This window comes from Apium graveolens, chromosome 2 (genome assembly GCF_009905375.1).
Source record: "Apium graveolens cultivar Ventura chromosome 2, ASM990537v1, whole genome shotgun sequence".
Lineage (NCBI taxonomy): Eukaryota > Viridiplantae > Streptophyta > Magnoliopsida > Apiales > Apiaceae > Apium > Apium graveolens.
Genome location: NC_133648.1, coordinates 193883793 through 193955881, shown reverse-complemented (window position 1 = coordinate 193955881; position 72089 = coordinate 193883793). Strand labels below are relative to the sequence as shown.

At 35.8% G+C, this 72089-nt stretch overlaps 1 protein-coding gene across 2 annotated transcripts; it reads left to right on the top strand.

Moving 5' to 3' along the window:
* The first annotated feature begins 50008 nt into the window (after positions 1 to 50008).
* LOC141708032 (protein COP1 SUPPRESSOR 2) lies at positions 50009 to 56651 on the top strand. 2 transcript variants are annotated; one of them, XM_074511499.1, is made up of 6 exons: positions 50009 to 50320; positions 50456 to 50671; positions 52599 to 52722; positions 53939 to 54012; positions 54678 to 54841; positions 55491 to 56042. In XM_074511499.1, the coding sequence occupies exons 1-6, from the start codon at positions 50223 to 50225 to the stop codon at positions 55622 to 55624; spliced, it is 810 nt and encodes a 269-aa protein (XP_074367600.1). In that variant the 5' UTR covers positions 50009 to 50222; the 3' UTR covers positions 55625 to 56042. The 2 variants fall into 2 exon arrangements, with proteins under 2 accessions (XP_074367600.1, XP_074367599.1); XM_074511498.1 differs by lacking the exon at positions 55491 to 56042 and adding an exon at positions 56056 to 56651 and having other exon boundaries at positions 50014 to 50320.
* Positions 56652 to 72089: the final 15438 nt, after the last annotated feature.

The window sequence follows — 72089 nt, the reverse complement described above, 5'->3', positions numbered from 1 at the left end:
ATTGCAAGTGCTTTGAAGTACTGAACCCTAAACCTTGATTCCAGTTATTGATCTTTGAGCCGTAAACCTTATTCTTTCTGAACCATTGATTATTGATTACCTGAATACAAACCACTGAGATACGATACTACTCCACAAATACATACAAACCAAATACCAAACACTGAACCAAGATTGCTGATATACTCAAACCATTATTCCTTATGCATTGAAAGATCAAATCCTTGTAACCCTGAAACTTTGATTCTCTTGTTATCCAGTTCTTTCACCACTTGATAGCGATACTTCCTTTGTGAAAATTAAAACCATCTCATGATTGGAAATCCAATGTTGCTTATGATTCTGTTTATTACTTTACATTGGTTATTCTGCTATTATATTAGAATTGGATTGTTTTATAAAATTTTGGACCAGAATCGTGGTCAGACCATAATGGTGGTCAAGTAAGGCCAATGTGTGCCTTGGATCCAGTAATTAGAGCAGAGCTGTGTGCCTTGCTTGGGGTTAGTGCGTGACTGATCAGCAGCCTAACCTCGGTTTTTAAAAATAAAAATATAATATCCAATTCTAAAACATTACTCATTGTTCACTTGATACCTTAACTTATTTCACTTGATCGTTATTCTCAGTCTTGTCAATGTGACTTGCTGAGCTAGTTAGCTCATTTATGCGATGTTATTTATATTCTTTTCCAGTTAAGAAGGAACCAGTTGGTAGCGAGGATCCCCAATCCAGTACAAGAGCTAGGGGTCCAGGTTGATCGAGTTAAGCTAGCCGACAGCTTTTGGAGTAGTTTAAGTTTAATAAAGTTTGTAATAATGTTTATTAATCAGTTGTAAGTTTAAATAGTTGGGATTCGGGCGTTTGTAATATAAGTTTGTGTGTGGCTTGTGTGCATATTTTAACCTGTTGCGATCCGTGGTAATTGGTAAGTAGGGTCACCGCATATTATTATTATATTTATTATTGTTATAAAGCAGGTTATAAATTAGGTGTGTGTGTGTGAGTGGACCCCAAACTTCTGACCCGGGTTTGGAGGGCGCCACAGGTTTGGTATCAGAGTTGTAGGTTATAAGTCACTGACATAAGCCTAGATTGACGGGAATGAGTAGAAGGTTAGGATTAGAAGTAGGGAGTAGAAAGATAGAATGTCGAGAGGTTGAGTGCGACGGTATAACAGATATTAGTATGATTCGCGTCGTGGTTCGAGATTCTTATTTTTGCGATATGATTTCAGATAGCAGCGATGGCTGACTCTTTCATTCCAGCACCAGCTGGTCACTCAGAGCCCTCGATTGGAGGACCATCTTCGGATCCACGTCCTGTCGTTCCACCAGTGTTGGCTATTTTACCTCCATCTGTGTTGCAGCCCGTACCACTGCAGGCTATTCCACCCCCAGGCATAAGGCCGCCTATCAGAGGACCCCCACCTGCTGATTCAGATTCCATTGGGCATTCAGTTGCGGGTGCCACATTCCAATTTACATTGCATCTTATTCCTTATTACCGGTATGAGGCTCTTCTACTGGAGTGTGATTCTTTGTTGGCACAGATCCGAGAGCTGCAGCATCTCATCAGGACTACAGATGTTGATCGTGGTGTTAGGGAGCTTCGAGAGGAGATTCATGTGACATGGAGGGTTCTTGAGGCTAGATTGCATGGAGCTACATTAGCTGGCCCTGATGCATTTATGGGATGGGCTAGTGAGGTGATGGAGGATCTCGAGAGGCTAGGCGGACCAGAGTTTCCTTGGAGTTAGAGCCAGAGATACAGAGATGGAGATGTGAATCAGTGTGTTGTGGTTGTTTATTATGTACAGTAGTGTGTAGTGTGTATCAGTAGACTTTTGGGTTGTATTTTTAGACTAGATCTGCTAACTAGTGAGTAGGTTTGTTATACCCTTTTGCTTTTTCTTTTGAAGCGTTTTTACGCTTGTACTACCTAAAACTTTTGATCTATATATATCAGTACCTTTTCCTTTCCAACATTGTCATTTACATTACTGCACATGTTTTACTTTACTTTACTTATTGCACCAGTTATGCCACCTATGATACCATGTACCTTATCCCCTTAACTGTTTACATTCTGTAAAGAAGCATATAATTTACTTAGTTCTACTGTTATAACTATTTTTAAAAAGAGAGATATTTCTGCTTTACAAAACTTTTCTTTTATGCAAAGAATTTGATTTAAAGGCTAAATAAGTTGTTTGATTCTTTATAGAAAATGCCTCCCAGAAGAAATACCTGCACCAACTCCCAGAATGAAGAAACCAACAACAACAACCAAGATAATACCAACCAGATTGCAAACCCAGGACCCATAGACCCATCAGTAGCCCAGATTCTTCAAATCTTGGCTCAACAAACAGTTCACCTGACTCAACAGCAACAAAGACAGACCAACCCCCAGGTAACTGTCAAAACTTTCCAGGCGGTGAACCCACCAGAATTCAAGGGTTCCTTAGATCCAATTGAAGCGAATGTTTGGCTAAAGGAAATATTACGACCGGTATTTCTAAACCGTATATATATATATATAATTGTGTGTTTATAATTAAAATTTAAATTGTATGGAATTATAAATGTGGATGATCTATATGACTGAGTGCCTATAAACTAAGTGTTTAATGTATTAGTTTATATAAAAAAAAATTGAAAAGAAAATCTTATCATTTAGTATTTTTAAATGATAATCAAAAGTACTTCATTTTATATGAAAAATCGATTTTAAAAATCTTTTAACAATAAACTTTCAAATTTTATATCATTACATTTCTAAAATCATAAGCTATTTTATGATATTTATTTTGTGATTTATGGAGGTGCATTTATATTTATAAAAATTGTTTTATATAAATTAGTTGATTTTTAAATTTCAAATTACTTAGTTGCCCATGCATGCAAATACCCTCCAATTCAATTTAAAGGGCATAAGAGACAATTCATACCCCACTAACCTTCTTCTATCCACCAAAAGACAAAACTACCCTTGCATGCACTTTTGCTATGTTATTGGAGAAGGGCACTTTAGTACATTCCAATTCCACTATTGAATTAGTGCATGATGAACCATAAAGAGAGGAGTTAACCCAAAACCACACTCCACTCAAGCTCATCATTTTTTACTCTCAAATTTTCTCTCCTCCCCCTCTCTTTTTCTTCAGTCGGTCGGAGCCCCTTCCCCCATTCCCTTCAATTTTTCTTCATCAAATCCTTGCCATTCTAGTGTAATTCTATTACCCATTCATATAATATACACTTTACAAGAAGTTTCATGCTTAAGAGATGAAGTTTAATACTTGCATGTCTTGATTTTATGTGATCTCCAAAGAGAAACTCTTAATTCATGTGGATTAAAGAGTTCTCTATGAGATATACTTTTTATGTGCATAAACTAAGTGTTTCTATGAATAAAACTCTTTTAAAACCTTTGCATGCTACTGATCTTTAGTTTTAAAGTCATATTCTACTTTGCATGTTAGAGATAGGGCATTATTTTAAAGTATAATCATGTTATATATGCTCTTCTTTTCGAAAATATACATGCATTCTTAGTTTGTGTTAAAAATTCGACCTTATATGTGCTTAAAACGAATTGTTTCCTTGATATTATGCTTGATCTTAGTTGTTAAAAGGTATTATGAATGATCTTTTGAAGTAGTTAAGTATTTTAAGTCGAATTTATGAGCTAATAACCCTCTTGTTTGGTCGAACTTGATTTAGTGATCATCTTGAGTTGCATGTTAAGTTTTATTTTGCATTTTGGTACTATAGGGCATGGATGATCTCCATTACTAGTTGAGGCCTTAGTTTAGAGTCTTATAGTAGTAAATTTGCCTTGGTTAAAATTTAATTCGTGGTTTTAAAGTGGGAGTTAAGGTGGAAAGGCTAGGATAGAATCCTGAATTTTTTTTCAGATTTGCATGTGAGTTTTGTGTTGATTTTGAATGGGCATTTCTTAGGCATTGTTAGGCCCAAGACACGGGGAGTTAAAACTTGGGGTATAATTGAGTCTAGAAGTCACAAATTATAGAAACACAGTCATTTAGTGAGGTGCACACACCAAAATTTAGAATTTGTCCAGCAGGGGACAGTTTTGTTGCAACTTAGAAATGAGGAGTTTTGACCATGTCATGGGTAGGCCCTCACTAGGACTTGGTTATCCCTAGTTAGAGGGAGTTCCAGAGGAGTTTTTACAGCCATAGTTCATAGGAATTGAGTTAGAATCATGTGTCATAAGTTAGTGCAAAACAGGATACTTTTCTTTCCAGAAAACAGGGGAACATTGGACTTTAAGCTTAGGCCCAGGTAGGCCCAAGATAGGACCTTGAGCCACACCAAGATTGAGAGTTGCCTTATGGTCAGAAGAGTCTAGTGTAGAAGTTTGAGAGGTAAACTTGAAGTGTAAGGGTGTCAATTGTATCCATAAACCCATTGGTGTCACCCTGAAATCACCATAATGAGCAAAATCACTTAACCATTAGTTTTAGGGCACTTATGAGTGAGGCATAGGTTGACCACTATAGTTGTAAGATAGTATTAGGTCATTAGAGTGTAAGGCCTAAGTCAGGGTCCATAAGAACTTGATGGTTTAGAAAAGGCACTTCGAGTTATGAGGACGATATTAAGAGTTTTGGCTAGTTTAGCATAACTAAGTGACTTGAGTAAGTGGAGTGAGATCATCCAAGCCTAGTGGTGCAATATAGTGTGTATGAATATATTATTATGTACTTAAATGTGCTATGTGAATATGATTGGCTATGTGAACTATTATGCTTATAAGGTAATTATAAGCGTTTATGTGTATATAGGCCAAAGTGCCAATGTGCGTAATTTCGGTTTATAATTAGGTTGAGTTAGTGAGTATATATTATAATGAGGATATTATTATTTTGTGTAGGCTCTCGAGACGAGGGTAAACTTGCCGTTAAAGTCGAGTGAAGCTCCAGTTGCTCCCACCTGCAGTCAAGTCAAGCCTTTCTCAAGGCAAGTGTTTCAACCTACCTTTTTGTTTATACTGCAATATAGTGTTAGCCCAGCTTTTATATATGATGCGAGTATTCTAATTCACCTTGATATATATGATCCAAATGGTTTCAAATCTATCTTTCATATTATATACAAATACCATGAACCCTCAAGTATCTATTGCAAGTAGTTTAACTTTTCTTGGAGATTTCAATGCAAGTAATTCAAAAGTCATACCATGCTAATATACCAAATAATTATGATGTGGAACCCTGTGCAAGTTATACTCAGTAACCTTATCTTGATACCTAAAAGTCAGCTATCCCTTAAAAGTCGTTCATGATTGCTTGATAACCCTATTCTTACCCCTAAAACATGATACCCTGATATACTTTGAACTGATGCTCACCTTCTTTATATTTTAATACCTATGTCTTATATGGAACCATTATCTTGAACCTATTTTGACTTAATTCCTTCATACTATCCAATAACCCTGTTAAATCTCATTGTCAAATTCCTTGTGAATAGAAACCTTGCAATTCCCTTGATAAAGTATAGTCTAGTTGATCATGGCCTTGAAATTTAGTGGACCTATTCCATGTGCTTCAAAGTTGATCTATAACCCTTGATATAGATGTCCACTGTTTAAGAAATTAACCGTCACTTGGCATCAGTTTTTAAAATAAAAAGTTAAAATTTGGATTTCCGGTACCAAAGGGGGACAAATATTTTCTTTAGATAATGGATCTGGACTGAGATGCAAGTCCTTTCCGCTCTTAATTTATAGGCTTAAAAGTTTCCTAGGGATCCCATTAATGTTCTAGAACCCAGCGAGGTTCGGGATTACTTCGCGGCTGATCACCGGCTGTAATCCGTAGCGTCATAAAATGGTTTTTGATAAGGAAATGGTTTTGAATGGTTTTATTAAAATAAAAGATGCCATCATCCTGAAAGTGTATCTCTTGATACAATATTGTTGAATCTTTTAATTCCATTGTTAATGTATTATTCTTGTTTATGTATATTATAGCGCTTGTTGAGCATTTGGCTCACTACTTGCTTACCCTATTATTACAGCTAGCAGATATGGTTAGATTCAAGAAGACAGCGCGTAAGACTTGTGATGCTGATTCGTATGTTCGAGCTCAGGTAGATTAGTGATCGTTTTGTGTGAGGACTCAATATTAAAATCAGGTTGTATTAGTTAATAGTGTTGGGCTGTTCCAAACCCTAAACTGTAAGATCTTGGATTCAGATGTATTTACTTCCTTTTGTTAACTAATATAATTACTCGTATATTATCTTTTGTAAATATTTGGGGCGTGACAGGAAATAGAGAAATCGTTTGATTTAGTTAAGGTACAGGAAGAACAGAAGATTGAGTTTGCAAGTTATTATTTGAAGAATGAGGCCACCTATTGGTGGGAAACTGTGAAGACATTGGAAGGTACAGATGTTATTACTTGGGAGAGGTTCAAAGAATTGTTTCTAGAAAAATATTTTCCTCAGTTTATTCAGGACCAGATGGAGTTGAAGTTTTTAGAGCTAAAGCAAGGAAGTATGTCAGTGGGTGATTATGAGAGTAAGTTTGAAGAGTTGTCAAGGTATGTGCCATCATATGTGGATACTGACAGGAAGAAGGCCAAGAGATTCCAACAAGGTTTGAATCCATGGATCAGAGGGAAGGTAGCCACATTTGAATTGGATACCTATGTAGGAGTTGTACCAGAGTCCATGATTGCAGAATCTGATAGCGATATGTCACAGAAAGAAAAGGAAAGTAAAAAGAGGAAGTTTGAAGGGAATGAAGGACAGTCACAACCAGGGAAGTTTCCAAGTTTTAAGAAAGGAAAATTTCAGCCAGGAAGAAATTTTAATGCCAAGAAACAGAATACAGGCGACGAAGGTCAGGGCAACCGTCCAGCCAATGTGAATCAGCCGAATCAGTTGAGGCTAACTTTTCCAGATTGTCAAGTATGTGGAAAGAAACATGGAGGAGTTTGTAATAAGTTGAACGTGGTTTGTTTCAAGTGTAATCAGGAAGGGCACTATTCGAGGGAGTGCCGCAATCAGTCAGCAAGAGAGCCAGTGAACAAGGATCAGCCTACCTGGAATCCAGCAATTAAGGTTCTAGATATTGGATTTACATGCTTTAAATGTGGAAAGCCCGGACAAATAGCTAGGGATTGCAAGACACCAGCCCCAGTCAGTAATGCATTGAGAATTATGGGATCTACTCCAGCAGTGAATGAGACTCCAAGGGTTAGAGTTTTTGATATGTTTGTGAATGATGCTATCCAGGATACTGATGTCGTGGCAGGTACGCTTAATGTGAATTCTTTATATGCCAAAGTGTTAATAGATTCGGGAGCAACTCGATCATTTATTTCTCAAGATTTTGTTAGTAAGTTAAATTGTCTAGTTGAGTATTTAAATGAAATAATGACTGTGGAATTAGCAAATCAAGAACATGTATCTGTTAATCAAGTTAATGGGAATTGTGAAATTGAGATTTCTGGTAATAAGTTCTGTGTGGATTTGATACCATTTAAGCTAGGAGAATTTGACGTTATCTTAATAATGGATTGGTTATCTAAGCACGATGCCCAGATAGATTGTCGAAATAAGAAGGTAATGGTGAAGATGCCAGACGAAAGGATAGTAACGTTTAAGGGCCATAAGCAAGCAAGGAAATTCTTAACGATAATCCAAGCTAAAAAGTTACTATGACAAGGATGCGAGCATTTCATTGCATATGTGATTGATAGAAGTCAGGAGCCAGCAAAACTTGAAGATATTCCAGTAGTCAATGAATTTCTAGACATGTTTCCCGATGAGTTACCAGGACTTCCACCAGATAGAGAAATTGAGTTTGCGATCGACATAGCACCTGGAACAGAACCAGTATCCAAGTCCCCGTACAGAATGGCGCCCGTCGAGATGAAGGAACTAGAAAAGCAATTGCAAGAGTTTTTAGAGAAAGGAGTAATCAGACCCAGTGCATCCCCGTGGGGTGCACCGATACTATTTGTCAAGAAGAAGGATGGGAGCATGAGACTGTACATCGACTATCGAGAGCTCAACAAGCTTACAAACAAGAACAAGTATCCGTTGCCTAGAATTGATGATTTGTTTGACCAGTTGAAAGGAGCCAAGTACTTCTCCAAGATTGATTTGAGATCGGGATATCACCAACTAAAGATTAAGCCAGAAGATATACCAAAGACAGCTTTCAGAATAAGGTACGGACATTATGAATTTTTAGTGATGTCTTTTGGATTAACCAATGCCCCGACATCATTCATGGACCTGATGAACAGAATTTTCAAGGAATACTTGGACAATTTTGTTATTATGTTTATATATGATATTTTGATCTATTCAAAGATATAAGAGGATCATATAGAACATTTGAGGAAATCTTTGGAGATTTTGAGGAAGAAAAAGTTATATGCTAAATTCTCAAAGTGTGAGTTTTGGCTACAGGAAGTTCAGTTCTTAGGACACATAGTCAGTAATGAAGGGATCAAAGTGGACCCAGCAAAGATTGAAGCAATTACGAATTGGGAAAGGCCGAAAATACTGACAAAAGTAAGAAGTTTCTTGGGATTAGTGGGATATTATCGGCGATTTGTTCAAAACTCCTCAAGGATTGCAACACCATTGACAAAGCTTACACGGAAGAATGAAAAGTTTATATGGAATGACAAATGTGAAGAAAAAAGTTTTCAAGAATTGAAGCGAAGATTAATTACAGCACTTGTTTTGTCACTTCCAGATGACCAAGGGAATTTTGTAATCTATAGCGATGTTTCTCATAAAGGACCAGGATGTGTTCTGATGCAGCACGATAAGGTTATTGTGTATGCGTCAAGGCAACTGAAACCACACGAATAAAAGTATCCTACTCATGATTTGGAGCTAGCAGCCATAGTATTCACTTTGAAGATTTGGAGACAATATCTATATGGAGAAAAATGTGAGATTTATACCGACCACAAAAGTTTGAAGTACATATTTCACACAAAAGGAGCTTAATATGAGACAGAGAAGATGGTTAGAACTAATTAAGGATTATGACTGCACGATTAACTATCATCCCAGTAAAGCAAATGTTGTGGCAGATGCGTTAAGTCGAAAAGAGAAGTTGGATGTGTTATCGGTACCCGAGGAGATATACAAGGAATTTCAGAAATTGGAATTGGAGATTAGAGTTTGCAAGCCTGATGAAGCAAAAGTGTATAGTATGCCTTTCCGGCCGGAGTTGTTAGAGAAGATAAGGAAGTGTCAAGAGGAGATAATGGATCAGGACATTAATCATTTGGTAGGTGAGGAGTTGTGCACGCAAAAAGACGATCAAGATATTCTTAGGTTTTCTTCTAGAATTTGGAGTCCACCAGTAACGGAGTTGAAAAATGAAATTTTACAGGAAGCTTATAATTCAAGGTATTCAATCCACCCAGGGAGTACCAAGATGTACAGAGATTTAAAGGAAAATTATTGGTGGCCAGATATGAAGAGGGAGATTGTAGAATGGGTTAGCAGATGTTATACATGTGAGAGAGTTAAAGCAGAGCATCAGAGACCAAGTGGATTGTTGCAGCCATTAGAGATTCCAGAGTAGAAGTGGGAGCACATTGCCATAGATTTCATAGTCAGATTACCAAGGACAAAAGCCAATCACGATGCCATTTGGGTTATAGTGGACAGACTTACCAAATCAGCTCATTTCTTGCCCATAAATGAAAGATTTTCACTCGACAAGTTAATCCATAAATACCTAAAAGAAATCGTAGTTCATCATAGAGTTCCTGTGTCTATCGTATCCGATCGAGATCCGAGATTTAATTCAAGATTTTGGAAAAGTTTTCAAGAATGTTTAGGAATGAGACTGAATATGAGTACGGCTTACCATCCGCAGACGGACGGCCAAAGTGAACGAACGATTCAGACAATTGAAGACATGTTACGCGTTTGTGCTATTGATTTCAAAGGAAATTGGGACGAGCATTTACCTTTGGTAGAATTTGCTTACAATAACAGTTATCATGCCAGTATTGGGATGCCACCCTATGAAGCTCTTTATGGATGCAAATGTCGGTCTCCCGTATATTGGGATGAAGTAAGAGAACGCAAAATACTTGGACTTGAATTAGTGCAACAGACGAAGGAAGTTGTTAAAGTGATCCAGAAGAGATTAATAGCAGCACAAGATCGTTAGAGGAAGTATGCAGATCAATCAAGAAAAGATATGGAATTCGAAGAAGTAAATCTAGTATTGCTGAAAGTGTCACCATGGAAGGGATTGACAAGATTTGGGAAGAAAGGAAAACTGAGCCCTAGATATGTCAGACCTTTTGAGATTCTAAAGCGTGTTGGAAAAGTAGCTTACGAGTTGGTGTTACCCCCGCATATGGACCACATTCACAATGTTTTCACGTATCGATGCTTAAGAAGTATAATCCAGACTCCAGGCATGTAATCGAATACGAGCCAATAGAACTTCAAGCAGATTTGTCATATGTAGAGAGTTCGATAGAGATTCTAGAAGAAAGAGAGAAAGTGTTAAGAAATAAAGAGAGAAAGAGAGAACTCTGTGAATGAATACTACTAGAGAACTCTATAAGGAATTATCGATAAGTCATTTTGAACCTATCGAGAAGTCACTCGAGAAGTCAGTAAGTTGACTTATCGAAGACTCACTCGAGAAGTCCTAAAATGACTTGTCGAGAAGTCGCTTTATACTTATCGAAAACTCAGTTCTCTAGATACTTTTGGTTATTGTAATTCTGCCTTGAGTTAATTTTATATATCAAGGATGTAAATTAACAACTAAGCAGTTTACTCAGAATTTGAAAAATTCCAAGTTAATTAAATTTGAAAGACAAATATACAGAGATTTCTGAAATATTTATAATTCATATTTCAGTTAATTTCCAATTTAATCAAATTAATTTTGATTTACTGGAGATTAATCTGCTGTACAACATTAGTTAAGTTCTTGCCTTAGGATGAAGAATTGAGCAATCCAATTTCACTTACAAGTCTAGTGAAAGTTTCTTCATCCAAAAGTTTAGTAAAAATGTCAGCTAGCTGTTTTTCCGTTGGTACAAGAAGTTTTAATGCTAAATCAGGATACAGGTCTTAGAAAGATAGAATTTGTATCTGTGAAACCAACAGCTCCAAAACTGATTCCCTTGGAATGTCATAATCCCAAGTTGAGCTTCCTTCCAGTGTCTGAAGATCCTCTTTCTCCCCCTGAGGCTATGCAATCAAACTCAGGTGTATGAGATGAGCTTCCATTTACCATGATTCTCTTGTTGGGTAGTTTCTTCATTTCCTTAGTCTGATAAACTTTACAAACTTCACCTTGAGCAAGCTTGTTTCTTTCTCCTGATACCTTGGTGTAGAAGCAACAAATACCATTCTTATTTGTTAAGTCAAAAACTTCAACAAACAAGTTTCCTTTCCTTGCTCCCTTAGGAGCAACTTCACCAGTTTTCTTGCTGATAACAGGGCATTCCCTTGTAGAATACGACTTGAGACCATTGTCTACAATATGCTAATTCTGAAAAGACTCACTTCAAGATCAGCTACCAGTGCTACATTAATCAAAGACAACATTTTAATACATTCTTGCCATATCCCATTTTGAATCCTTTGATGTTGTCTCCAAAGATCACAAATGGGCCAGCTTTCTCCTCAAATTGTGATAGTAGGGCTTTACCACCAGTCATATGCCTGGAACATCCACTGTCTATGATCAGATGACTTTCTTCACTTGCCCTGCACACAATAAGTCTTAAGTGTGTTTGGAAACCCAAGCAGTGTTGGGTAGTTTCTTCTTGGTAACTTTTTCAGGAGAAGTAGAATGAGTAATTTTAGAAGAAACAAAATTTAGTGATTGTTGTGCATGTTTTCCTTCTGATGTAGACTCATTTCTTGATTTTTTAAGGTCTACACTCAGTTTATGGCAACTCTTCATTACCTTCATGTTGCAAGGAATGCAGTCAAACTTGTCACAGAATGAATAGGGATCATTAGAATTAGCTTCATTGTATTTGTAAGCTCCTTCAGCTGGCTTGCTAACAACCTTTTTAGAAAGGTGAGTTAGATGATTTGAAGAGCCACATTTTTCACACTTCTTTCTATGAGCATTTGCAACATAAGCAAAATTATTGCTTTTATTTATCCCTATTTTTCCATTTCTATTTCTCTTTTTCTTTCTTGTATCTTCAACTTTGGTTTCTTGAACAGGAGTCTTGGGATTGTGTTTGTTCATGAGCTTCTCTTCAGTTTTCTTTTCTTTATCTACATCAGCAATTTCTTGCTTGATTATCAATTCTTCTTCACTGAAGTTGACTAGACATGCTTTGAATATAGGTGCATTAACCTCTTTCAAAAAGGTTGGAGCATTTTCAGTCTTCTTGGCATTCCATTTGTCACCTACAGTCATCTTTCTGTCACTCATGTCTTCATAGTCAAGGCCAATAGCAATGTTTGCACATGGCTTATTCTTCTCATGATACTGTTCAACTAGTTCAAATGCATTTCTGAAAGATTTCATCTTTACTTCATTCTTTTCTAGTTTCTCCCTTAACACTGCTTCAATTTCATTTGCACGCTTGAGCTTGTTCTTGAGATAAGCATTTTCTTGTTTTAAAGCTTCAAGCTCAATCAGCAACAATTCAGTTTCTTGCTTCTCACTTTCGAGCTTCTTATTTATCTTTGTTAATTTGCTAACTTCTTCATTAGCAGCAACCATGCTCATGTGGATGTGAAACATTTATGTGCTCATCTTTTCAACAGTTTTCTTGTATTGATTTACATTTAAATCAATAGTGGAAAGAATTGGTGTTTGTCCTTTTGATGAGGATGATTCACCTTCCTCCAAGGCCATTACAGCATATTTTCCAACTTCCTCATCTTCATCATTATCTGAATCATCCCAACTCTTTCCCTCTGTAATGTAAGCTTTGCTCTGTTGCTTTTTCAGAAGAGCTTCGTACTTTGCTTCCAGTTCAAGATAAGCTTTGTCTTTCTTTGCCTTTTTGGGTTTCCTGCATTTTGTAGCAAAGTGTCCTAGTTCATCACAATTGAAGGACCTTATATTAGATCTGTCAACAAATCCAGTTTTGTAACTACTCTTGCTGTCAGAATTGTACTTCCCTTTCTCTTTCCTGCTGTTGTCTTTGTTGAAGGATTGTCCTTTATTCGTGTAATCGCCATGAACGGGCTATCTATCTTAGAAGGTCCTATCTTGAGATAAGCCAGGACCATGTTTCAAAAAGGACTAGACGAACCTTTGAGTAAGTCTTCTATTTAAGGCATATGATTTAGAATGGTATTAACCTGCTATCGTTGCTTTGATTGAAACTCTTCTGCAATTTTATCTGCTTCATGTCATGTATGTATGTCAGGATCAGGAGTGTTCTTCATGAATCAGGAATGGTGATTATGTTACCTCCTTAGAATGATTTGATACGACATGTATGGACTCTGTATGTTAGATATTAAGATTTTATGGAAAAGTGAATGACGACAGTAGGTCAGTGGTGGACCATAGTAAGGCAGCAATGATTCTGCGAGTAGTGAGCTGATTACAACCGGGAGAGTTGTATTGGAATGGGTGTTGAGATTGAGTACCACTAATCGGGTCGTGGTAGTGTATAAGTTATCATTGATAGACTAATTAAGTAGAGTATCTACCTATTGTATATTTATTCTTTCTTATCAATAGAGAGTCGTATTATTATACGAGGAAGGTTGTGGTGCAAACATAGAATTCTAGTAACGATGATGTCTAGAATAAGATCCCAGGTTCGATTTTCGATATCGAGGGAGTTTCAAAGGTAATTGTGTATAAGCTAGAGGAAGTGCATGGGTCCATAGAATGATGGACGGAATAGCAAATATTTAAGCATGTGAAATGCGATGCGATAATACTTGATGCTGATATAAATACGTTTATGTTTTGTTCTCCTATGACAAACCTCTATAGTTCAGAGGTAGGTTCCAAGCCAGATATTTTGTGGCAGTATATATATTTTTTTTATATATATACAATTCTCTTCAGTTCGTTCTTTTCTCTTCTTTTCATTTCATGTAAGCTGAGAAGAACAACCCTTCCAAAAAGGGGAGGTATTGCCGAATGACTATCTATCTGTGTGATAGAAGCCTAGTAGGATACCATCTATTGTTTAATTGCTTGTCAAGTACTAAAGGCTGGCCACCTTCTGTACTAACTATGCGATATAACAAGTGTTCATGATCATAGTGATCTCTCAATAAATTTTTTTACTTCTATATGAAGGATTAAGCTTTCGAAAATAGAATCACACACAGAGGGGGGGTGAATGTGTTTTTCTGATTTTTGGCTTTTTTTTAAAAGATAGTGGTTGAACAAAGTAAATTAAATCTTGTATAGAAAAGTGTTCATGCAGAAATTAAACTTGCACAAAATAAAGAACACATATCTTCAAAACTCACTTAATTTTTATATTAAAAATTAAGATGCTTTGCTACAAAATTTCTAAGCTCTTCGAAGTTAAAGAGCTCAGCTTCTTCTCGAGAGTGTTAAAAGAACTTTGATCTAAATTGTTACCTCTAACTAGAGGACCAGTGTTAACTTTATAGATCAGTTAACTGCTGGTTTACACAGTGGATAATAAACATGCTATTAGCTTTTCTAAACTGTCACTTGTCATTTCTATTCATAGAATAGCAAATCTTCCATTTCTGGCTTAACATATCTTTAGTATCCCGTGTTTACTTTAATCTTCCTCTGTTAGTTAATCTTTGACATTGATCTTGCACACACTTCAAGCTGCTTTTTGTAGACTTGCCAATCCAGCTGTTGGATTGTTTATCTTGGATATTAAACTGATCTGCAATTCTGTACTTTGAGACTATACTTCGAGATCTCCAGTTTGATTCACTTGAACACTTGATATCTCGATAAGTACAAAGGCTTATCGAGATCTCTAGTACTCCATAATAAGTTTGGCTTGTAGAGGTCTTCAGCTCATCGAGATCTCTAGTCTTCATAACTTCACTTGACTTGTAGATATCTCTGAGTTCTCGAATGGATATTGACTTGTCGATAACTCTGAGTTCTCTAGTGAAAGAATGACTTGTCGATATCTTTTTGAGTTCTCGAGTAGCTTTCCTGACTTTTCTACTCCCGGTGGATATTGCTTATCCATTGAGTAGATATATAGCTCATCCATCGAGTAGATATATAGCTTATCTGTCGAGTAGATATTGCTCATCCATCGAGTAGATGTTGTTCATCTATCGAGTAGATATATAGCTCATCCGTTGAGTAGATATTGCTTATCCGTCGGTACTCTCTAGAGTTTAAATGACTTCTCGATAAGTCATTCTTTGGTTCTCGAATAACTTCTCTCTAACATTAAATCTGTGACTTCTAGAGATCTTGACTTGGAACATTTTTTTCCAAACAAATTTATTCAACTCCAAGCTTCTTCAAAATTCTTCTGAGGCATGATCTTCTTGATCTTCTTCCAGATAAAATCTTTAGGCTTGATACTGTTTTAGGAAAAAGGCTCCAGTCTGCTCCTTTGCATTTTTACAGACTTTAAGTGTTACAAGTACAGAACACAAATTTAGATAACAATACAACTTACTTAGGGTTGATAAGTTGTCTTAGTCTTGTTAAAGTACAGGCATGTCTTTTATAACAAAGATCGATAGTAAAATTATTTCGAAGTTCGGGATTGATAGAGAATAAATTAAGCGGTGCACTATAAGTATATACTGTACTGATTCATTGTTGATGTTTTAAATAATGATTTGAGTTTGACTAATGCTTCACTGATAAAAAATGACTATTCTTGCATTGATATCGATGAACTGATGATGATACTTCCTAATCGGAAGTAAAGCTAAACCGATTATTTAGCTGGCTGGGATCCCAACTTGATGAATTGATGAATCTATCATGCTTGAATTGTAATAACCCCCAAAATTTTGAACTTTTTGTAACCCTTGTGAATAGTGTTTTAGCTGAATGAGAAAACTTTTCATGCCACACTATGTAGGGGTTCTGATATGGATATTCTGAGATTTTATTAGTACTTTATATGGGATATAAGTGTATGTAAAGATCGTCAGAATCCAAATCCGAACACTTTGATTTTTCCCGGAAATCCAATAGATACGGAAAGAATTGAGTATAAGGTAACAGGATAAAAGGATTTAAATTAAAGGATTATAATAGAGGATCATAAAAAGGAATATAATGTATTGAGAAAGGTTAAGGGAACCTAAGTAATAAGATCCCGGGTATGATCCTTCAAACGATAAACGAAAACGAAAGTTAAGCGAACCGTATAACAGATCAGCGGTCATTAGGCAAACAATTAGGAAGTTAATCAAAGGGATTAGAGAGGATGATGTCACCCAACCAATGAGAAGGGGACAAGGAGGGGAGGATGACATCATGAGGATGACACAAGCATGACATGGGAAGGAAGGAGGTGTGGTTGAATGAGAACCACACAAATTCAAGGGCAACAAGGTAATTGACTAAATCAAACACAAAAACAAATCAACCAAGCCAAGCAAAATCATTCTTCATCAAAATCAAAAAGAACCAAGGCATTGTTCATCTTTGCTCTCGACTTTTTAGCTTTTTAAAGGGCAAGAATTTCAAAATCAAAGATCCAAGCTTCCTAAATTGGTAAGATAATTCCCTAATCATCTTTATGCTTAGTTAGGGCTATATCATGAGTTTAAGCCATTAATTCCTTCTCAATCTTCTTCATTTAATCAAAGAAGAAGACAATGAATAGTGTTTTCAAGTTTTTAACTTGAAATTTTTCTTGTTTTCCTTGAAGATCCAAGCATTCTTAAGACTTCTCAAAGCTTCTTAAGGCTTCCTAGCTCCTCCCACCACTTCAAGGAAGGTATACCATCTCCAAACCCTAGATTCCTATGTATTATAAGATGATTTTGATTAGTAGGGTGATATTGTAGCTTGTTGTTGTGATTAGAGTTTGGGATTTGAAATGGTAGTGAAATGGAATGGTAAATATTGTTGTTTTGATTAAAAGAACTTAAGTATGGTTAAAGTTAAGCTTAGGCATAAGTATGAATGTTAAAATTGAATTGGTTGGGGTTGTTATGATGTGATAAGGATGGATGTTGGTTGTATGTTGGATTTGAGGTTGAATTGGGATGGTTTTGAATGGTTTAAAATTTGGAAATCGCGTAAACATAGCCGTCGTAACGTCCGATTTTCTTTAGACTATTTTTGTGCATAACATTAGGACCCGAGAACCCCCTGCTAGATTATTACCCCTGCCATGTTTAGATAGCTCATGTTACAAGCTTCGTTTTGATATGTAGTTCGTTCGATTCCGATGCACGGTTTAGGAGAAACGACCGTTTCAAGTAACGGCGTTTCGCGAACGAAACTTTTCCCCTCGCCTTACTTTGAAACATAGGTTAAAGACCAAAAAGGGTTAATTAATGCATGAAACATTTATGGTAAGTGTGTTAGGCAATTGGTAAGACACTCGCGAAGGAATCGCCTTAAAACTCGTAAAGGTTAAATTATTAAAAATGGAGGAGCCGAGGGTACTCGAGTGACTTAAGAAAATCAGTAAGCGCAAAACAAGCGTTAGAGTCTAAGTTAGTTAAAGTATAGATTTACAAGTGACTTTGGTTTAATTCCAACTTACTTGTTGTTTATAGGTTACCAGACTCGTCTCGAGCCATTCGTAACCCCCAGTCGCTCAGGAAAATTTCTACCAGTTATAACTGTTGTTGTGATGTATTGGTGTATATGCATGATCTTGCGTTAAATGCATATTTGTTATAGCAAATCCTTGCGATATATTGTAGCATGTTATATGGTACATATGCATGCCTATTTCGTATTCTTGCCATATATATCTGATTGGTTCAGTTGATAATACCTATGCTAGAGGATAGCGGTAACTTGCATATACCCTTAGTATAGGGACCCAAAAGGTGAAAACATTTTTTAAAACCGGGAGCCGAGGATCCCGAGTAGATTTTGTATATATGTATATATATACATATATATTTATATATATATATGGTTATAGTTTTCAAAACTATTAATCGAATAAGGTTTATTCGATAACTTTATTTTATTAAATGAATATTATTATGAATATTCATTCGAGGGCTTATGACCTCTTTATTTTATTAAATGAATATTATTATGAATATTCATTCGAGGGCTTATGACTTCTTTATTTTATTAAATGAATATTATTATGAATATTCATTCGAGGGCTTATGACTTCTTTATTTTATTAAATGAATATTATTATGAATATTCATTCGAGGGCTTATGACCTCTTTATTTTATTAAATGAATATTATTATGAATATTCATTCGAGGGCTTATGACTCAGTTTATATTATTTAATGAATATTATTTGAATATTCATTTGAGGATGTATGACTCCTTTATTTTTATTTAATGAATATTATTTATAATATTCATTCGAGGTATTATGACTCCGCTTATTACTGAAATATATTCTTTATTTTATTAAAGAATAAGGTGTCAATAATCAAACTTATTTTCGATTATTCAAATAAAGATAGTACTTTCATATAAGTATATCTTTGGTTATTTAATACTCGTTTCAAGTATAAGTTTTAATATTTCTACTTCAATTATTTTTAAAAAGATTATTCTTTATGGGAATATTATTTAAATAATAATATTCAGTCATTTTCTAAATATTCTGGGGACTGATTTACTTCATTAAATCAGCTTTACTCCAAACACTCTTTAAAGTGTTTTCGAGTCTTCAAAATGATTTTTAAAAGTTAGAGCGGATCCCAAAACTCATTTTTATATTTAAGATCTTCCTTTTTAAGGGGATTTAAATACTCGCTCAAAACCTGAGGGATCCGGCTCTGTGGTGTATTTTATATTCGCAACACGGTTACAGTTTTGGTAAATGAATTGATTACTTACCCAACGTTCGGGAAGTAAGTCCATCTATTGAGTCGGCATAAGCAACATGGGCTCAGTGGGCGTCCATGATAGTGTAAGTGGCTCAGTGGGAGTCCATCAAATGCATAAGTGGCTGAGTGGCAGTCCAGCATAAGGTCCTAATACGACTAGGGTGATGACCAGTGGGGAATTCGTCCATCTACTAGTAGAAAATGTTACTTATGGGTATCTTTGCCTGATCAGCAAGATATCTGGTTTATGCCAAATTCTTTTCCTTTCCAAATTTATTGGATATTGCAATTCTGTTCATACTTTACATGGCAGAGGTTTTCAGGAAATGTATAAAGGAAGATGTATATGTGGATATATATATATATATCAGAACTTAGTGAAGTATGTCATAACTTCATTTCCTTTAATAATATTTCAAAGGTTGAATCTATTCAAATCTTGTCTTATAGTCTCATCTATGTGATGAACTTTTGAAACTAATTATAACTTGAACGGTGGTAGTTCAAGTAGTATTTGGGAAAGATATAAGTATATTGGGGTATCTTGTAACTTCATCTTTTAAACTTATATCTAATTAATAATTGTCTTATGAATGACAAAGATTTTCAGAAAAACGTTGAGACAAGGTTAGATATATGAGATCACCTTGCAACGATATTTTTTTATACAGTTATACACTGGGACTTTGTGTATATTATGCATGGAAGAGGACTTCCAATATTTTGAAAAGTATATATGTATATATATACTGAATATTTTGCGACTTCATCGCATTAAGATATCAACTTGGTTCATTTATTTTGACCAAGACTTTCATGAGTACTAAGAGAAGGCTCATATACTATTAATCATTATACATATTATTTTGGTGGGCTTGCTGCTCACCCTTGCTTTCTTCTTTCATCACACAACAACAAATAGAAAGGATGAACAGGACCAAGCTCCCGATTCGCAAGCGATTAGGAGACGTTCCGCAGTTTTCTAGAAGCATTGATGCCGCCGTAGCTGAGGTAGGAATTACCAATAGGCTAGGCTTTCAACTTTTGTTGTACCAGACTTATGTATACTATGAATTGTAATAATGGCATAGAATTTGTAAATCTATTCAGAAACCCTTTTAAGGTGTAATGACTTATAATTGTGGAATAAAATGACTTGTGTTATTTTGGTATTCATCTCTGAGACTATAACTTGTGGTGTGTGTGTGTATATTGTGGGGTCACAGTACGCCGTAGTTGGATGATTATTAAGATTGGGTGTTATTAAGGGAAATGGAACTCGTGACAACCCGGATCCCTGACCCCGGATTTGGGGGTGTTACAGAAATGGTATCAGAGCTAAGCGTTATAAACCTCAGAGATGATGTGACGTTAAAATAATAAGTTCACTAAGATAATAAGAACTCTTGCCAAGTTCATAGTCGGACTACCTAACGTAGTACTGACAGTTAAAACCCTTATGGGAACCCTTATAAATATCGTGATAGAAGCGTAGTTCGTTATCGTATATGGTAGCGGGACTCCGAACCCTGAGGATGAGGAGCAATAGCGCGATGATGTTTTACTATATATTGGGGATCAGATTGTGGATCTGATAGAGCGTCCTAACGAGGGACCAGATGATGTTCATATGGAGGATGTAGCGGTTGAGGATGTTGTCCTATAAGGGATTGTTGCTGAGAAGAATCCCGTGGAGGATCCTGACAAGAATGAATAAAGGACCACTGAGGAATTGATGGCCATGGTTAGGGAAACTACCAGAGGTAGGATTGGCCGGTCACTACCAGAGGTTCGTTCAAGTTTGTAAAGATAGTTGCCCCTTTAACGCGACTTACTCGTAAGACTGAGAAGTTCGAATGGACAGAGAAATGCGAGAACAACTTTTAAGAACCGAAGCAAAGGTTGGTGACGTTCCCTATGTTGGCGTTGCCGGATGGAAAATGAGATTTTGTGAAGTGTAGTGACGCTTCGCATAAGGAATTAGGGTGCTTCTCATACAGCACAGCAAGGTAATCGCGTACGCGTCAAGACAATTAAGGGAATATAAAATTCAATATCCCCACCCATGAGCTTGGGCTCGTGGCAATAGTTTTGCCCTAAAGATTAGAGGCACTACTTGTACGGAGAGAAGTGCAAGATTTACACAAACCATAGGAGCTCTAGTACATTTTCACGCAGAAAGAGCTCAACATGCGCCAAATGAGGTGGTTAGAGCTAATCAAGAATTATGATTGGGAGATTCTTTATCATTCAGGGAAAGCCAATGTGGTGGCTGATGCCCTTAGTAAAAAGGAGAGACTCAAGATAATAATGTCTTTGGGAGAGTTTATAAGAGATTTTGAGAAAATGGAAATAGAAGTGAAGGTAACCGGAGCCGGTACCGAAAAGCTGTTTGAGATTGCAATACAGACCGAATTTTTGGAAAAGAACATATTGTGCCAGAAAAAGTGATGAATGAAGGCAGAGAGCCAACAATTAGATAAAAGATTAATATCGAGAAAAATGATAAGGGAATAATGAGGTATTCCTACAGAATTTGAGTTCCAAATGTTCAAGAGCTTAAAGATGAAATCTTAGATGAAAGCTAGTTTGAGGAATAAGATTTAGAGCAAACCCTGAACGTGATAGTCAGGGAGGTCGCCATCAAGATTGAAAGAACCCATAACATAATATAGTGGAAAACAAGGTTTTTAATGTATAAGATAACCCCGATTATGGGAGAAGGTTGAAACATTTCATACTAAGGAAACAGAAAGTCGAGTAAGGAAAGGAGACCCGAGACGGTACTCCTATATGGACCTGTCTAGACAGAACGTAGACTATTATCCCCAACCACCACCTTGAGGAAACAATGCGGTGAGAAATTTTCTTTCATGACCTTTAAGTAGCTAAGCTCTCAGAGTTCCAAGGAACAGGTTGACTTAGTCGAGGCAAGAGCCTGGCTAAAGGAAATATAGGAATCATTTGAGATTCTAAATGATTGGCGAAGCGCAAAAGACTGTTTTTGTCACTTACCCTCCTAAGAGAGAGGCCACCCGCTGGTGAAAGACCAAGAAAGGCATGGAGCCAGAGGTTATAATAAACTGATTAAAGTTCAGCCAATTGTTTTCGGGAAAGTACTTCCCAAGGTTATGGAGATAGTGTAAAAGCTTTAGAGCCGAAACAAAGGCGGACGGGTATGATGAATTATGAATCTAAGTTGTAAAAGTTGTCAAGATACGTTTGAAGGACACGAATCCAGAATGAGGGGATGTTTGAAATCGATGCTTATGTTGGGTTGGTTCATGAAATAATGATAAGAGAAAGGAAAAAAAAAAGAAACTGAAGTGGAAAGGAATATAAAGGCAATAGAGTTTGAGGAATGATAAGGAAGTTGGGTATGAGGAAACCCTAAAGACTCGTAGCAATAGAAATAGAAAAGTATGTAATTGTCAGGATGAGGGTGATTCACCATGAGTTAAATTGATGGTTGAAGGAATAAGAGATACATATATTTTATCCCCTGTAAGTTGGGAGGATTTGAGGAAACCTTGAGATAGTTCGAAGGATAAATATTGAGACACGGATAGACTGAGGAGACAAGAAAGTAAGAAATTAGGAAAAATTGGATGAAGGAAGTGACCTTCAAGAATGTGAAGTGTAAGACCGGTGGCTTGATACCCAGAAAGGGAGACGCCGGGTATGAAAGATATCCCAACATTGAGATGACTGTAGAGATAAACAACAAAAGTAAATAAGGAATTATTAAGAAGAAGTTCGCGTTGAACACGACCAATATCTTCCAGAACATCCTTGTTATCGTTACCAAATTAGGAAAGAAAAGCGGATAACCGCCGTTATCTTTTGGAGGCCATAATTGATTGACCTCATTTGGAATACAGATGTTATTGTAAAATTAGGCATATACTATCGAGGTGGGAATGATTGAATAAGACACCCTTATCAGGGATATATGACTTGAATTATCCATGGAAGGATGCATGTACCTTTTTAAAGGTGGAATTAAGGATAGAACATCGGTAACTTAAAACGAATCCTAGGGGAATGCATAAAGGTTGGCATTTCACCCTTAATAGGGATAGTATGAGTTTTGACAGTATGAATTGGAAAGGATTAAGGTAATAACAACCTTTAAGGATCAGTGGAGAAATTTTTCAGAAGTATATAGACAATGATTCTGGTATTAATAAATGGTATCTTGATATGCCATGTGCCTAGGGTGTACCTGATGAAGGATTTAAGGATAACCTTAAGAGGTTTTACAAGGAAAAAGGTAATATTCAAAGTTCTCAAGAATAGAAATTTTGATGAAGGAAATATGGCGTAATTATAATAATGCCAGGTGGGCACGTGTTAAACCACGAGAAAGTATGGATCGAACCAGTAAAGGTCGAATTTATTCCAGGCAATTAGGACCTAAGATTAAAGATGTTCTAAGTATGATCGAGAGTCAGTCGTGACAGTGATTAACCTCTAAAGACTGAGGCAATAACTTATGGAAAAATGGTGATTTTTTTTACTCATCAGATTTTAAGGAAAACATCTTCACATAAGCTGTGATTGAAATAAGGTAGAAAATTTAATTGGAGGTGGTTAAAATGACATTGACTGTAAGGAAATTTTACTATCAGGAAAGGCCAAAGAGGTGGCCGACACTTTAAAGGTAAGAGGATAATTATAGGCGTTGGTGCCAAAGGAATACAGTGATGATGGTTAAAACTGTGAAGGTTGTATTATGGTTTGGAAGATTGACATTCCTTCTGATGACTGTGCAATACCCAACCGTAATAGTAGTTGGTAAAGGTATAATTCGTGTAATCGCCATGAACGGGCTATCTATCTTAGAAGGTCCTATCTTGAGATAAGCCAGGACCATGTTTCAAAAAGGACTAGACGAACCTTTGAGTAAGTCTTCTATTTAAGGCATATGATTTAGAATGGTATTAACCTGCTATCGTTGCTTTGATTGAAACTCTTCTGCAATTTTATCTGCTTCATGTCATGTATGTATGTCAGGATCAGGAGTGTTCTTCATGAATCAGGAATGGTGATTATGTTACCTCCTTAGAATGATTTGATACGACATGTATGGACTCTGTATGTTAGATATTAAGATTTTATGGAAAAGTGAATGACGACAGTAGGTCAGTGGTGGACCATAGTAAGGCAGCAATGATTCTGCGAGTAGTGAGCTGATTACAACCGGGAGAGTTGTATTGGAATGGGTGTTGAGATTGAGTACCACTAATCGGGTCGTGGTAGTGTATAAGTTATCATTGATAGACTAATTAAGTAGAGTATCTACCTATTGTATATTTATTCTTTCTTATCAATAGAGAGTCGTATTATTATACGAGGAAGGTTGCGGTGCAAACATAGAATTCTAGTAACGATGATGTCTAGAATAAGATCCCAGGTTCGATTTTCGATATCGAGGGAGTTTCAAAGGTAATTGTGTATAAGCTAGAGGAAGTGCATGGGTCCATAGAATGATGGACGGAATAGCAAATATTTAAGCATGTGAAATGCGATGCGATAATACTTGATGCTGATATAAATACGTTTATGTTTTGTTCTCCTATGACAAACCTCTATAGTTCAGAGGTAGGTTCCAAGCCAGATATTTTGTGGCAGTATATATATTTTTTTATATATATACAATTCTCTTCAGTTCGTTCTTTTCTCTTCTTTTCATTTCATGTAAGCTGAGAAGAACAACCCTTCCAAAAAGGGGAGGTATTGCCGAATGACTATCTATCTGTGTGATAGAAGCCTAGTAGGATACCATCTATTGTTTAATTGCTTGTCAAGTACTAAAGGCTGGCCACCTTCTGTACTAACTATGCGATATAACAAGTGTTCATGATCATAGTGATCTCTCAATAAATTTTTTTACTTCTATATGAAGGATTAAGCTTTCGAAAATAGAATCACACACAGAGGGGGGGTGAATGTGTTTTTCTGATTTTTGGCTTTTTTTTAAAAGATAGTGGTTGAACAAAGTAAATTAAATCTTGTATAGAAAAGTGTTCATGCAGAAATTAAACTTGCACAAAATAAAGAACACATATCTTCAAAACTCACTTAATTTTTATATTAAAAATTAAGATGCTTTGCTACAAAATTTCTAAGCTCTTCGAAGTTAAAGAGCTCAGCTTCTTCTCGAGAGTGTTAAAAGAACTTTGATCTAAATTGTTACCTCTAACTAGAGGACCAGTGTTAACTTTATAGATCAGTTAACTGCTGGTTTACACAGTGGATAATAAACATGCTATTAGCTTTTCTAAACTGTCACTTGTCATTTCTATTCATAGAATAGCAAATCTTCCATTTCTGGCTTAACATATCTTTAGTATCCCGTGTTTACTTTAATCTTCCTCTGTTAGTTAATCTTTGACATTGATCTTGCACACACTTCAAGCTGCTTTTTGTAGACTTGCCAATCCAGCTGTTGGATTGTTTATCTTGGATATTAAACTGATCTGCAATTCTGTACTTTGAGACTATACTTCGAGATCTCCAGTTTGATTCACTTGAACACTTGATATCTCGATAAGTACAAAGGCTTATCGAGATCTCTAGTACTCCATAATAAGTTTGGCTTGTAGAGGTCTTCAGCTCATCGAGATCTCTAGTCTTCATAACTTCACTTGACTTGTAGATATCTCTGAGTTCTCGAATGGATATTGACTTGTCGATAACTCTGAGTTCTCTAGTGAAAGAATGACTTGTCGATATCTTTTTGAGTTCTCGAGTAGCTTTCCTGACTTTTCTACTCCCGGTGGATATTGCTTATCCATTGAGTAGATATATAGCTCATCCATCGAGTAGATATATAGCTTATCTGTCGAGTAGATATTGCTCATCCATCGAGTAGATGTTGTTCATCTATCGAGTAGATATATAGCTCATCCGTTGAGTAGATATTGCTTATCCGTCGGTACTCTCTAGAGTTTAAATGACTTCTCGATAAGTCATTCTTTGGTTCTCGAATAACTTCTCTCTAACATTAAATCTGTGACTTCTAGAGATCTTGACTTGGAACATTTTTTTCCAAACAAATTTATTCAACTCCAAGCTTCTTCAAAATTCTTCTGAGGCATGATCTTCTTGATCTTCTTCCAGATAAAATCTTTAGGCTTGATACTGTTTTAGGAAAAAGGCTCCAGTCTGCTCCTTTGCATTTTTACAGACTTTAAGTGTTACAAGTACAGAACACAAATTTAGATAACAATACAACTTACTTAGGGTTAATAAGTTGTCTTAGTCTTGTTAAAGTACAGGCATGTCTTTTATAACAAAGATCGATAGTAAAATTATTTCGAAGTTCGGGATTGATAGAGAATAAATTAAGCGGTGCATTATAAGTATATACTGTACTGATTCATTGTTGATGTTTTAAATAATGATTTGAGTTTGACTAATGCTTCACTGATAAAAAATGACTATTCTTGCATTGATATTGATGAACTGATGATGATACTTCCTAATCGGAAGTAAAGCTAAACCGATTATTTAGCTGGCTGGGATCCCAACTTGATGAATTGATGAATCTATCATGCTTGAATTGTAATAACCCCCAAAATTTTGAACTTTTTGTAACCCTTGTGAATAGTGTTTTAGCTGAATGAGAAAACTTTTCATGCCACACTATGTAGGGGTTCTGATATGGATATTCTGAGATTTTATTAGTACTTTATATGGGATATAAGTGTATGTAAAGATCGTCAGAATCCAAATCCGAACACTTTGATTTTTCCCGGAAATCCAATAGATACGGAAAGAATTGAGTATAAGGTAACAGGATAAAAGGATTTAAATTAAAGGATTATAATAGAGGATCATAAAAAGGAATATAATGTATTGAGAAAGGTTAAGGGAACCTAAGTAATAAGATCCCGGGTATGATCCTTCAAACGATAAACGAAAACGAAAGTTAAGCGAACCGTATAACAGATCAGCGGTCATTAGGCAAACAATTAGGAAGTTAATCAAAGGGATTAGAGAGGATGATGTCACCCAACCAATGAGAAGGGGACAAGGAGGGGAGGATGACATCATGAGGATGACACAAGCATGACATGGGAAGGAAGGAGGTGTGGTTGAATGAGAACCACACAAATTCAAGGGCAACAAGGTAATTGACTAAATCAAACACAAAAACAAATCAACCAAGCCAAGCAAAATCATTCTTCATCAAAATCAAAAAGAACCAAGGCATTGTTCATCTTTGCTCTCGGCTTTTTAGCTTTTTAAAGGGCAAGAATTTCAAAATCAAAGATCCAAGCTTCCTAAATTGGTAAGATAATTCCCTAATCATCTTTATGCTTAGTTAGGGCTATATCATGAGTTTAAGCCATTAATTCCTTCTCAATCTTCTTCATTTAATCAAAGAAGAAGACAATGAATAGTGTTTTCAAGTTTTTAACTTGAAATTTTTCTTGTTTTCCTTGAAGATCCAAGCATTCTTAAGACTTCTCAAAGCTTCTTAAGGCTTCCTAGCTCCTCCCACCACTTCAAGGAAGGTATACCATCTCCAAACCCTAGATTCCTATGTATTATAAGATGATTTTGATTAGTAGGGTGATATTGTAGCTTGTTGTTGTGATTAGAGTTTGGGATTTGAAATGGTAGTGAAATGGAATGGTAAATATTGTTGTTTTGATTAAAAGAACTTAAGTATGGTTAAAGTTAAGCTTAGGCATAAGTATGAATGTTAAAATTGAATTGGTTGGGGTTGTTATGATGTGATAAGGATGGATGTTGGTTGTATGTTGGATTTGAGGTTGAATTGGGATGGTTTTGAATGGTTTAAAATTTGGAAATCGCGTAAATATAGCCGTCGTAACGTCCGATTTTCTTTAGACTGTTTTTGTGCATAAAATTAGGACCCGAGAACCCCCTGCTAGATTATTACCCCTGCCATGTTTAGATAGCTCATGTTACGAGCTTCGTTTTGATATATAGTTCGTTCGATTCCGATGCACGGTTTAGGAGAAACGACCGTTTCAAGTAACGGCGTTTCGCGAACGAAACTTTTCCCCTCGCCTTACTTTGAAACATAGGTTAAAGACCAAAAAGGGTTAATTAATGCATGAAACATTTATGGTAAGTGTGTTAGGCAATTGGTAAGACACTCGCAAAGGAATCGCCTTAAAACTCGTAAAGGTTAAATTATTAAAAATAGAGGAGCCGAGGGTACTCGAGTGACTTAAGAAAATCAGTAAGCGCAAAACAAGCGTTAGAGTCTAAGTTAGTTAAAGTATAGATTTACAAGTGACTTTGGTTTAATTCCAACTTACTTGTTGTTTATAGGTTACCAGACTCGTCCCGAGCCATTCGTAACCCCCAGTCGCTCAGGCAAGTTTTCTACCAGTTATAACTGTTGTTGTGATGTATTGGTGTATATGCATGATCTTGCGTTAAATGCATATTTGTTATAGGAAATTCTTACGATATATTGTAGCATGTTATATGGTACATATGCATGCCTGTTTCGTATTCTTTCCATATATATCTGATTGATTCAGTTGATAATACCTATGCTAGAGGATAGCGGTAACTTGCATATACCCTTAGTATAGGGACCCAAAAGGTGAAAACATTTTCTAAAACCGGGAGCCGAGGATCCCGAGTAGATTTTGTATATATGTATATATATACATATATATGGTTATATATATATGGTTATAGTTTTCAAAACTATTAATCGAATAAGGTTTATTCGATAACTTTATTTTATTAAATGAATATTATTATGAATATTCATTCGAGGGCTTATGACCTCTTTATTTTATTAAATGAATATTATTATGAATATTCATTCGAGGGCTTATGACTTCTTTATTTTATTAAATGAATATTATTATGAATATTCATTCGAGGGCTTATGACTTCTTTATTTTATTAAATGAATATTATTATGAATATTCATTCGAGGGCTTATGACTTCTTTATTTTATTAAATGAATATTATTATGAATATTCATTCAAGGGCTTATGACCTCTTAATTTATTAAATGAATATTATTATTAATATTCATTCGAGGGCTTATGACTCAGTTTATATTATTTAACGAATATTATTTGAATATTCATTTGAGGATGTATGACTCCTTTATTTTTATTTAATGAATATTATTTATAATATTCATTCGAGGTATTATGACTCCGCTTATTACTGAAATATATTCTTTATTTTATTAAAGAATAAGGTGTCAATAATCAAACTTATTTTCGATTATTCAAATAAAGATAGTACTTTCATATAAGTATATCTTTGGTTATTTAATACTCATTTCAAGTATAAGTTTTAATACTTCTACTTCAATTATTTTTATAAAGATTATTCTTTATGGGAATATTATTTAAATAATAATATTCAGTCATTTTCTAAATATTCTGGGGACTGATTTACTTCATTAAATCAGCTTTACTCCAAACACTCTTTAAAGTGTTTTCGAGTCTTCAAAATGATTTTTAAAAGTTAGAGCGGATCCCAAAACTCATTTTTATATTTAAGATCTTCCTTTTTAAGGGGATTTAAATACTCGCTCAAAACCTGAGGGATCCGGCTCTGTGGTGTATTTTATATTCGCAACACGGTTGCAGTTTTGGTAAATGAATTGATTACTTACCCAACGTTCGGGAAGTAAGTCCATCTATTGAGTCGGCATAAGCAACATAGGCTCAGTGGGCGTCCATGATAGTGTAAGTGGCTCAGTGGGAGTCCATCAAATGCATAAGTGGCTGAGTGGCAGTCCAGCATAAGGTCCTAATACGACCAGGGTGATGACCAGTGGGGAATTCGTCCATCTACTAGTAGAAAAGGTTACTTATGGGTATCTTTGCCTGATCAGCAAGATATCTGGTTTATGCCAAATTCTTTTCCTTTCCAAATTTATTGGATATTGCAATTCTGTTCATACTTTACATGGCAGAGGTTTTCAGGAAATGTATAAAGGAAGATGTATATGTGGATATATATATATATCAGAACTTAGTGAAGTATGTCATAACTTCATTTCCTTTAATAATATTTCAAAGGTTGAATCTATTCAAATCTTGTCTTATAGTCTCATCTATGTGATGAACTTTTGAAACTAATTATAACTTGAACGGTGGTAGTTCAAGTAGTATTTGGGAAAGATATAAGTATATTGGGGTATCTTGTAACTTCATCTTTTAAACTTATATCTAATTAATAATTGTCTTATGAATGACAAAGATTTTCAGAAAAACGTTGAGACAAGGTTAGATATATGAGATCACCTTGCAACGATATTTTTTTTATACAGTTATACACTGGGACTTTGTGTATATTATGCATGGAAGAGGACTTCCAATATTTTGAAAAGTATATATGTATATATATACTGAATATTTTGCGACTTCATTGCATTAAGATATCAACTTGGTTCATTTATTTTGACCAAGACTTTCATGAGTACTAAGAGAAGGCTCATATACTATTAATCATTATACATATTATTTTGGTGGGCTTGCTGCTCACCCTTGCTTTCTTCTTTCATCACACAACAACAGATAGAAAGGATGAACAGGACCAAGCTCCCGATTCGCAAGCGATTAGGAGATGTTCCGCAGTTTTCTAGAAGCATTGATGCCGCCGTAGCTGAGGTAGGAATTACCAATAGGCTAGGCTTTCAACTTTTGTTGTACCAGACTTATGTATACTATGAATTGTAATAATGGCAAAGAATTTGTAAATCTATTCAGAAACCCTTTTGAGGTGTAATGACTTATAATTGTGGAATAAAATGACTTGTGTTATTTTGGTATTCATCTCTGAGACTATAACTTGTGGTGTGTGTGTGTATATTGTGGGGTCACAGTACGCCATAGTTGGATGATTATTAAGATTGGGTGTTATTAAGGGAAATGGAACTCGTGACAACCCGGATCCCCGACCCCGGATTTGGGGGTGTTACATGAATACTCAGTTTTAATCTTGTGAGAACTATATGATGAATTTTTGTTGATTGTAGAATCTTTCATGTCGCTTTATTCGAATATTTGTTTGATGAACTTTGATTTCTCGGATAAATCTCAGTTGAATTCCACTACATATGCTTACTGAGCTTTCTGAGCTCACTCGTTTATGTCACTAACTTCCAAAGGAAAGAACTTTGGAGAAGGATGTTCAAGAATGGATAAGAATGTGATGAACTAAGGCTTAGTATACGATAAAAAGCGTGTAGTATCTTAATGAATAATGCTTGTGTAATAGACTTATGGTTTTATCGTGAACTTTGGTTGTAATACTTGGAATACTGTAAGAATTATATATTATTAATTAAATTTAAGGTTGTGTAAGCATATATTGAGTTGATTGGTTTGGTTTGGCATTTCCGGGTTCGGGTTTCTGAGCTCATCCCAGGGTCCGGGGCGTCACACTATGCTTGAGCAGAATTTGTAATGTAAGAAAAGTGATGGCAAACCTTGTTGCTCCGTTCTGCATTAAATCCATCCCATTAGTCATCTCCCTCATTGCATGAAGGATATGCCCATGCCTATAGATGAATGATGTGTACCTTCTTACTTGATTGATTACATTTTTCATGCTTGGAATCTTGTTAATATCCCCTAACATTAAATCAAGATAGTGAGCAGCACACAAAGTCCAAAACAACCAAGGCAGACTTCGTTTTAGAGTGCACCAGCCAGCTTGTAATTTACCCCGTTATCCGGCATCACTTGCACAACATTGCTATAACCAACATCAATAATCATTGTATTATTTTTTCCAGGCCTTCTCATGCCCCTCCCTCAATTTTTAAGTTTCATATATTGTTTTGTTAAGTAGGGGCAACCTTAAATCAGGGAATGTGTTGGTGGCTTCAAACACGGTCCAAATTGCCTATAGACTCAACCATGATTTCTTAGCTCCTAGAATTTGCGATATTAAAGGAAATATCATTCTCATAGAAGAAATTTGCAATGTGCATGGAAACCCTTTCTTTCTCTTATTTTGTTCTCATCGTGCTCTCCAAAGTTGTTTGACTTGGACCGGCCCTATGTCTCTCTTCAATTACTTGTTCTGGTGTCCTGGTCAGCATGGAACTAACAGATTTTTGGACTACACATACTGCAGGTTTGTGAAAATTAAAGGCATGCTTGTTTTTTTATTGGACAACCTTGCCTTTCTACTGCTGACCAGTTGATATAAAGCTGTATAATGTGTTTGAAGATCTAGTAGATTGGAATTCATACACTTCCTCAGTGATGCCTTGTTCTTCTATATGTACTGTTAGGTATGAAATGCACACATGTGGGAGGGGGTGAATTGGTTTTTCTTGATTTTTCTTGTTTAAAATCAAGTTATGTGTTTGGCTTACTCTTGAACTTAATAGTTAAGATAAATTGCAGTGGTAAATAACTAACTATAAAAGACAGGAAATCTATTATCAAAACTCACTTGATTTTTATTCAAAATCAAATAGGTTGTGTTACAAATTCAAGTTCTTGAATATCAAAGAACTTAGCTACTTCTTGAGAGAATACAAGAAAATCTAGTTTGTTTTTGTTACAACTAGAACTAAGGACCCGTGACATGTTCTATAGATCAACATGCACAATTTAATGAAATTGAACCAAAATAAACTAACATATTTTCTAAGTCCTTTTGTCTATTTTTATTTTGAGTGCTACAAATCTGTATATAATCTTCCAAATCTGTTACTGTTAGATATATTTGTGATGTCATGTCTAATCTGTTATGTTTAGTTTCAGAACTTAATATCAGGACTTACGGGAAATCAGAACTTACTGAAGTCAAAACTTATATCAGAACTTAAGGCCGTCAGGATTTATATCAGGACTTAAGTGCGGGTACCTCAGATAAGGAATGCAGCTATTTACAGGAGAGGATCATGACTAAAACAAAAGAAGATATGCATGAAGAGTTAGACAACTAGAAGACTTGTAGAAGATTATATCTGATTGATATATCTTAGGAGACAGAATTATATTCCATATCAATTAGAAGATATCTTGTAACTCTGTACTATATAAACACAGCTTAGGGTTTACACTATATGTGTTATCATTCACGAGAAAGATTATACATTATAACCTAGCAGCTCTTAGTGATATTGTTTATCACTGAGAGAGAACAACTGTTCTATTATAATAGAGTTTATTATATTGAATATGCTTGATTATTGTTACATACTTGTGTTAATAAATCGATTTGATTGTATAAACACTATATTCAACCCCTTTTTATAGTGTTGTGTGACCTAACAAGTGGTATCAGAGCCTCTCTGTTGATTTACAAACAGTGATATCCAGTTTACAATCATGTCTGAAGAAACACAAACCCCACCTAAGCCCACTAAAACTCAAGATACTCAAAACAATCAAACACACAGTCGATATGAGAGTATTAGGGTTCCCATACTGAGAGCATCTGAGTATCCTATATGGAAAGTAAAGATGGCTATGTTTTCGGAAGTCACCGATCCAGAATACCTTGATAGAATTAATGATGGACCATATAAGCCTACCAAGCTTTCTGTTGCAGTCGCTGATCAACCTGAAAAGATGATACCAAAGGAAAAAAGTGAGTACACAACTGAAGACATCTCATATATTGCCAAGGATGCAAGGGTAAGGAATCTGCTTCATAGTGCAATTGACAATGTCATGTCAAACAGGGTAATTGGATGCAAGACTGCAAAGGAGATATGGGATGCTTTGGAGACAAGATGCCAGGGAACTTATGCAATCAAAAAGAACATGAAGACTATACTCACACAAGAGTATGAGCACTTTGACTCAAAAGCTGATGAGTCATTAACTGATTTATATGACAGCTTTGCCAAACTCTTGAATGATCTGTCCCTGGTGGACAAGGAATATGATCTTGAAGATTCAAATCTAAAATTCCTTTTAGCTCTTCCTGAAAATTGGGATTTTAAGTCTACTACCATAAGAGACAACTATGACCTTGCTGAAACTACTCTTGATGAAATTTATGGTATGCTCAAGACTCATGAACTTGAGATGGATCAAAGGAGCAAAAGACATGGAAGAAAGTCAAAGACAGTTGCTCTTAAAGCTGGGGAGGAATCTCCTAATGTGGTTGTCTTAAAGAGGGGCAAAGGAAAGGCTCTCATCATACAGTCTGATTCAGAGTCACCATATTCTGATGATGATGATTCAGAATCTAAAAATTTATCTGAAGTGGATGTTGATGCAGAGATGATGCAACTGTGTGCTCTTATGGTGAAGGGTATCAAAAAGATAGCCTATGAGAAATTCAGAAAGGGCAAGAAGTTTTCAAGGAAAGGTGGAAGTTCTGAAAAGAAAGGGTTCAGAAAGTCTGAAGGCAAAAGAGGAAAGTCTGACAGAGGAGACAACTCAAATGTCAAATGCTACAATTGTGGTGAAAGGGACCACATCTCTCCTGACTGCAAGAAAGGAAAAAGTGATAAAGGACAGGCATTTATCACAAAGAAGAAAAATTGGGCAGACACTTTAGATTCTGAAGATGAGGTGAATTATGCCTTAATGGCAAATGCTGATAGTAGTTCTGATGCTGCTGAATTGAAGGTACCTCAATCAACTCTTGTTTTTCATACTGATGATATTTCTGAGCTAAGATTATATCTGAAAACCATGTTCATTAGTTTTAGAGATCAGACTTTAACAAATAAAAGTTTAACATCTAAAAGTCTTGCTCTTAGAAACAGAAATGACTATTTTGAAAAGGAGTTAGTTATATTCCATCAAACTCAGAAAGAAAGAGATGAGGATTTGTATGTTAGAGATGAAGTGCTAAAATTGAATAAATCTCTTAAATCTGAACTGGAAAAGGAAAAGGAGATAATCAAAACTTGGACTAACTCTGGAAGGACAACTCAGAAAATCTTAGAAAATGGAAATTGGAAAGAAGGTCTAGGTTACCTAGATGATAAAGAAGAGAAGGAAACTGTGTCATCTAAACCAAACTTTACCAAGAAAACTGAAAAGCCTAAAGTTAATCCTGTTAAATTTGTAGCAAAAACTGATGTGTCAAAATCCGAAAAGGTGAATGATTCTAAAACAGAAGTCAAAGAAAAGTCAACTTCTGAAAAATTAAAACAGGATAAACCAGGTGAAGTAAAGATAGGTTTAATGACAAAGAAGCAGCTTAAGCATAAGCTGAAAGAGATTAAAAATGTGAACAAGGTAAAGGAAGCTAGAAAAATTAGGAATGGAAAGGAAGGTGTGAATAAAAGCAATAATTATATGCCTGTTCTTAATGCTCCTAGAAAGAAATGTTATAACTGTGGAAACTCTAACCATCTTGCTTCTTTTTGCAGGAAAAATAAAGATATAAACTCTTTACCTCCTAGATCAGGAGTTAAGAGTCAGTCTATTAGGTTTAAACCACAAAATCCTTGTTTTCATTGTGGTAGCTTATGGCATTCTATTTATACTTGTAAGGAATATCATAGTTTGTACTATGATTATTATCAAATAAAACCTTCTTTGAAGAAAGTTAGTGTAATTCCTTATAGTGTAAATTCTGATGCAAAGTCTGATATAAAGTCTGATAAGAAGCATGTTAGCATAAACTCTGAAATTAAATCCGTTGCAAATGCTAACAAACTTAAAAAGGCCAAAGGATCCAAGCAAGTCTAGGTCCTTAAAACTAACCAATAGTGGTCTTTGTAATTGCAGGGCAACAGGATAAATATTCTAGTTCTGGACAGTGGATGTTCAGGACATATGACTGGAAATAAAGCCCTGCTATCAGACTTTATGGAGAAAGTTGGCCTAGGAGTTTCTGATGGAGATGGCAACATGGGAAAAACTCTGGGATATGGCAATATCAATCTTGGGAATGTCATCATTGAATCAGTAGCTCTTGTCTCAGGACTTAAACACAATCTGCTAAGTATGAGTCAAATCTGTGACAAAGGTTATCATGTGGATTTCTTTGAAGAACACTGTGAAGTTGTAAGTAATTCTACAGGCAAAGTGGTTATGAAAGGTTACAGGCATGGTAGTATTTGCTCCTGGTGGTCTTTGTGATTCATGTCAAAAGGCAAAATAAAGAAAATCTTCATTCAAGAGCAAAACTGAATCCTCAATTATTGAGCCTTATCACTTACTGCATGTTGATCTATTTGGTCCAGTAAATGTCATGTCCATTGAAAAGAAGAAATTTGCTATGGTTATAGTGGATGAGTTCACAAGATACACTTGGGTGTATTTCTTGCACAAGAAGAATGATACTGCATCTACTCTAACTGATCATGTTAGACAGCTGGATAAGTTAGTCAAAGATTCTGTTAAAATAATAAGAAGTGATAATGGCACTGAGTTCAAGAATTCAATCATGGAAGAGTTCTGCAAAGAGCATGGAATAAAGTAGGAATTTTCTGCACCTGAAACTCCACAGCAGAATAAAGTTGTAGAAAGAAAGAACAGGACTCTTATTGAAGCTGCACGAACTATGCTTGATGAAGCAAAGCTACCAACCTACTTTTGGACTGAATCTATGCAGACTGCTTGTTTTACACAGAATGCTACACTTATAAACAAGCATGGAAAAATACCATATGAGATGGTGAAGAAAGAGAAGCCAAATCTGAAATACTTTCATGTATTTGGATGCAAGTGTTTTATTCTTAAGACTCATCCTGAACAGCTGTCAAAATTTGATCTAAAAGCTGATAAAGGAATTTTTGTTGGATATCCACTTTCCACAAAAGCCTTCAGTTTCTACAATTTAAGAACAAGGGTTGTCATGGAATCTATCAATGTATCTTTTGATGATAAAAAGATTACTGGACTTGAAGATTTCAATGATCATGATCAGCTGAGATTTGAAAATGAAGATATAAATTCTGATACTGTAAATTCTGATGACCTAAATTCTGATACCGTAAATTCTGATGACCTAAATCCTGATCCTATAAGTTCTGACGGGTTAAACTTTGATGTCATTGAAACTGTGGTAACTACTCCAAAGGAAAATGCACCTGTTCAGGGGGAGCAAGTTAATGATCCTACCACATCTCAAGACTCTCAAGAAGCATCAGAACCTGTCACTAGTTCTTCAAGTTCTGATTCATCAAGTTCTGATGAGCCAAATTCTGATAATTCTGGAAACTCTAATTCTTCAATTCCTGAAGGATCCAACTCAAATTCTGAAATTTTAGAGAGCATAACTTCAGGGGGGGCATCAGAAAATACTGATGGAGACAGCATGGATCATGGGGGAGGATCCAGTTCTAGAGTTCAACTTCCATCTGCAGGGAAGTGGACCAAATCACACACACCTGACTTAATAATTGGTGATCCTGAAGCAGGTGTCAGAACTAGAACAACAACATCAAATGAATGTCTCTATCATTCCTTTCTATCTAGGATTGAACCAAAAAAAGTGGAAGAAGCTCGTCAAGATGCTGATTGGATGTAAACAATGCATGAAGAGTTAAATGAATTTGAAAGAAATAAAGTCTGGACCCTAGTGCCAAGACCAAAGAACAGATATATTGTTGACACAAATTAGGTGTTCAGAAACAAAATTGACAATGATGGCATAATTACAAGAAACAGAGCAAGGTTGGTTGCTAAAGGTTACTCTCAACAGGAGGGTATTGACTATGATGAAACATTTGCTCCAGTTGCTAGATTGGAAGCCATAAGAATCTTTTTGGCTTATGCTGCTCACAAAGAGTTCAAAGTCTTTCAAATGGATGTGAAAAGTGCTTTTCTCAATGGAGAATTAGAAGAAGAGGTATATGTTGAACAACCTCCTGGCTTTGTATATCCAAAATTTCCAAATCATGTCTACGGGCTTGACAAAGCACTTTATGGCTTTAAGCAAGCTCTAAGAGCATGGTATGAGACTTTAGCTCTATTTCTTCTGGAAAGTGGATTTACCAGAGGTACAATTGATGAAACTCTGTTCTACCTCAACCATGGAAAGGACTTACTTTTGGTATAGATATATGTTGATGATATCATCTTTGGTTCTACAAATGCCAAACTCTGTGAAAGGTTTACAAGGCTAATGCCGTCAAGATATCAAATGAGTATGATGGGAGAACTTAGCTATTTTCTGGGACTTCTAGTCAAGCAAAATGAAGAAGGTACTTTCATAAATCAATCCAAGTACACCATAAATTTACTCAAGAATTTAGAATGCAAGATTGTTCAACTACATCCACTCCCATAGCCACTGCAACCAAGTTAGATAAAGATACTGGAACATCAGTAGATATTACTAACTACAGAGGTATGATTGGCTCTTTACTCTATTTAACTGCAAGTAGACCTGATATCATGTATGCTACCTGTCTTTGTGCAAGATTTCAGGCTGATCCAAGAGAACCTCATCTAATAGCTGTGAAAAGAATTTTCAAGTACCTCAAGGGTATAGCTGATCTAGGATTGTGGTATCCTAGAGAATCAGATTTTAAGCTAATAGGTTACTCAGATGCAGATTTTGCAGGATGCAAAATAGACAGGAAAAAAACTAGTGGAAGCTGCCAATTTCTTGGAGGCAGATTAGTTTCTTGGTTTAGCAAGAAACAAAAATCAATTTCCACATCAACTGCAGAAGCAAAATATATTACTACAGGAAGCTGTTGTGCACATATTCTTTGGATGAAGAATCAGTTACTGGACTATGGGTTAGAATTTTCTAAAATACCCATTTATTGTGATAATCAAAGTGCTATTGCTATGACAGGTAATCTAGTTTAACACTCAATGACAAAGCACATCAGCATTAGGTACCATTTCATAAGGGAACATGTGATGGAAGGTACAGTGGAATTATATTTTGTTCCAACAGATCAACAACTAGCAGATATCTTCACAAAACCACTATGTGAAGCTACTTTTACAAGACTGGTAAATGAACTTGGAATGGTTTCAGGTTCTTTCTCAAAATCTGTTTAGTTTTTGTTCTCATGCATCAGACTTTATGATCAGTTTTTATAGATTATCTTATCTTCATGTAATCAGTGCTTAAATTGTAATATATTAAATACTGATTATAATCTGATGTGATTCTGTATACTCTGATAGTGTTTTGAATGTTCTGTGACTATTCACTCCAATGAGGATTATTTATTAGATGCTGACTTGGTAGTCTTTAACAAACTGTGTATCCCATGTTTGAATTAGTTGTTTATGTGGAAATCCATAACATAAGCAAACTCTGATTTTTATCTTAGTCAAATTTACTTTGTGTACCTTATTACTAAGTCACAAACTAGATTATTGTTTCTTATATGTCAAATTCTGATGTCAGTAAATCTTAAGGATGAACTACATGCTTGATAAGCCTCACTTATATGAAGAAAACAAAAGAAAAGAAAAATAGAAATCAGGTACTCCTTTGAGATCTAGAGTAAATATGTGACAGGGAAGACCCAAGTCCATTGCTGGTATTAAGTAATATGCATTAGAAAAGCAAATTTTTCTTGGTGACTTTTTACATTCTCTGATTACAGGAGAAATACTCTAATAATAGCATAAATTCTGATAGCAGTTGTGACTCATTTACACTGAGAAGCCACTGTAAAAAGAATTTCAAAAGATGCATAAAATGAGCACAAACAGTTGAGGTGGACTCTTGTATAAATTTATTCTATAGTAGACTTCAAAATTAAAGACATATTTTAAGCATTTTTCTTAGTTATGCCTTATTTATAAGATATCTGAAGTTTATCAGACTTTAATCTTTATCTGATCATTTGCAAATGCACACACTCTCACTCCATATGAATGATGAAAATTACTGTGGTGATTAAGTTGTTTCAGATAAATAGTTAAGTATTATTTGCATAAATTCTGAGGACAAGTTCTGATGATTAAACTCTGAAGAAACTAGTCAGTATTTGTGTGAATAATCACAGAAACAGTCATTCACTTTTTGAGTACAGAAGCCATGTTCTGATGACCGTTAAATTCTGATAATAGTCAAGTTCTGATGCAAATCCTGATGGAAACTCTGATGCTTATGTGGCATTATTTAATTACTTGGCTTATTTTTAGTATTTACTGTAACGGTTATATTTTGTCAGAAAATAATTAAGTGAGATAAAAACAGTGATAATCATTTGGTTAATGGGTTGCGTGTTTGTTTTGGTAACAGCACGTGAGCAATAATTACTGCACGTTTACCATGCCCACTCATTATTTCTTTGACTGTTTCCATGCTGCCAGGTGTAAAAAGTCTGTTCAGCTTCAAAAAAATGACCGTTGTCACATGAAGTGTATAAATAAGAGAGTTAAAAGATTTTACAATCTTTTACCTACTATTCTTATTTTCTAATCTCTCTTATTCTCTCTCACTCTCTAATATTCTCTGAAGCTATTTCTTACAGGCATTTTATCAAACACCTTTCGTACACACAACTTTCACTTAATTTCTTACAGAAATGGCACCCAAGGACATCATCTTTAATGGAGCCAAGTTCGTCCCCAACAACTACATGGCTATTCTCAGCAAGGATGATGCTCCATCAGATCTTCATTTTATTCAAGACTTTTGGGCTCGAAGTGAGATTGGGTATGCTCTGACACAACCACAATTACTCTCAGGAACTCAAATACTGGAGTTTCAGAGGAGTGGTGTTTATGATGATGGTGGTGAAGCTGGGTCCCCAAGTATCATTTTCACAACAGGGGAAGAAGAGCATCTGGTAACATTGTCAATAGTTCGACTGGCTTTACACTTACCAGAAAATTGCACTTTTAATGCTCAGATTGAGGAGCCACTTCTACAGGGTATAATGGCCAATCTTGGCTATGAGAAAGGTTTGTCCACGCTGAGACAACTGAAGCGGCCATACATCAGAAAGGAGTGGAGCTTCTTCTTTGACTGCATCATCAGAGCTTTTGCCAACAAATGCTCCAACTTTGATGCCATTCCTATTCTGAGTCAGCAAATAGGATATGCACTTCTAAATCAAACTCACTTTGATTATGCTACTGCAATTTTGGGTTTTATTGGGGATAGGATGAATGAGGACCCAAATATTGTGTACTTTGCTAGATTCTGTCAACTCATTTGCAGTTTTTATTGTCCTGATAAGCCTCAAAACTATAGTGAGACAATTCAACCTTTTAAACTTGCTAAAACGGCCTTCACAGACTTGTTATCCACTGATAATAAGAAAGAGATACTAAGACCCCTTCAAATTCCTACATCAGTAAAGCAGTTCTTAGTAAACTCTGACCTCAACACATACTCACCCAAATTTCCTGAAGTTGCACCCTCTCAACCTCCATCAGCACCTATAACCAATACTCAACCAGCTCAATCTTCTCAACCACAACCACAACCTACCATCAGAACTTATTTCCAACCTGCACAATCTTCTCAACCACAACCATCTGCTACAACATCTAGACCCAAACCTTCAAGAGCAAAATCTGTTCCTAAATCTCCACCAAGGAGAAGAAGGATGATTCTTAGAGATGAATCAGATGAAGAGGAGCAAGTCCAGGTTCATGCATCAAAACCTGTGACTGTAGAAGCTGAAAATGTAATTTTTCACAAGGAAGTAACAGCTGAAAAGATAACTCCTCAGAAGGAAACTGAAGCTGAGGGTTCTGGAATTTTAAAAAGGAAAATAAATTCAAGTTCTGATGCTGCTCATGCAACTCCTTCACAACCAAAGTCCAGATCCAAGAAGATGGGAGCAGGAAGGCATATGGCAGAACTTCAATCAGAGGATTCTACAGAAACTGAGGAAGGGGATCAGGAATCTCTGATCTCATCAGAACCTATGGTAATTGAAGCCCTTCCAGCACCTGGAAACACTGTTAATGACACAGTGATCACACCTCCTGTCTCTCCTATCAAAGAAAATGTTCAAGTTGAAGATTCAGGATTAAGTCCTGAAATTGACATTCATAGGCTGAACATTCCATCTGTCCTGTTTCTGGAGGCACAACAAGGACAAGTGACAACTCCACCTGTTTCTCCACTAAATGCTGAAGTTCCTACCACACCAATTCTGGATGTGGAAATAGATGAAGTTGTACCAGAATCTCCAACAGCCACACACACACTTGTGTTGTCAGAAGATGATGAGCTTCTCTCAAGTTCAGGAGAGTCAGCTCCATTAAATACTCCAGCTCCAATTCTTGGAAATGAGGAACTGTTGAAATATGTTGAACAAGAAGCTCATATTCCATGGGAAGAAACTCACAGAGGAGTTGAATAAACCAAGAAGTAGAATGAATCTGATTTCATTCTAAGTTCAAAAGTTCTGTCAGATCATATTGCAAAAGCTGATGAGTTGCTGACAAACTCTGATTTCAAAGCTCAACTTAAAGTCACGGCTCTCAGTACTAAAAGTCTACAAGGTCAACACTCCATTACTCATGCTAAGGTTGATAAACTACAGGAAAATGCTGATAAGCTGGACCTGATGCTCAAGCTAGACAAGAACAGGTTTATTAGACCTATTCATGAGAAAGTAGAGGCTATTGAGAAAGTTCAAGAAAAGCAACAGGCCCAACTAACTGAGGTCCTGCAGAATCAAGCCTCGCAACAAGCTCAACTAAATGAAATCCAATCTTCAATAGAACTTCTTCTATCTCTACTCCTACCAGATGATGCCAAAAAGGGGGAGAAGGTAGTTAAGTCCAAATGCTCAACTAGTCAAGTACTGAAGAAGAAGGATGATAAAGAAGATGACCAGGGAAACCCTGGCAAGGGAAAAAGTCAAGGTCAAGGGCAAAGCAGCAAAGTTTCTTCAAAGAAACTAATTTCTGATTCTAGCAAATCTTCTACACAGAAGAATACAAGTTCTGAGGCTATGAATGCTCAAGTTCTGAAAGCAAGTTCTGATGATCAAAGTCTAATATCAAGTTCTGATCTTCTCATTCAAGAAGGAAGTCAAGACTCTCAGAAGTTTTTGCAAACTCTGAAGCTTAAGGAAATGGACACTACAGTCTATTATAAAGATCCCAAGATTCAGACACTTGATGAAGAAATTGCTAGAAGATTATTTCTCAAGCATAATCCTGGAATGGATTTAGAGACTCTCAAGGAGGAGGAAGCTAGATTTGCAGCTGAGAAGACAAATCTTAAGTCTAAAGCTTCTAATGCAAAGAAACCTCCAAGGCCTAAGGTAAAAGGCATTGTGATCAAGGAAACTTCTGAGGCTTCAAAGCCCAAGACAAGATCACAAGGTGAGATTGATCCCAAAGCAAAAGAGAAAGGAAAGATTGATGAACCAACAAAGATACAGGAGATGAAGATTCCTCAAATCCTGATAAAACCTGTATGCAAACTGGTTCAAGTATTTGATGATGATGCTGCTGAAGATGAAACTGTTGAAACTCTGAAAAGAAGAAAGATAACAGAAGAATCTAAGAAAACCCCTGACATAGCTCAAGTTGTTCAGAGTGAAGACATTTCAGAACATCAAGGTATAAATGAAACAACAAATTTTGATCAAGTCATCAAGACATCAACCTCTGACAAAGCTCAAGTTGATTTGAACAAAATGACAGTTACTGATAAGAGAAAAATCCTATGGAAAAATGTTAATCCATCAGATCCTAAAAAAAGTCAACTGCTATATGATTTCATGACTGTTGGATTGAAAGCCAGAGAAGCAAGAGACAGAGCTGGATTAGGTTCTGAAGAAGCCAAGATCAAGACAGGAGTTGAAGTACTTACTAGAGATCCATTCTTATTAACTGACAAACCACTTGAAGAAGTTACACAGAAACACCTTGACAAGGTTATATATGTTCAACTGGTATTGGATGCTCATGATAAAAGTAATGTCAAAGAAAAGCTGATTCTGTTTCTTGAAGATGGAAGAACATAAAGAATGTCAGAATCAGATGTGCTGTACAAATCTCTGAAAGAACTTCAATTCTTTCATTATCTTTTGGAGATAAAGTCTGAGATTACTAGAAGATGGTCAAATTTCATCATGAAGACCATAAAGGATAAAGCCACAATCTCCTGATCAAGAGTTACAGAATTTATTCCAAATATAGTTGAAGATGATGGAAGTAAAATTTCCATGAAGAAGGATTCTGCTAAACTTGAAGTTATTCTGAAAGAGAAATATATGTGCTATAATGAAGACTCATCTCATCCAAGGGTAATCAGACATGGTGATGGATTGGAAAGAAACCACATCTCAACACTTAGGACTGCAATCTACCAGATTAGAAGTCAAGATGAAGAAATGAAGCAAGTCAAGGCTACATTAGCTCAAGTCCTGAGGAATGCAGAAGAGAAGATGATATCAAACGTTGTCAAGAATCTATTTGGATTCAGATTGAATCAGTAAAATTGGTAAAAGCTACAAGGACTGTAAGTTGTAGTTAGTTGTCTAAATAAACTCTCATTGCATTTGTACTTAAATGTTTTTGACATCATCAAATCTATTAACTTGTACTCCCTCAGTCCCGGCCAATTCTTTACGTTTGGTTTGGGCACGAAGGTTAAGAAATATGTATAAAGTAGTGAAAAAGAGAAAGAAAAGTGGGTGAAGTGGTGGGACCCATTAATTTTTAATATATAAAAAAGAGATGGTGGAGTAAAAGCAGTGTGAAAAGGGAGGAAAAGTGGGAAAGTGGTGGGACCCATTGACTATTTTTGGTAAGTTTTGAAATGTAAAGAATTGGATGGGACATCCCAAAAAGGAAAGTGTAAAGAAATGGTTGGGACACAGGGAGTATATTTTTCATGATTTACAAGTTGGGGGAGATTGTTAGATATATTTGTGATGTCATGTCTAATCTGTTGTGTTTAGTTTCAGAACTTAATATCAGGACTTACTGAAAATCAGAACTTACTGAAGTCAGAACTTATATCAGAATTTAAGGCCATCGGGATTTATATCAGGACTTAAGTTCGGGTACTTCAGATAAGGAATGCAGTTGATTTACAAGAGAGGATCATGACTAAAACAAAAGAGATATGCATGAAGAGTTGGACAGCTAGAAGTCTTGTAGAAGATAATATCTGATTGATATATTTTAGGAGACATAATTATATTCCATATCAATTAGAAGATATCTTGTAACTGTGTACTATATAAACACAGCTTAGGGTTTACACTATCTGTAATATCTAGGATATATCGTGTAATTATTTTTGCTAATAAATAAATATTATGCATGTTCACTATTTTATTCTGTGAATTATGTGTTAAGTGGTCTATGTGTTTAGATGTTTAAAATTGATATAATTTGAGTATTTTAATTTTATATGTCCAAAATAAAATATAGATAATTGTCATATCTTCCTAATTATTTTTGTTGATTTGTGATTTTATAGGAAATTTATGAATTTAATAAATTCTTTTTCCGAATATTTATAAACTATTTTATATAATCGGGAACCAACCGACTTCAACCGTTTTTACATTTTTATAACCCGAAACTCTTCTGAGAACTCCTTCCTAACCTAATTGCAATATTCCGAGCATTTTCCATGTTTTGACTTTTTCGATCCGGCGTACGGTTTGTCCTGTGCGGGTCTCGGCGCAATATTTTCGATACAAAATTCGTTTCGGTAAATCAATAAAACTCGTATTTTCGATAAACAGGATCTTTTTTATTAAACTATTATAATTATCACCTCGTAATACTTGTAACCAGGCGCTGAGACCAAGACCGCAGTGCAAATTGTACATATTTGGATAATTATCCCGAAACAGGTACCGTTTTGGATCTGTTTTTATAAATAAACGTACTATTTTATATCCCGAATGATCCAACGGGATACTATTTTTCCGTAAATATAAATAGCCCTTACCGTAATTATTTCCGTACAGAAAATCATTTGCAAACCAGTGAAATCTTTATAAAGCAGAGAAAATACTATATTTATATTTCGTTCTTCGTAATCAAACTCAATTTTGAATGCGTTATCGAAGTCGGATTGGGGCGTGCTTATAGTCAAAACGAAGCTATTGAAATCTATAATCCAAATATTTCATCCATTTCAATGCAGATTTCAAGGGTAATTTCCTATTTATTTAATTAAAGTCGAATTAATTCAGGGTTGATAAATGAATTTTTGATTTTGATATGGTTTATGTGATTTGATGATTTCATGATGTAGAGCATGTTGTGCCATTCGTTTTCATATATTATACTTCAAATTTGGAGTTCAATAACATGTTTAAATTAGGGTTTGATTATCGAAATTCAAAATTAGTTATTATGTTCATATGAATGTTCTTGATTAATTTTTAGGGGTTTCTTATTTAGGGATTAACAGACGTTGAGAGTTAGTGGGTTTTGTTCCCCTTGGAATTTAGAATCGATTCACGTAACCCTTGATAATCGACGACAACTGTGGTGACTGTATTGTTGTTTCAAAGTTTTCGCCGGATTTTTGAATCGGCGGCGACGTCGGGGATTTCAAGGGCAATTTCCAGATTATTGCATGTTTGTTTGTTGAAATCACCCGTATATCTCGACTCCTGGTATCGTAATCTACAAATCCCCGTCGTCCTTTTGTGTTTTCGGGCTTGAAATCTGTTCGCCGAAAAGCTTGACGTTGCCAGCAATGGCGATGTCGGCGACGTGGTGGAGAAGGTGGTCAAACCACAGTTTGACCCCTGTACTTTGATTATCCTTACGGTTCAGTCCCTTGTTTTCAAAAACTTATAAAATTTATACTTTCGTTTTAAAATCTTATGAAAATAATATTTCTATTTACAAAATTTTTGAATTTAGGATTTCTGTTTATAAACTTTTCAAAAATAGGATTTCTTTTTATAAAATGATCTTAAAAAAAGTTTTAATTATTTTAAATTCCAAAAAAATCATTTATTTTAATTCCAAAATTCATTTTTAATTCAAAAATAAATCTAAATTACTTAATTAATTAATTTTAATTAATAATTAATTGATTAATTGATCAATTAATTTAAATATTAATTGATTAATTAGTTTAATTTTTTATTAATTGATTTTAATTGATTATTTAATTGGATTTAATTATTTTAAAATGATTTAAAATCCTGAAAAATAGTTTCGAGTTTTAAAATATTATTTTAAATTATTTTCAAGGCTCGATAATTAATATAAAATTATTTTAGAGTCAGATTTGAGTAATCAGACTCTGTTTATTACCCGAAATTGATCCAACGACCCGTTTTGACTCCGAAAAATGTTTTAAAAATCATATTAAATACTTGAAAGAGTGTTTATGACCCGAGACCTCTTTATAAATGGAATTTCATTAGTTGTTTGATGTGCTATGTGTTATACGTGACTTGTTTGTTGGACTATTGATCTATATGTTCGGTGTTTATTTGTTTTTAGCATAACTTTCAATCCGTTAATCAGATTTGGTTAAAATGAAGGGTAGATAGAAGTATATACCGAATAGAATCATATGAGTTGAGTATTGATAGATACTTATGATATGTGAGCAGAAGAAGCAAGGCGTAGGAAAAGGAAACAAGTAGTCGAGAAGTAGGAGATTGTGATTGGAAATTTGTGAAGTATAGCGAGCTAGTACCAGGCAAGTGTTCTGAACTTTCTCGAGATATATTGTAGATAATTGATAGTCTTGTTTTATATTGCAAGTGTTTTGATGCACTAAACCCTAAACTTTGATTCCAGTTATTGATCTTTGAGCCGTAAACCTTATTCTTTCTGAACCATTGATTATTGATTACCCGTATACAAACCACTGAGATACGATACTACTCTACAAATACATACAAACCAAATACCAAACACTGAACCAAGATTGCTTATATACTCAAACCATTGTACCTTATGCATTGAAAGATCAAATCCTTGTAACCCTGAAACTTTGATTCTCTTGTTATCCAGTTCTTTCACCACTTGATAGCGATACTTCCTTTGTGAAAATTGAAACCATCTCATGATTGGAAATCCAACGTTGCTTATGATTCTGTTTATTGCTTTACATTGGTTATTCTGTTATTATGTTAGAATTGGATTGTTTTATAAAATTATGGACCAAATTCGTGGTCAGACCAGTTTGGTGGTCAAGTTAGGCCAATGTGTGCCTTGGATCCAGTAATTAGAGCAGAGCTGTGTGCCTTGCTCGGGGTTAGTGCGTGGCTGATCAGCAGCCTAACCTTGGTTTTTAAAATGAAAATATAATATCCAATTCTAAAATATTACTCATTGTTCACTTGATACCTTAACTTATTTCACTTGATCGTTATTCTCAGTCTTGTCAATGTGACTTGCTGAGCTAGTTAGCTCATTTGTGCGATGTTGTTTATATTCTTTCCCAGTTAAGAAGGAACCGGTTGGTAGCGAGGATCCCCAATCCAGTACGAGAGCTAGGGGTCCAGGTTGATCGAGTTAAGCTAGTCGACAGCTTTTGGAGTTGTTTAAGTTTAATGAAGTTTGTAATAATGTATATTAATCAGTTGTAAGTTTAAATAGTTGGGATTCGGGCGTTTGTAATATAAGTGTGTGTGTGGCTTGTGTGCATACTTTAACCTGTTGCGATCCGTGGTAATTGGTAAGTAGGGTCACTGCATATTATTATTATCTTTATTATAAAGCAGGTTATAAATAAGGTGTGTGTGTGAGTGGACCCCAAACTTCTGACCCGGTTTTGGAGGGCGCCACACTATATGTGTTATCATTCACGAGAAAGATTATACATTGTAACCTATCAACTCTTAGTGATATTATTCATCACTGAGAGAGAGCAGCTGTTCTATTGTAACAGAGTTTATTATATTGAATATACTTGATTACTGTTACATACTTGTATTGATAAATCGATTTGATTGTATAAATACTATATTCAACCCCCTTTTATAGTGTTGTGTGACCTAACAGTTACCTTCCTTTATCCAGTTCATCTTGACCCATGATCTTGCACTCTTTAAGCTGCATTTGTAAACTTTTTATTTTAATGATAAAATGGTTTGTTGACAGATAATTTTGAATTTTCAGGATATATGCATTCTATAATTGAAGTTGTTATCGAGATCTTCAAGATATATTGAGATATCTGTATCACGATGTAGAATATTTTTCGATATCTCCACTTCTCTACATGTGATTTGACTTGTCGATATCTCCATTTCTCTACATTTGTAAATGACTTGTCGATATCTCCACTTCTCTACATGTATAAATGACGTGTCGATATTTCCACTTCTCTATCTCCACTTCTCTACATGTCAAATTGACTTGTCGACATCTCCACTACTGTATAGGCCAAATTGACTTCTCTACAAGTAAAGTGACTTCTATACAAGTAAAGTGACTTCTCTACAGGCCAAATTGACTTCTCGATATAATTCTCGATATTCCTTTATCTGTGACTTCTTGACATTTGACTTAGAACATTTCTCAATATACATCATTATTCTTCACCAAGTTGTTTATCTTCAATATGAGGCATGATCGGGTTTGATCTTCTTCCAGAGATTTAATCCTAACTTGCTAGCTGTTTACTGAAAAATGCTTCAGTCTAGTTTTCTTCAACAGTTTTACAGACTCAAAAAATACCATTACAGATTACATAAAAATTTCAGGTCAACTAAATCTTAAAATTGTCAATATGACTTGAATTGATATTTTAGGGCATAATTTTTAGGGTTAGTGACAAGAATAATCCCAAAATGGTAGATGAATGACAAAAATTATCGATTTCAAAAAAGTGACCAATTTTAGCCGACATGTTATATATATGACAAAAGAGTAAGCTATAATACGCATTTTGAATCGGAGTAATCTATAATATGCATTCCATATTAAGGTAACTTAAAATATATTATACACAATATGTATTATGGAAGGGAGTATATGAACTCGTTATGCAATTACATAATGCGTATTACCCGACAACCAACTACATAATACGTATTACCCGACAACCGCGTGATAAAAATAAGTTAATTTAATACTTTGACAGTTAACTGATTACGCATTGGCCGGTCAGGTATCCCAACGATCATTATTGGCCAGTTTTTGAAGATGAGTCATATTTGTTAAAAAAAAATTAAAAACCGATCATTTTTGTCTCTTTTTCTAACTTTCAAAAATGATATTTTAAACCAGATTTTAAACCAAAACGACATTTGATAAAAAATTATGCCCGGAGGAAGCGTAAAACAGTATTATTTGTTGAGGTCGAAGGCTCGAAGCCCCCAAATAGTTGAAGAAAGCACACCACAAACACATTCAACATAAGAAAGAGGTTGATACCTCACACAACACAACACACAATTTTTACATACATACACAGATAGATACATACATAGCTGGCTGAAATCTAGGTCATAAAATTAACTAGTAATGAAGAAGAGGAACTTTCGAAAGAGAAACCTAGACGATTCACAAGAACATAATCAACCCAACGCTGATGATGTTGATGACGATGAACAACAAACCAAGTATGTTCTTTCTGTCTATTTTTATGTATATGTATCTCTGTGTGTTTATATATTCATGATTGTGTGGATTTAAATTCGATTGCTTTAATGTGAAATTTAAAGTTGAATGTTTTTGTTAATTTGGGGGGAAAGCAGATTGGCATTGGAAGAGATTAAGTTCCTTCAGAAACAGAGGGAGAAGAAGCCCGGGATCCCAGCTTTGCTTTCGGGAAATCAAGGCGGGGGAGTGAATGGGGGTTTGGTTCCCAAAGGGACGGAGAATAAGAATGAAGTGGATGGAGAGAATGATGAGTTGGTTTTGCAGGATACTTTTGCTCAAGAAACTGCTGTTATGGTTGAAGACCCTAATATGTATGCCTATCCCCCTCCCTTTCCGTTAATCATGATTGTATCTTGTTTCCGTTTTCTTTCATGAGTAGTTTAAGAAGACTTGTTTTCATAATTGCTTTATAAGTATGGAGAGATCAATACAATGAATATGATGTAAACTATACGAGATATTAGGGGTAGTCTTCAATTTTTATGATTTTATTGTAGCTGTGAAGCTCATATGAGAACGCCTATATGGGTTGGGTTGTTGGATTGTTTGTTTTCCTATTTTGGGTATTTGGTAATTTTATCCTCCATTTTGCAAAATTATGTAAATGGCTGATGGGATACGTTTGGATATTTGGATTTAAGTAGTTGATCAGCACTATAAATGTACACTAGTTAGCTAGAAAGCACCGACACGGGACACGGGACACTGGGATTCGTCAATTATCAAAGTGTCCTGGATACGGGACACGGCAAAAAAAAGTAAAAGAATATAAACAAAAAATGAGATTTATATATGTCAAATATTGAACAACTTCATTTATAATAATAATAGAGTTTCTTTCCTAATAAGTAATAAATTAGTGTAAGATCTATTCTAATTTTATCGGATAGAAAGATGTAGAGGGATATTATAAAAAAGAGAGACACGTGAAATAAGGGTTAATATAAGATGGTTTGGGTTTTTAAGATGATTTTGGGATTTTTTTTATATGGGCCGAGTCGGTGGGCTGTGTCGGTCACGTGTCGAACCCGTGTCGGTCGCCTTTCTCCGTCGACACGCCGCATGGCGTGTCAGACACGTACTTAGCCGTGTCAGTGCCGAGTCGTCGTGTCGGCCGTGTCCGACACGCATACGGCAACCTTTTTGGAGTGTCACTGCTTCCTAGCTAGTTAGAGCTAGTTAGTATGTGCTTCCACGGCTTCAATTCCGGATTTAATTTTGATAATTGAATTAATTATCTTACGATGTTAAGCTGAGAAATAGATCGGATTTATTTTAGGTGTATGTCAAGTCTGTGAAATTTCTTATTTAGATGTATAATATATAATAATAATTTTATTTTTAAGTATCTTAATATCAAGTACAATGTGGAGGAGCTTGAGTCTAAGATCAATGAGTTGTTTAGAGGGAATGGTAGAAGGAAGTGAGAGTAAAGATGGGAAGAAGAAAGTGAGAGAACAGTTTGTTGGTGTTGATATGTTGCATTTTAGCAATATGTATTATCATCTTTGTAACCTAAATTGTACCTAAATAACTTGCTCAAAACCGGATAAACGAAAAACAGGGATTTCATGGGCTAATTAGTTCATCTATATTGTCCAAAATTAACAAATTCTGCATCATAGGAGTGGTGGCACGGTTGCTGGTGTAAATGATATTTAGCTTCACCAACACCTTGCCTTAAAAAATTGGTTATGACTTAAAGTTGCTTAATATAAAAAGTTAATAGTCAAATTTTACTTATTGGGTAATATTATTATGTTGTATACTTGTGAGTTGTTAAACATAAAATTATTTTGTATACTTTATTATTTTACAGTTGCTTATGTGTTTGATTTAGTAGTAGCTAATTAGTAGTCCTTGTTTGAATAATATAAGATCTTGAATAATATAAGATCCTGAATAATATAAGATCCTGAAAAGGGTCATTCTCTAACACCTTGAGATTTTAGAGTAATTGGTTCCTTGACATGGTATCAGGCTGGCAGAGGACCCAGGTTCGATCCTTGCCCCTCAATAATAATTCTCACAATTTATGCGGGACACGAAAGGCAAATTTATGCCCCAAAGATGGGCGCCCGTGATCCACTCTTCGACCCATAAATGGGCTTTCGAGTGAGGGGGAGTGTTTGAATAATATAAGATCCTGAAAAGGGCCATTCTCTAAAACCTTGAGATTTTAGAGTAACCGGTTCCTTGATAGTCCTTTTTGATCTTTTAAATGTCTATAATGAGCAGGTTGAGATATGTTGAACAAGAATTGGCTAAGAAAAGGGGGAAAACCATTGATGATGCGGATCAAGTTGAGAATGAGATCAAACATGCAGAGGACGAATTATACAAAATTCCAGAGCATCTTAAAGTGAGAGAGACTGCCTTTTTGTGATCTAATATATTTTCTGTTTATTGTGTTGGATTGGAACCGTCTGCTCCTCGGTAATAATTACTTCACATATCGTACGGAAAAATTTAAGGTCCTCTAATAGACCAGTCCTAACAAGTAAATCTTGGGAATCTAAATTTTTTGTGATGGTCCTTTACATGAGCTGTAGGCGTTTAATCCCCCCTTCACTCTCTAGTAATCACCTGATATCAGTGTTGTAAAACTCAGTGAACTCCGGATTTTTACAATACAATTTAGTACAACTGATTTCTGATTTTTTATAACCTCGCCATGTTATGTTCTCTAATCAGCTAAAGATCCTGTTGAGTGTTGATACTATAATTGTCTATGTGCATAAATGATGTGAAATCTTAAACCATTTCAGTTTACCGAACTGTCCATTTTGAGCTTGGAATAAGAATTTTACTGTGTTATATGTTTAACTATACAAGTCCTTTCTATAGCTTCATTTATAAATAATTGTGTGGTGAACTGGATATGATTTTATTGTTCTGGACTTCTGGTCCTCTCGGACAGTCAGCATATGTGACGTAGGACTTAATGAAATGGAACAAAGTGGTGAAACTGTGAATTTACAAACAGCTAACGACTTGGGTGGTTGAATTGCAACTGAATTATTGCCCTAAGAAATGAGCTAATATGTATGCATAATAATACGAATGTATCCATTAGTATCGAATTTCAAGCCAACTCCAACAATATCCTGACCTGAAGTATAGGAAATAGTAAATCCTAATTAAGTAGGGCCTAAAACAAGTGGGAGAAAAGATAAAATAAGATGAGGCCCAATATTTATGCAAGGGCTAATATAAGTTCATTCCTTTAGCTATCTCTTGCTGAATCAGCTGACTAATCCCTATTTATATGTTAAAGTCAATGCATCTTTAAAACACTTCTAGTTCAACTGCAGTATATCATTGTGCTTCTGGATGTGACATTGACAAGAATTTACTGCACCTCTAGTACAACTGTGGCTCACATAGCTTGCTGTAAACATATGTTTTATATCTATTCACTATGAAGCCTCTCATGGCAGAAAACCTACTCTACAAACTCTAAATTCTCTCCATCACACAAAATGATCTTAATGTGAAGTGTCAATTCAAATTTCTGTTCTTTAATATTTGGTTGGTCATTCACAACTTTTTCACATGTATTTTTCCTGTGTACCCAGGTAAAGAGACGAAACTCCGAAGAAAGCTCTACTCAGTGGACTACTGGGATTGCAGAGATTCAGCTTCCCATCGAGTATGCCTTTAACATGCTCAAAATGCCTTGTAGCTTAGTAGCTGCAGTTAATAAACCCTAAGTTTATAGCATTGCTTGATCTTTGTTTTCATACACTTTACCTCCCATGAACTAAAATCAAGAAAGATCCCCTGTGATGTGTAATATTCAATTTTCTTGGTGAATGAGCTCATGAGAATAATGATATATGGTTGAATATGGACTTATTGTAGTATTAATTTACTTTGTGGTAATATTGTTGCTGTTTTAAAGAAATAAATGAGAAGAGGAGAATGTATAGGCAAAAAATGGAATGAGAGGGTATTTTGATAATACTTTTCTCATTAATCATAGTGTGTTGGCAAGTAGAAAAATTTTATGCCTAATACAACAGCTAGTCTATGTATTATCACTATTTCACTGCTTGAGGAAACCACAAAGGAGCAAGTTGGTCTCTCTTGAAGTTAAAAAGAAAAGAAGAATTATAAGATATAAAGCCGGGATACCAGGGTCATTCTACAAGCGCATTTTTTAACTTCCTCTCCAAGCTGCTGAATGTAAAATATAGGGAGTGTCATTATTCCAATGCACATGACATTACTTGTTGATGTTGCTCCATATGAAGAATAAAATAATCTTTGCTTGTACACTAGTTAAATTTAACTGGTGCTTTCTATTGTTTACAGATACAAGCTGCGAAATATTGAGGAAACCGAGGCGGCCAAAAAGCTCTTACAGGAGAAGAGGCTTATCGGTCGAAGTCGAACTAAAACCGACTCCAGCATTCCTTCAAGTTACAGTGCTGATTACTTCCAACGTGGCAAAGACTACGCTGAAAAACTTAGAAGAGGTCTGCTGCTATCCCTTTATCTTCCCTGTACTCAAGCTATTACTAAACAATGTACATACTACATAGTCTTTACATTTTACAAAGAAACTGAGCACATCACGTTATGGACTTGTAGAATAGTGGTTTATATTAAGTGATAAACCTGGATGTCAAAGTCTTGAGTTCTTACATGCCTGACCTGTGACAGTAGTTTTCTTTGTCCTTCCAGTCTCTAGAGTAATGATGTTTATACCCTAAACAGATAGGTAACATGGAAACTATGACATAATTCCAGAAGCTGCATCACCTATCCCTTGTCTAATTTTTTTATATTAACATGTAACATAAGTCTTGAAATGACATTGAATCAAGGTAGTTCACAATATTTGACTTCCCTAGGTACCAGCAGTCAAATAGTTAACTCGGTTATGCGACATTTAAGGATTAGTTAAAATTTAATTTTAGTTAAAAATGATAGTTCCTATTTCCTGTTTAACTATATGATCCTACTGGGGCCTTCCTCTAACACCTTAAGGTTTTAGATGAGTTGATTACTTAACATGGTATCAGAGTCTAGACAATAAACCCTAATATTTATTTAACTCCTCCCCGCCTAAACATAGCCACTATGTCCGATTATATTTCTGATTCCACAAATATCATTGAGCAGTCCACAAGGACCCCTACGACTCAAAACCCTACAACAGAATCTCACTCCATTCAGATTACTCCTATACGACTGGATGGAGAAAACTTCCTAGGCTGGTCTCGGTCTGTTCGCATGTACATCCATGGCATGGGTAAAATTGGCGACTTGACAGGAATAAGAAAGAGCCTGATGCAAAAGATGCCACCTATTCAACATGGGATGCAATGCAGAGAATTCTATGGTATCAGAGCTTAGGCTGACGGTAGGACTAAGGTTCGATTCCCAGCCACCCCCAACATTCTCACAATTTATTATGGACACTAAAGGCAATTAATGCTCCAAAGATGGGCGCCGTTGTTCCACTCTTCGACCCGTAAATGGACCTTCGAGTGAGATGGAGTGTTAACTATATGATTCTATTGGGGCCTTCCTCTAACACCTTAAGGTTTTAGATGAGCGGGTTACTCAAGAGTTCCCTTTTTCCATTTCCGTCTATTATGTTCTCTTGCAATTACTAGTAAACAGTAATACAAAGTTCTCATCTCCGCGTTTTTGGTAAAATAATCAAGAATTGGACTTCTTGCAGAACATCCACAGCTTTACAAAGATAAAGATGTCGAGAAAAATGGTCAAGAACCTAGACCTGCTGATTCTAATCCAGATGCAGCTGTTCGAAGGCAAGCCGCCACAGATGAGATCATGCTTGAACGCTTTCGTAAAAGGGAACGTTTTCGAGTACGGAGATAATATGGCACTTGGGAGCGTGGCACAGACTAATGAAAGGCTTCTACTACTTTTGATTGGTTGAAGGTTCCTTCTACTAGGCCTCACAAGTGCTTGATACATTTGATACATCTTAAAAGGCCTCTTCTGTTGTACAACCTGCCTGGCTATATTCTGTCGACTATTCACTTGTAAGCTATCGTTTCAGAGCTCAGATATATGTGAAGTTTACTTAAAAGCTCAGTATGCTGAGCACTTTAGCAGAGGAAAGGCATACTGCAATGGTAGTAGTTTTATCTTCTTTTGAGTTTGGTGTATGTACAATTATTTGACATAGTTAAACTGAAATTCATTAATCATTAATGTCGTTGATTCGCTAAGAAATATGCGTCCTAGATTCCTAATTTTATATTTTTCCTTGTGTCCTATTTTTGCCCATAAAGTGCAGTTTAAAGTTTAGCACCATTCAATAAATATTTTTGTGATAATTTTTATATGTTTTGACATAAAACATCTTGATAGTTCCAAATTGAAATGGTGGAGGAAAATGTTTGTTTTTTACGTGGAACTTTTCTAATCAATTAGGAGTTTTATCAGCTTGTCACTTGTAAGTTGTAACTTGCAGAAAGGCTGTAGTCGAAGAAACTAGGTATAATTAAATCGTTGACCAAGTATACAAGTACCACAAGGTACAGGTTTTCGAAATAAAATTAGATAAGATAGCCACAGAGGGACATACAACTGTTTCATGGCTTTCAAAGCCAATACATAACCAACAAACAACTGACGTTACATTTTGACTGAACCATAAGGGGAATCTTGGCTGGCCTGTACATTTTGGTTATTGAATTTAGTAATAACCTGCTTAGTTCCTTGATCTTGCTGTTCATTTTGGTCATCAATCGCTCTTGGTTTGTCTGATGAATTAGGGTTACTCATATCTCAAGGAAATCCTTGGCTACCCAAGATGTTAGAATTGTGTTTAGGCGCTTCTACTTGACTGTCATCGCTGACCTGGTGTTCCATTTCTTCGGAAGAATCAATTTTATCATTCTCATTGGAGATTGGTGATTTATTTTCAGCAAGATACTGCTGAAAGTCATCCTGCAGTGCGTCAAGAAATGATGTTCTCCAACCGTCGCATTTCTCGCCGGGCTCAAAACCACTCACAATAATCAAAGTGCAAGTGCAAGTCACGAGTTGTTGCTCCTATATCTATTCGCTAGTTTAAAGTCTTATTAGCCAACTCATTGGTATTAGTCAAGATCTATTTATAGAGCCCCTGGTGGGTCTAATTCCCCTTCTTGGGCCTAGGCCCTATTATTGAGCCTTAACCCCCACAATAGTCCCCCCTTAAAGAAGTATTAAAATCTTTAGATTTTGGATTTGGGTTTCTCACTTTTTTTATTGGTCTTCATTCTTCAACTTTTTGCATTTTTTTATTGGCTTCTCGTTTATAGCAAAATGTATTTGCATTGGTAATTATTCTTGCAGTTTTGTTTTCTTTGTTTTGTTTTCTTGGAAAACAAAAGGTTTGTAAAACCTTTTAAACTTTTCCTCACTTCTTTTTATTCTTTTAAATGAATATGTAATATTAGTTCATTTGCCTAAATTTTGAAAATTCAAAGAGATTTATTGTATTTTTAAAATTTTTATATGTGGTTTTCACAAAATTATTTTTTAAAAACAATGATAAACATCTAAAAAAATTCTTTTCTGTTAATATTTTTTTTCTAAATTGATTTTTAATCCATTTTTCATAATATTTCTATAGTAATCAAATAAGAAAATACTTTTTCCAAAATAATTTTTCAACAAAGAAATCAAATTATTTTTTCAAATGTATACGAGTTCTTTTTTTAGTAAATAAAAGAATCATACGCGAGTTCAAAGAAAAAAAAGCATATATTAGCAGATGGCAACTTATTCAAAATTCAGAATAATCAAACAGCTCCATATTGAACTCTTTTTATTCAGGACTCGCCTCGGCCCGCTCGGCATGCGGCTCGCTTACGCAAGTGAATTTTCATGCGCGATTATATATCTGTACATTCAGCCGCCTAACTCGTCCAACTCGCGGGCCGTACACGAGCTCAATTATTTTGAATCGGCCCGAACTCGGCACGGCTCGCCTATTTATACGTGCCATTTACGAGTTCTGAGGTAGCCAAACCGGCTCGCTGGCGAACCGGCACGGCTCGCCTGGCCCGTTCGTTTGGCCACCTCTAGCCATATCTACTCCATCGATGAGACCACACAAATAACACTCGTGTTGCTCCTATATCTATTCCCTAGTCTAAAGTCTCATTAGCCAACCCCTTCCTTGATATTAGTCAAGATCTATTTATAGAGCCCCTGATGGGTCTAACTCCCCTTCTTGGGCCTGAGCCCTATTATTGGGCCTTAACCCCCACAATAGTCCCCCCTTAAAGAAGTATTAAAATCTTTAGATTTTGGATTTGGGCTTCTCTCTTTTTTTATTGGTCTTCATTCTGCAGCTTTTTCCATTCTTTTATTGGCTTCTCGTTTATAGCAAAATGTATTTGCATTGGTAATCATTCTTACAGTTTTGTTTTCTTGGGAAACAAAAGGTTTGTAAAACCTTTCAACTTCTCCTCACTTTTTTTTGTTCTTTTAAATGACTGCTCCTCTTTTATTTTGACTTGTTTTTTTTAATACAGCCGAAACTTTGGAATCGTCTTGCAGAGAGGGCTTAATTGTAGAGACTCTCGCGTATAGGTACTCCATTTTTCTCTTGTCATCACTTTTATCTTGTCGTCTTTGGTTTGTGTTAGTATGAGTCGTAGTTCTAGGTTTGTTGTTAGTGGTAGTGATAGTTCTTCCGAAGGGTTGGAAGATACTTTTGATGGATTAACTCCCCTTAAACCAGTTTCGCCTCCCTTGTCGAGTTCTGGAAATTTCTCGCCTTTTGGGTTGAGTTTTAATGAGGATGAATTGGGGAGAGATGAAGTGGTTGGTAGTAGTGTGAGGGCAGAGGGTACCGGAGAAACTGCTATTCTTTTTTAGTCTGATGTGGGCTTGATTGTGTCTGAGAATCGTGAGAAGTTCTTTAGGTCTCAGAAACCCCATAACGCTCGTAGTGTTTACCATAAAACGGCTTTGAATCTTGGTGTGTTGTCTGGTTACTGCTCTTTTCCTGTTGTATATCTTGTGTACCCTCCTGAAGCTGACAATTGAATGTGGGACCCGCCTCGAGTTGGTCAACAAACTATCCCGGATTTATGGTTTGTTTATGGCTTCAGATTACCAATGCATCTGTTTTTCCTGCATGTGTTGAGGACACTGAATTGTGGTGTGGGACATACATCACCTAATTTGGTGTTCTCTCCAGCGACATGAGGTTACATCTAGACAAAAAACAGCGAGAAAATAGCGTCAGTAATGACGAGGCACTTGAGGTGCCTCTCGAGCAAGGCGACGAGGAACTCCTGATGCTCGAAATAGAACGTAGGCTGATATCGGAGAAAATCAGGCGCAAAAAATATATTCTACGTCTGCATAAGGAGTTCTCAGAGGTGGATGAGGATTGCGACTCATTCGAATATCAGTCGGAGGAGTGTGAACCCACCTGGCTTCCGTCAAAACAATCTACATTATCTGAGTTCGAGGCATCAACAACATCCTTTCAATCAAAAAGGAGACAACGAAGGCAAAAAGACAATAACACCTCCGACGAGGAAGAGATCCAAGAAACAAGTTCGAAGCACCAACAAACCTCGAAGCTCTCGAAGTTGATGGATGATTTGACTCTTATAAAAAATTACATCCGAACTCAAAGTGGGGGAGTTGAGGTTACATCTGAAACCCTCTGTCATCAACGATTGAAAATGCTAAAATCAACAGAGACTTGAAGGTACCTCCAATAGAATCTTTCGATGGATCCTCGGACCCATCGGACTTCATCAACCTGTTCGACGAGCGGATGGACTTCTTTGGTCATTCGGAGGTGGCTCGTTGTAGGTTTTTCTCCACATGCCTCAAAGGGACAGCCCTTAAATGGTTCAACAATCTCCAACCTCGATCAATTGACTCTTGGGCAGTTTTGAAAAGTAAGTTCCGAACTCGTTTCTCCAGTAACAAACGTGGAAGAAAAATCACAGCGTCTCTCATCTCAGTGTACCAACGCTCCAATGAAACTCTAAGAGCATACCTGACGCGATTCTGATCCCACATCGCCGAGATAACAGACCTCGCCGATCCTCTAGCTGTAAACTACCTCATAGCTGGTATCGACAGGTCTCGGCATAGCCAGCTGCTTGAAGAACTTTTTGAGAAGGAACCTAAGACATTGCAATCAGCAATAAAGATCATTGAGCACAGACTAACCTTCTAGGAGGCTGTGGGCAGTATTCAGCACTCTCGATCTCCAAAAGCACAATACAATTGAAGTCCTCGACGACCTCGTGATTACGAAAGAAAAGACTACTGGACTCGAAGTCATATCGAGAGGCCTCGAGACTCAAGACCCTCTCAGTCATCTCCGACGCCTCGAACATATCATCGAGATCGAGACTTCGTGTCTGAAAGTTCCCAGTATAAAGATAATAGGACATGGACCTCCAAACCTAAATATTCACGTGAGCCTACTAAACTAAATACAGACAAAGCCACGATTCTAGCAGTCCTTAAAACTGACCCTACTTACAAACCTCCGAGGCCAATGAACCCGAACAAACCTCCTAGCAATAAATATTGTGAATATCATGAGGATACGGGTCACGAAACAGAGCGTTGTTTTCAGTTGACAAACCTCATCGAAGATAAAATCTGTGATGGACATTTAGCCCATTATGTGGATAATCCGCGCGATCACAGATCCCATCACCGAGATTCAGACAGAGTCATTGATGTTATCTCAGGAGGCTACTCAGCTGGAGGATTCTCAAATAACGCAAAGAAACAATATGCTCGGGACGTCTGCAAAGTCGAGACAAAAAGACCACGAAGAAATCCAACTCCAGTAATCTCATTCTCTGACAGTGATTATACAGATGACATCATCGAGGACCATCAAGATGCCCTCGTCATAACAACGAAAATAGGAACAAACAATGTGAAGAAAATACTGGTGGATAATGGCAACTCGGGGGATGTATTGTATTACAGTGCTTACTCCAGAATGGATTTGGGTGATAGGAAGCTAGACACTGCCAAAGAAACCCCGTTATATGGTTTTACGGGGAACGAAGTCAAGCTCGTATGAGCGATAGTCCTCCCAGTCCTTTTTGGGTCTCCTCCGTGCCAGCTGTGGCGTATGGTAAAGTTCCATATTGTTAACGCCCTCTCAAGCTTCAATGCCATCATCGGCAGAACCACAATCGGTCATCTCAGAGCCATCACTTCTATAACCCATTTAAAAATCAAGTTCCCAACAAAATTTGGTGTCGGGGAAGTCTGTGGCGACCAAAGAGCTTCGAGACAGTGTTACATCAACAATTCCATTCCCAGGAAATGAAGCTCTCAAAATACTGAAGTCAATCAGGTAGTCGAGGTTGACTCGCGAGATCTAATCGAGACTTCCAGGCCTACGAACTGCGAACCCAACGAAGAGTTCGAATCCATTGAACTCTATGAGGACTCAAAGGGTAAAACAGTTCAAATCGGAGCAAGTCTTCCCGAAGAGGTCAAGGCAAATCTAATAACGACACGTAAAAGCTTCTCAAATATCTTCGACTTGGATCTTAAAGACATGCCAGGAATATCCGAGGAAACGGCTTTACATAGGCTCAATATATCTCCGGAGGCCCGTCCCGTAAAGCAGAAGAAAAGAGTTTTTTCGTTGGAAAAGCAAGAGGCCATCGATGCAGAAATCGATAGACTCATCGCGACAAACTTCATCAAAGAGGTTCAATTCCCCAAATGGATATATAACGCAGTGCTCGTCAAGAAAAGCAACGGGAAATGGCGAATGTGCATAGATTATTCAGATGTTAATAGGGCCTGTCCAAAGGACTTTTACCCTTTACCAAATATCGATCAGCTAATTGACTCAACTGCAGAACATGAAATGCTTTCTTTTATGGACGCATTTGCAGGGTATAACCAAATTAAATTGGCTCCAGAAGATCAAGACAACACGTCATTCATCACCCATAGAGGTGTCTTTGGTTATAAGGTTGTACCATTTGGTCTACTCAATGCAGGTGCTACATTTCAAAGAACAATGAACACAATTTTCGCACCACAAATTGGGCGCAATATACAGATATAAGTCGACGATATGGTCGCAAAGTCTACCAAGATCACAGACCATATCAGTGACCTTGTTGAGACATTCACAAGGGTTAGAGAATACCAGATGCGCCTAAATCCGTCCAAATACTCCTTCGGCCTTCAAGGAGGCAAATTTCTCGGATATCTCCTGACAAGACGAGGCATCAAAGCCGACCCGGCTTAGATAAAGGAAATCCAGGAAATACAAGATATCCATCAGGAAAAGAGCAGTAACCAGGAGGGTGCACAAGATATCCATCAGGAAAAGAGCAGTAACCAGACAACACACCAAGATTCAAAGCAGTTTTATGGTAAACACTACGAGCGTTATAGGGTTTCTGAGACCTAAAGAACTTTTCACGATTCTCAGACACCCACATCAGACTAAAAAAGAATAGCAGTTTCTTCGGTACCCTTTGCCTTCACACTACTACCAGCCACTTCATCTCTCCCCAATTCATCATCGTTAAAACTCAACCCAAAAGGAGAGAAATTTCCAGAATTCGACAAGGAAGGCGGAAATGGTTTAAGGGGAGTTAATCCATCAAAAATATCTTCCGACCCTTCGGAAGAACTATCACTACCACTAACGACAAACCTAGAACTACCACTCATACCGACACAAACCAAAGACGATAAGATAAAACTGATGACAAGAGAAAAAGGGAGTACCTATACGCGAGAGTCTCTACAATTAAGCCCTCTCTGCAAGATGATTCCAAAGTTTCGGCTGTATTCAAAAGAAATAAGAAACAAGTCAAAATAAAAGAGGAGCAGTCATTTAAAAGAACAAAAATAAGTGAGGAGAAGTTGAAAGGTTTTACAAACCTTTTGTTTCCCAAGAAAACAAAACTGCAAGAATGATTATTAATGCAAATATATTTTGCTATAAACGAGAAGCCAATACAAGAATGCAAAAAGATGCAGAATGAAGACCAATAAAAAAAGAGAGAAGCCCAAATACAAAATCTAAAGATTTTAATATTTCTTTAAGGGGGACTATTGTGGGGGTTAAGGCCCAATAATAGGGCCCAGGCTCAAGAAGGGGAGTTAGGCCCATCAGGGGCTCTATAAATAGATCTTGACTAATACGAAGGAAGGGGTTGGCTAATGAGACTTTAGACTAGGGAATAGATATAGGAGCAACACGAGTGTTATTTGTGTGGTCTCATCAATGGAGTAGATTGTTAGTGTTTGTGCCCTAGAGATGATGTTTTAGTTTAAGACATTAGGATTATTAATGTTTATGTTCTATCGATTATTCTCTCTATAATTTATTAATTCTTAATTTACTGCGATATAAATGTTAGATTAATAAATATCCTTGGAATATGATATACAATTCTATATCTTTAAGTACGTGACTTAGAAATGAGATTATGAGAATAGTATCAGAATTCCTAAAGGTCCCTAGTCGAGTATTATTATTAAGGGACAATAATAATGCATTTAGATTGGTGTGTTTGTTGAATGACGATAACATCTCATTGATCATAGGTATAGTGATACTTAAGTAAAAAACATAGGCATATGTATATGTACATGGTGCTGGAAAGACCCAATGTGAGATTCTACATGTCTGTTGTGTCATAAGTAACTCTCACAGTGATAATGATGTAATGGTCCTTAGATCTGAAGTCATTATATTTCTATACGAGAATTAATATACATTAATTCTATTAAAAGTTATCCTTGACCGGGTAATGATAAAAGTGGATATTTGGTATATTATGAATCGTATGAGAAATATGAATGATCTAGATGAGATTTAACCCTCCTATTTTAGGAGTGATATTATTGGTCTCTTCTGTGAGTTAGACTATGAAATGCGTGGTCACACTCAAATGTTGATTTGATATGATAGTCTACTCATTGATCAAGGAAACTTGGATTAAACTATGATGAGGATGACACATTACATGCCTCTAGTTTAATCTATAATATTTAGTTAAAGGATTATATTACATTGTACATTATTCACAAAAGGTTTAATCGATCACCGATTCAATTATTATTACTTGGATAGCAATGATGTATTACTAGATGCCGCTCATTGTTTACGATTTTAAATTAGATTTAAAATTCATTGTCAACGCAATAATAATCTATAGGTTCACACACTAAGAATGCTGGAAGGATTATTTAATTTAAATTGAATTTAAATTATATTAAAGTAATTCGAATTATTTATAATATTAATTAAGTATGACTTAATTAATTAGATAAATATTGATATTCGAATTTACTAATATTAATTATGAAATTTATTTGTTAAATAATTAATTGAGACTTAATTATAATACAAATAGGAATTTCGAATTAATAATAACTCCTAATTAGTTAAGAGTTATAATTCGTTTTTCTACTCTCTATATAATATCTCTTGTGTGGCTGATTTTGAAAGTAAGACTTTTACTAAAACCCTGGCTACTAAGAGAGAAGATGGAGAGAGCAAGAAGAAACGAGTTTGTGCTAGTACACATCCAATCCTTGAGTTCAAGCATTCGTGTGGATACCGATAGAGCGTAGATCGCGAGAGCGGGATGTGTGGTGATTGAACAAGCTTTGGATCTCCAGTAGTCAACCAATTTGTAAAGCATCTCAAGGTAAACAATCTGATCTACGGATTAAATATCTATTTTCCGCATGGATCCTGCGGTGGGTTTCGAAATTTTTGGTTTTTTCACATTTTAATTACTCTTTTCGTTGCGTTTATGTGCACGAAACCCAACAATGGCATCAGAGCTACTTGCGAAAAGTGTTTAATTTGTTTACGTATTTACTGGTTTTATGATGATAACATGTATACAATATTCCATGACTATTATGTATACATGTTGTTATGTTTATATATGCGTATGTATATATATGTTTTGAATATATGATATTCATGAGAGTTGTATAATCATATGATGATTATATAATCTGTATATATACTGATATATACATGTTTTGTGTTTGTTCTTATTATAAGAATCGTATTTGATACGATTCTGAATCGGATACAGCGGATGTGCTGAAATCTGTGTCTGGTGTCCGATTTTGGCGAACGAATACGCTATTTCATATGGAATCGAGCATCTGAACGTAACTGATATCTAGTGCTATCAACAACTGATCTTTAAGGCGTTTGACGTCGTTTAGGCCCTATAATCTGCGATTTAATGTTATCAAATTTAATTTTGAATTTTCTGATTTTTTCAATATATGTTTTATATGATTAAATCATGATGAATATGATATGTTAAGATCAGATTATGTGTTTTAACATGTTATTTTGTGTTAATTGAGCATGGTGGATGGTTATGGCTTATGACCTTAGGTTAATGGTTTTGGTTTTTCAAATACGGCTTGCATGACGTTTAATCTTGTAATTATTAAATCTCGAATGTAACTCGAGTCCTTCTTGTAAGTTCATTAGATTAGTTTTCATATTTCATTCTTATAATGTACATGAAGACGTGAAGATTTGAAGATCAAGTGTAATTGAAAGGCATATGTCATAGCCTATTTGTTTATTCGAGGATTTAACTCAAATCAAATAAGAATGTAACAAGCAAATAGTGGATCTATCGTCAAAGAGATCTCACAAAGTAACATCTGTCAAAGGATTCAGAAACAATGTTCATCTATAGACTTGAGGAATTAATTCACTAGAAGAAGTTCAAGAAATTGATCAAGCCTCAGTGATATAAATCAAGATTGTGGATTTACTCAAGTGACAGAGATCTTGTCAGGGTATCATATAATTACAGGGATTTAATCTGAAGAAAATCAAGTTATCAAAGTCAAGACATGAAGAAACGTCACGAAAGTTAGTCACTCATGAACCAGACAGTACATCGAGTGTCAACATTGAAGTGGTGGAATTGATTCATTATTTTCAGAAGATTTTCAGAAGAATGGTAGTTGTTCAAGAGTAGTATTAATTCTCTATTAATTAATTAAGTCATATAATTTAATTAAGAAAATACATTATATCTGCAAAGATTAATTTATTGTTTAATTGAATTAATTGATTAATTAATTCTGAATTAATATTATGAATTTTCAGAATTGATTTTGAATTTATATTCAATATTAATTCAGCATGATAATCAATTGAACTGGTATGACAATAAATTGTCATTCTGAAAGTCATGCTAGTTCAATCAGATTGTCATGCCGATTGTCTTGCTAGTTCAACAGATTGTCATGCCGATTGTCTTGCTAGTTCAACAGATTGTCTCACTGATTGTCTTGCTAGCGCAATCAGATTGTCTCACCGAAAGTCATGCCAATTCTCAGATTGTCTTGCCAGTTCAATTCGGTTCTGTTCATTGAATTATTAAAGACAGGAGCAGCAGATCATTCAACACACATTGAATACATTTCATCTACTCAAGAACAAAAACAATAGCAGCCGCAGAAGCATATCATCTCTCACTGCTCAAATTCAAGACCATTAATTTCTAGCAATTAAAGTTAAATCTAAACCACTAGAAATCATTCTCTTGTTCTTGTGTAACTATCTAGCGGATCAAAATCCCTAGAACTTAATCTCAAATTGCTTCTAGCATTTGATCCTTTTTATTGCAAAAATAGAAAAAGTTCATGTCGAATTTATTCTAGATTTGTAATAATTTATTTGAGATTAATCCCTTGTAAATGATATCGTTGTTGTAACACCTTTCAAGTTTAATAATAGTTTTATTCAACTTGAATTTTGTTTCAATTTTTATTCCGTATTAAATTCTATTAAACGGTAAAGTTTGTATTCAACCCCTCTTCTACAAACATATTGGGACCTAACAGTAATCCCACACGGAGGTTATCCAAGGAAGCAATACAAGAAAGAAGACATGTAATGGTTAGCCTGTATTTATTTTCCACCTTAGATTGACCTAGATCTTTGTCATTAGCTTTGTTAGGTCACACAACACTGTAGAAGGGGGTTGAATACAGTGTAGAATACAATCAAATCGATTTCGAACACAAGTAACAGTAAACAGATATATTCGATATAACAAGCTCTGTTATAATGGAACTGTTCTCTCTCAGTGATGAACAAATATCACGAGAGCTGCTAGGTTACAATGTATGATCTTCTCGATAATGATAACACATATAGTGTAAACCTATGTCTGTGTTTATATAGTACACGGTTACAAGATAACTTCTAATTGATATGTAATATAATTCTGTCTCCTAAAATATATCAATCAGATATCTTATATAATTTTTTAAGTCCTCTAACTCTTTCCATGCATATCTTCTTTTTGTATTAGTCTCGATCTTCTATCCTGTAAATCAGCTTCCTTCCTTAACTGTTAGTCCTCCAATACTTAAGTTCTGATATCCATCTTCTGATATTTATCTTCTGATAATCTAAGTACTGATATCCTTAAGTTCTGACTTCCAGTAAGTACTGATTCCAGTAAGTACTGATATTTCCTGTTTGTTAAGATCTGAAAACTAAACATGAAACATATTAGACATGACATCTCAAATATATCTAACAATCTCCCCCAACTTGTAAATTGTGCAAAATATTCAAGTTAATAGATTTGATGATGTCAAAAACATTTAAGTTCAAATGCAATAAGAGTTTAATAAGACTATTAACTACAACTTACAGTCCTTTTAGCTTTACCAACTTCACTGGATTAATCTGAATCCATTATGATTCTTAACAAAATCTCTTACCAGCTTGTCTTTAGCTTTCCTCATAATTTTAACTAACTGTGCTTTGACCTGCATCAGTTCTTCATCTTTACTATCACCAATCTGATAAATGGTTGTTCTGAGAGCTTGAATTGATGTTCTTTCAAGTCCATCACCAAGTCTGATAAATCTAGGATGTGAAGAGTTTTCATTATAACATAAGCATTTTCCTTTCAGAATAACTTCCACCTTAGCAGAATTCTACAGCATAGGAATTTCTCTTCCATCATCTTCAGTAATCATTGATATATACTGAAAAGTCTTTATACCAGAGATTCTAAATAGATCTCTTATAGCCTTCAAAATGTATCCTGACCATCTTCTTGTAACATCAGATTTTACTTCCAGGAGATAGTGAATATGTTGAAGTTCTCTGACAGACTTCTTTAGCATATCAGTATCAGCTAGTCTGTAAGTTAATCCATCATAGAGAAATAAAATCAATTTCTCCTTTAGATTTTCCTTATCATGAGCATCTATCATGATTTGAGCAGACAACACCTTGTCAAGGTGCTTTTGTTTAATTTGTTCATATGATTTATCTATCAACATGAAAGGATCTCTTTGAGTAACTTCTACTCCTATTTGTATTTTATCTTCATCAGAACCTAATCCAGCTTTATCTCTAGGTTGCTTGGATCTCAACCCAAATGTTGCAAGTTGATTCATCAAGAGATTGGATTTTGGTTCAACTGGAGTAGCTTTCTTCCATAACAGCTTCTTCTTATCAGCAATTGTCATCTTTTCCAAATTAACTTGATCAGAATTTGCTATTTCTTCTGTAGCTTGTTGTTCTTCATTCTGAACAACTTGAGCAGTGTCAGAGGTTATTTTAGATTCTTCAATTACCTTTCTTCTTTTCAGAATTTGAACAGTTTCGTCTTCTATCAAATCATCATCATGCACTTAGTTTGATATACTGGAATGAAAGAACTTATCTTTTTCTCATTCTTTAAAGGTTCACCAACCTTTTCTTTCCCTTTTGACTTAGGATCAATCTCAGTTTGTGATCTAGTCTTATACTTTGAAGTCTCATAATTTGACTTTTCCCTTATCACAATTTTCCCTTTTAGGGTTCCAGATTTGAACTCTGGGAAGGTAAACAATGATCCAAAGAATTTAGCATAAAGATCGAGGTTCCCTTCTAATGTTTGTGAAGACATTTCCCTGTGACTCATCAGGTAATATCTGAATTATTATCAACAAGTTACCGATCTGTGCCTATGTCAGATCCACTATTCGCAGATGCATCCAGGGGATTTAAGCCTGGGGAGGTAGACACTGACCACTGACATATGGCTTTTGGATCAGTATCCTCTCCTAACACCTGTAAAGGCAATTGGTCCATTAAAGAACCTTGATCAATCAAATCTGACCTTAAAATGATCGAAACTCTTGTTTCCGTCAACTCCTCCTTTGTGTGTGTAACATTTCCTTGTGCATCAAGAATTGTTTATATTTGAGGTGGTGACACTACATCGGATGCCTTGGCCGACAGGCAAATTTCAATAGACGCACCCTGTTGAGAGAATGAATCTAGTAACTATTTTTGTGCCTTTTCAGCCATTACATCTTTTTGAGAAGATGTATGGGGGCTAGCAGTTGTCTCGGTTTAAATACTACTCATCTTTGTAGGAGACAGAGCTGCTGGGTTGACTTCAGAACCTTCCTGATGTGGTGCACTAAGGCACTATCTCCCTCACGCTCATTCATACTACATTTTAGTGGTAAGAGAGTGTTGGTTGGTTTTGTTTCTATGTTTGTCTTTACAGTCTGGGATAGATGTTGTGGGTTTTCAACCTCATGACTGTCAATGCAAGAAGGCCATTGGAGGCTGAACCTGTATCACAGAACATATGGCAATATAGAGATAAAATGTACTTAAGATCTATAATGAATAAAAATTATACATTTAATCTTTTGAGAGAGATGATGTACAATAGTGATTTCAAAAGATTTTAAATGAAATAAGAAATCACTAATGTTGAAAGAAGTTTGAGTTCAATGATAACAATACCAGCTTGCAAACAGCCATATCCCTCAGTTAAATCTTTGTTGTTATCTCCAAAGGTAACCACTGGGTCAGCTTTCTCAACCACATTTGATAGCAGGGCTCTATCTCCGGTCATATGTCTTGACGATCCGCTGTCAAGAATCCACACTGCCGGTTCCACCTATTTAATGCCCTGCAATACAAATGGATTAAAACTTCTTTGGAACCCAAACTTGGTTGGGTCCGGCATACTTGTAGAATTGGCTTTTATCAGGTAAAACAATATTCTTAACTTTTATGTTCTCAACTTTCTCAACGACTGGACATTTGACCTTGTAAACAGCCTTCACAAATTTCTGTTTAGGCTTAGGCACAAATGTTTCCTTTCTAGCCTTAGGAAGACTAGCAGTCTTAGACCTATTATGCTTCCTATTATTCACATGTTGACGAGGAGTAGTCTTATCACTAGAAACATGCTTACCATTAAAATAAGCATACATCAAATTAAAAGCACAAGACATACAATTAGGAACACCACATACTTTATGAGAGGGATTAACAACAGGAAAATTATGCATGGTAGACATGGCATTTTTGTTATCCAACTCATGTGTGTCTGAGTTAGTCTCAGTTTCTTTCACAACTTTGACTGGAACTTTCAACACACTTGGCTTGGAAACAACCTTCTCATTAGCACGATCTTCAGCACGTATTTCTTCTTGAATAATAAAGGAGGTCTCATCAAATGGTTCAACAATTGATCCTTTATAGAGGGGTTTATCAACACCCTTAAGCACATGTGGTACTTCCCTACCTTTAGCACAGACAGATGAGGGAAGTTTATGCCTAATTCTCCAATAGCAGCATTGTAATCAAAACCTATTCCAGATGTTTGATTAACAGCTTGCTTACTGTAGAACTCTTTAGCCTTCGAACAAGAATTAAAGTAAGCTTTAACCTTAGTCTCAAGACCGGTGATCTTGTCTTTGAGAATAGTTTCGAGTTGTCTATAACAGTTAACTCTATTCTCTAGAAAAGATACTTGTTCTTTTAATTTGTCTTGATTAATGTGCACAAGTCTTAATTCATTGACCTCTTTCTCAAGGTCTTTGATCTGCTGACTTAATAGTTCATTATCACGACGAGCACAATCTAAGGAACCTCCTTGATGATAACCTAATTCAGCATCAGTAAATTTTACCTCTTTTCTTGACGATGAAGTATTTCCATCAATAGCCATAAGAGCAAGATTCCCAACTTCTTCATCTTCACTATCAGTATCATTCCAGCTTCTTACCTTTGCCAGATAAGCCCTTTCAGAGTTACTCTTCTGATTTGAATCATAAGAGTTCTTCCTTACTTGTTTTGGCTTCCTGCATTTTATGGCAAAGTGTCCCAACTCATTGCAGTTAAAGCATCAAATGGTGCTCCGATCAACCATCCATATTTTGTATCCACCATTGCTGGTGTTAGAAGATGAAGATCCACCTTTCTGGAATCTGTTGTAGTTGGACTTGTATTTGAACTTGGGATTTCTCTTGAATCTGACATTGGAGAATCTCTTGACAATCTGGGCCATTGACTCATCTTCCAATTGCTCCAGCTCTTCCAAGGAGTAAAAATCATCACCGGATTGATTTGTAGTAGGAGGATCATATTCTGCTACTAACACATTTTCCTCAGCCTTGGAAGACTGTACCATTCTCTCTGACTGTTGAGATTGTTGTTGTTGTTGACCTTCAGCTACTAGAGCAGTAGATGTGCTGACCACTCTATCTTTCCCGTAGACTTCCTTCTGCTGAATCTGCTCCAACTCATAGGTTTTTAACACACCAGAGAGTCTATCCAAAGAAATCTCACTCAGATCTCTAGCTTCTCTTATGGCAGTGATTCTATGTTCAAGATGAGTTGGCAGTGTTAAAAGGAACTTTTTGTTGATCTCCCTGATTGAATAATATTTTCCATTT

Excerpts from the sequence above, each read along its gene's own strand:
- LOC141708032 (XM_074511498.1), top strand. The coding sequence starts at position 50,223 with ATGAAGAAGAGGAACTTTCGAAAGAGAAACCTAGACGATTCACAAGAA. Across the intron at positions 50,321-50,455 it reads GACGATGAACAACAAACCAA|ATTGGCATTGGAAGAGATTA; the intron begins GTATGTTCTTTC and ends GGGGGAAAGCAG. Across the intron at positions 54,842-56,055 it reads CGCTGAAAAACTTAGAAGAG|AACATCCACAGCTTTACAAA; the intron begins GTCTGCTGCTAT and ends GACTTCTTGCAG.